At 34.2% G+C, this 72,089-nt stretch overlaps 2 protein-coding genes across 6 annotated transcripts in view; one reads left to right on the top strand and one right to left on the bottom strand.

Moving 5' to 3' along the window:
* LOC128236079 (low-density lipoprotein receptor-related protein-like) overlaps positions 1-6,828 on the top strand; it is a 36,209-nt gene extending 29,381 nt beyond the window's left edge. For 4 of the 5 annotated variants that reach the window (XM_052952017.1, XM_052954307.1, XM_052951235.1 and 1 more), the window contains 3 exons: positions 2,185-2,326; positions 2,823-2,950; positions 3,258-6,828. In XM_052952017.1, the coding sequence (XP_052807977.1) occupies positions 2,185-2,326; positions 2,823-2,950; positions 3,258-4,102 (1,115 nt within the window). In that variant the 3' untranslated portion in view covers positions 4,103-6,828. The remainder of the gene's footprint in view (positions 1-2,184; positions 2,327-2,822; positions 2,951-3,257) is intronic. The other variant, XM_052952801.1, reaches the window with a different exon arrangement.
* A 16,008-nt stretch (positions 6,829-22,836) lies between these two features.
* On the bottom strand, positions 22,837-29,758 carry LOC128226284 (uncharacterized). Its single transcript, XM_052936167.1, has 4 exons — positions 29,747-29,758; positions 28,941-29,381; positions 25,965-26,159; positions 22,837-23,220 (listed from the first exon to the last, which is right to left on the bottom strand). Exons 1-4 carry the CDS (start codon positions 29,756-29,758, stop codon positions 22,837-22,839), a joined length of 1,032 nt encoding a protein of 343 aa, XP_052792127.1.
* Between the last annotated feature and the right edge of the window lie 42,331 nt (positions 29,759-72,089).

Here is a 72,089-nt window from a genome sequence, read left to right as displayed (position 1 = left end):
CACTTGTAATCTAGTTCTCTGATAGCTCCATTAACCTTAACGCTCAATGTTGATGCCTAGCACCACTTGGAATCTAGTTCTGTGATAGCTCCATTAACCTTAAAGCTCAATGTTGATGCCTGGCACCACTTGTAATCTAGTTTTCTGATAGCCCCGTTAACCTTAACGCTCAATGTTGATGCCTGGCACCACTTGTAATCTAGTTCTCTGATAGCCCCATTAACCTTAACGCTCAATGTTGATGCCTGGCACCACTTGTAATCTAGTTTTCTGATAGCTCCATTAACCTTAACGCTCAATGTTGATGCCTGGCACCACTTGTAATCTAGTTCTCTGATAGCCCCATTAACCTTAACGCTCAATGTTGATGCCTGGCACCACTTGTAATCTAGTTTTCTGATAGCTCCAATAACCTTAACGCTCAATGTTGATGCCTAGCACCACTTGGAATCTAGTTCTGTGATAGCTCCATTAACCTTAACGCTCAATGTTGATGCCTGGCACCACTTGTAATTTAGTTTTCTGATAGCCCCGTTAACCTTAACGCTCAATGTTGATGCCTGGCACCACTTGTAATCTAGTTCTCTGATAGCTCCATTAACCTTAACGCTCAATGTTGATGCCTAGCACCACTTGTAATCTAGTTTTCTGATAGCCCCATTAACCTTAACGCTCAATGTTGATGCCTGGCACCACTTGGAATCTAGTTCTCTGATAGCCCCATTAACCTCAACGCTCAATGTTGATGACTGGCACCACTTGGAATCTAGTTTTCTGATAGCCCCATTAACCTTAACGCTCAATGTTGATGCCTGGCACCACTTGGAATCTAGTTCTCTGATAGCTCCATTAACCTTAACGCTCAATGTTGATGCCTGGCACCACTTGGAATCTAGTTCTCTGATAGCCCCATTAACCTTAACGCTTGGTTTGATGTTTTGCACCACTAGTAATCTAGTTCTGTGATAGCCCCATTAACCTTAACGCTCAATGTTGATGCCTGGCACCACTTGTAATCTAGTTCTCTGATAGCCCCATTAACCTTAACGCTCAATGTTGATGCCTGGCACCACTTGTAATCTAGTTTTCTGATAGCTCCATTAACCTTAACGCTCAATGTTGATGCCTGGCACCACTTGTAATCTAGTTCTCTGATAGCCCCATTAACCTTAACGCTCAATGTTGATGCCTGGCACCACTTGTAATCTAGTTTTCTGATAGCTCCATTAACCTTAACGCTCAATGTTGATGCCTAGCACCACTTGGAATCTAGTTCTGTGATAGCTCCATTAACCTTAACGCTCAATGTTGATGCCTGGCACCACTTGTAATCTAGTTTTCTGATAGCCCCGTTAACCTTAACGCTCAATGTTGATGCCTGGCACCACTTGTAATCTAGTTCTCTGATAGCCCCATTAACCTTAACGCTCAATGTTGATGCCTAGCACCACTTGTAATCTAGTTTTCTGATAGCCCCATTAACCTTAACGCTTAATGTTGATGCCTGGCACCACTTGGAATCTAGTTCTCTGATAGCCCCATTAACCTCAACGCTCAATGTTGATGCCTGGCACCACTTGGAATCTAGTTTTCTGATAGCCCCATTAACCTTAACGCTCAATGTTGATGCCTGGCACCACTTGGAATCTAGTTCTCTGATAGCTCCATTAACCTTAACGCTCAATGTTGATGCCTGGCACCACTTGGAATCTAGTTCTCTGATAGCCCCATTAACCTTAACGCTCGGTTTGATGTCTGGCACCACTTGGAATCTAGTTCTCTGATAGCCCCATTAACCTTAACGCTCAATGTTGATGCCTGGCACCACTTGAAATGTATTGGCTTACTGATTACTTATATGTCAAATAATTGACAGAACGTACAACGTACATAAAGTTATTACAGTTTGTATATTTACCCTTTAGTTAACTGACTTCGAACGTAAATGACATATTTGGCAATATTTGAAGTCCGAACAAACTTTGTTTGTTATATTATTTTCTTTTTTTCATATTTACATATTCTTTTTCTTCATACAAATTCCTTTCGAATGATATCAAACAATATAAGGCTACCATGCATGTTAACTGTACAAAGTTGTGGGCCACCTTAAGATTGAGAAAATGTGACCAGTTCAAGTTCTGGTTTGCCAAGCCATTTATATAACGCCACATTTGTTTTAAGTTTCTTTAGGTCTGAGCAGTACCGATAAAGAGAACGTCAACTCCTTGAATGCAATTTTAATAGTCGTACCAGCTGTTGCCACTGTGGTTGTCATCGTTGTCGTCGTTGTCGGGATTATCTGCTATCTACGTGCTCGAAAAAGGTAGGGGCCACGTTAAACAAAGTAGCGAACACATGCATTTAAAATTAGATTGTTAGATGTTTGTTTTGTAATATACAAACATCCTGGAATCTATTGCCATCCTTCAAAAACATATGTGAAAATTTAAGTTGAACGTTGATATGATTTTGACACGTTATATTTAGTATACTCGGCTACTGCAGGATAATTAAACATTGTTTAATGCCCGCTTCTGTTTATAATAATTAGTTAATACGTATTGCTGTTAAAAATGTATATGTCAAAATGACTTTGGTTTTTGAGGCTACGAAATGGAACATATTAAAAGGCATCAAAACATCATTTTGCAACGTATTTGTTTTGAAGTGTTATTTGGTGTTTTTTTGCGTTTTAAAGATAAAATATGTTATTAAGTTTTTGTGGTGTTGTTGTGGTGTCATTGGATGATGATGCAAACTTACTTTATACGTAAACGCTTGAACACTTATGATATAAAGGTACACACATGCTTCTGTAGGTTTAACCGCCAGCTAAATGAACGCATGGAACCACGCCGAGTACTTCCAGTTCATATTCCACCAGCACGACAACCCTCCAGGTCTCGGAGACGGGCCAGCTCTTACGTGTATGACGAGGTCAACGAAGGTACATATTCATGTTATCCATTTATTCAAATTTCATATTAAACGTAATGTAGATGATTTTGATTATCGCTCAAATATATTCGGATCTTAGTACTTTCACATTGTAATGAAACCGGATAATTAATAAACAAATATTTCAAACAATTGATTGCTTTTCTGTATCAATAAAATGGGCTTTCCGTAATAAATGATTACATGTGAAAATAAGAATGTTATGAGTATGATTTCATGATGCTGATTGCAGATATTTGTCAAGTACTACAGTTCTACACATGATTAATAGTTTGTTATTTTTTCAATTATTTTAGAAACCATGGAACATTATCATTATATCTGTGAGCAAAACGCTCCAGATCACTATGATAAAATCAAAGATCGCAAGCCATGCATCTGTCCACATTGCGTACGCGAGCGAGTTATTCCGTTTCTGAATAGGATATCTTCAGGATCGTCGAGTACCACATTCGTTGAACCTTACGCAGTCGGAGGCGGAAGTATTAGCAGCCGCAGCTACGTAAGTAATAGCGAGATAAACCCAAGACGAAGCGCCCCAAAGTATGATCATGATGGCGGAATTGTGCCAACAAAAGAATTAACGGACGATAGTAATTCCAAACAGAGCATCACTAAATCTGACGGCAAAAATGAACTTGACAGTACCGATGACAGTAAGCCTTGGCGGAGTGTCACACGCTCTGATGGTGCTCTTGATCATGTCGGTAAGACAGATAATGCGGACGGATTTAATCCCGGCCCTTGCGTTGCAAAATCCGATAGTAACATTGAACTTGTGTGCACGCCCGGTTATTTGGACCTTGAAGCCCTTTATCAAAAAGCCAAGGCTGAAGATCGGCGAAAGCTAGCTGCTAAATATTTAGATTACGGGGAAGATGTATTTGGTGAAATAGGACAATTTCGAGCTATTGAACGGGAAGAATGTGAACTGCCTAATAATGAAATAGAACTGCAAAGTATGGGACAAAATATCGAGTCTTCCCTATCAATAAGTGGATCAGAACTAATCGAAGAAAGTTGTTGTTCAAATAATACAGATTCCATTCTTAAACAACAGCCTGACGAGGCAACAAGAACTCAAACAAACACTGAAAGGTCAAATAGTGATGAAATAAAACAAACTGATTCCGTTTTGTAAAGACGATGCATGTTCTTGGTTGGCGATTTAGTTTTTAATATTCTAGATTTCCCCCGAAAGATAGTTATATGTTAATAACACTATTTGTCGGTATATTCCGTCCATCCGACAAACTCATGCATCGGCCTTAATTTAGATAGTTTTAATGGGATTTCAGATCAGAGGCAGATCAGTAGAGCGTAAGGCCAATTATTCGAGTAACCAGCTCAAAGGTTAAGCAAACACATTTAGGTCAGTGTTTAACGATAGGAAATACATAACATTACGACTTGTATCAATAGATTTAAATTTAAATGTCACAGAACTGGTTCTTTTTATCAGGGGGTGGGGACGGCGAAACTTTATATACTTTCAAACATTAAACATCTTGCATTAAATAAATTAAGGATAAGATAAAAAAAAAGATTTCATAATAACGAACCTGGGCCACAAGCGTTATAAAAAGAACACCACCACCACCTTGCATAGGATGTAACAAGTATCATTATGGACTGCAAAATAGCATCCATGTTAGAGCTATTGATTATTTATAATACTTTGTTGTTTTATGTGTTTGGAAATATGACGTATGAAAACTTAAATAGCAACATATTTTTACTATTTTTTATCCTTGTAAATGTATAGTCGAGTATTCATAAGATCATGCTTGTTAGAGGTATTGATTATTTATATAGGTTTTACTTTGTAGTTTTAAGTAGTTAGAAATGTGACAAATGAATACGTTTTTATCCTTACCAATGTATAAATTAATATTTAAAAAAAAAGGCCTGATTTTTTTTCGGATAACAATGCATTGTTTATTTTCTACAACATAAAATGTGAACGATTATCTTTTATCTTAAATGATCATTTGAAATTTCACTCTTAAAATCTATATGAATTCGTCTCATAATGATAAATGAAAATAAAACGGCTAAAGGTGAATCCGTAAATTAAAAATGTTTTGTACCTTTCAGTAAATAAATTAAAGTTAAATAGATAAAACTTTATACTTACTTGATTGCTTGTGTATATCTACTACATTCACTTCCATTTTTGTATCATTCGACTCATATCGAATTACATGTTTTATAATGATTTTATCTATTATAAGCTGGTCGTAAATTTACCAGGCAATTATAGCATTGTCAAGTTTTGACTTCAGATGTTGCAAACACATGATAACAAGTACACTAAAACAGCTAAGTATTTATTAACAAAATGTAAATGTAAATGTAAGTGTCCTTGTTAGGAAATGTGTTAAAATAATATTTTTCAAGATGGAGGAAATGATAAATTATTTTGTTACACTTTATCCAAAACTGGAAATAAATAGAACACTCTAGTACAGCATTGCTTTATAAGACTCTAGTACAACATTGACTTATAAGACTCTAGTACAGCATTGCTTTATAAGACTCTAGTACAACATTGACTTATAAGACTCTAGTACAGCATTGCTTTATAAGACTCTAATATAGCATTGATTTATAAGACTCTAATACAGCATTGATTTATAAGAATCTAATACAGCATTGATTTATAAGACTCTAATACAGCATTGCTTTATAAGAATCTAGTACAGCTTTGATTTATAAGACACTAATACAGCATTGCTTTATAAGACTCTAGTACAGCATTAAGTTATAAGATCCTAGAACAGCATTGATTTATAAGACTCTAGTACAGCATTGATTTATAAGACTCTAGTACAGCATTGATTTATAAGACTCTAGTACAACATTGATTTATAAGACTCTAGTACAGCATTTATTTATAAGATCCTAGAACAGCATTGATTTATAAGACTCTAGTACAGCATTGATTTATAAGACTCTAATACAGCATTGATTTATAAGAATCTAGTACAGCATTGATTTATAAGACTCTAATACAGCATTGATTTATAAGACTCTAGTACAGCATTGATTTATAAGACTCTAATACAGCATTGCTTTATAAGACTCTAGTACAGCATTGCTTTATAGGACTCTAGTACAGGATTGATTTATAAGAATCTAATACAGCATTGATTTATAAGACTCTCGTACAGCATTGATTTATAAGACTCTAGTACAGGATTGATTTATAAGACTCTAGTACAGCATTGATTTATAAGACTCTAGTACAGCATTGCTTTATAAGACTCTAGTACAGCATTGCTTTATAGGACTCTAGTACAGGATTGATTTATAAGAATCTAATACAGCATTGATTTATAAGACTCTAGTACAGCATTGATTTATAAGACTCTAGTACAGGATTGATTTATAAGACTCTAATACAGCATTGATTTATAAGACTCTAGTACAGCATTGCTTTATAAGAATCTAGTACAGCATTGATTTATAGGACTCTAGTACAGGATTGATTTATAAGAATCTAGTACAGGATTGATTTATAAGACTCTAATACAGCATTGATTTATAAGACTCTAGTACAGCATTGCTTTATAAGAATCTAGTACAGCATTGATTTATAAGACTCTAATACAGCATTGATTTATAGGACTCTAGTACAGCATTGCTTTATAAGAATCTAGTACAGGATTGATTTATAAGACTCTAATACAGCATTGATTTATAAGACTCTAGTACAGCATTGCTTTATAAGAATCTAGTACAGCATTGATTTATAAGACTCTAATACAGCATTGATTTATAAGACTCTAGTACAGGATTGCTTTATAAGAATCTAGTACAGCATTGCTTTATAAGACTCTAGTACAGCATTGATTTATAAGATTCTAGTACAGCATTGATTTATAAGACTCTAGTACAGCATTGATTTATAAGACTCTAGTACAGCATTGCTTTATAAGAATCTAGTACAGCAATGCTTTATAAGACTCTAGTACAGCATTGATTTATAAGATTCTAGTACAGCATTGATTTATAAGACTCTAGTACAGCATTGATTTATAAGACTCTAGTACAGGATTGCTTTATAAGAATCTAGTACAGCATTGCTTTATAAGACTCTAGTACAGCATTGATTTATAAGATTCTAGTACAGCATTGATTTATAAGATTCTAGTACAGCATTGATTTATAAGACTCTAGTACAGCATTGATTTATAAGACTCTAGTACAGCATTGCTTTATAGGACTCTAGTACAGCATTGCTTTATAAGACTCTAGTACAGCATTGATTTATAAGAATCTAGTACAGGATTGATTTATAAGACTCTAATACAGCATTGATTTATAAGACTCTAGTACAGCATTGCTTTATAAGAATCTAGTACAGCATTGCTTTATAAGACTCTAGTACAGCATTGATTTATAAGAATCTAGTACAGGATTGATTTATAAGACTCTAATACAGCATTGATTTATAAGACTCTAGTACAGCATTGCTTTATAAGAATCTAGTACAGCATTGCTTTATAAGACTCTAGTACAGCATTGATTTATAAGATTCTAGTACAGCATTGATTTATAAGACTCTAGTACAGCATTGATTTATAAGACTCTAGTACAGCATTGATTTATAAGACTCTAGTACAGCATTGCTTTATAAGACTCTAGTACAGCATTGATTTATAAGACTCTAATTAAGCATTGATTTATAAGAATCTAGTACAGCATTGATTTATAGGACTCTAGCATGTTCTAAACTTCGACTTTATTGATTCCAAAGTTATACAAAAAATAGTCTTATTAAGAAAATAGGGGTTACGTGTATCTGCATATAGATAAAAGATCATAAGTAAAATATGGGCGTAACGTTACCCATTATCTGTTGAGCGCGGGTCATTTATTGTATGTCAAGTCTTAAACATATGTTGTATGTACCCTGTTGTACGATGTTAATACGGGCCGTTATTTTATAAACATAGACCAGATATGCAATAGTTTATTTCATAAGTTACATCAGATAAGGCCAAATATGCAACAGTGTATTCAATAGTTACCTCTGATAAGGCCAAATATGCAACAGTTTATACCATTAGTTACATCAGATAAAGCCAAATATGCAACAGTGTATTCAATAGTTACCTCTGATAAGACCAAATATGCAACAGTGTATACCAATAGTTACATCAGATAAGGCCAAATATGCAACAGTTTATTTCAATAGTTACCTCTGATAAGGCAAAATATGCAACAGTGTATACCAATGGGTACATCTGATAACGCCTAATATGCAACAGTGTATTCCAATAGTTACATCTGATAAGGCAAAATATGCAACAGTTTATACCAATAGTTATATTTGATAAGGCTAAATATGCAACAGTGTATTCCAACAGTTACATCTGATAAGGCCTAATATGCAACAATGTATTACAATAGTTACATCTGATAAGGCCAAATATGCAACAATGTATACCAATAGTTAAGTTTGAAAAGGCCAAATATGCAACAGTTTATTCCAATAGTTACATCTGATAAGTCCTAATATGCAACAATGTATACCAATAGTTAAGTTTGAAAAGGCCAAATATGCAACAGTTTATTCCAATAGTTACATCTGATAAGGCTAAATATGCAACAGTTTATACCAATAGTTACATCTGATAAGGCCAAATATGCAGCAATGTATACCAATAGTTACATCTGATAAGGCCTAATATGCAACAGTGTATTCAACAGTTACATCTGATAAGGCCAAATATGCAACAGTTTGTTTCAATAGTTACATCTGATAAGGCCATATGGAACAGTGTATTCAACAGTTACATCTGATAAGGCCAAATATGTAACAGTTTGTTTCAATAGTTACATCTGATAAGGCCAAATATGCAACAGTTTGTTTCAATAGTTACATCTGATAAGGCCAAATATGCAACAGTGTATTCAACAGTTACATCTGATAAGGCCAAATAAGCAACAGTTTATTTCAATAGTTATATATGATAAGGCCAAATATGCAACTGTGTATTTAATAGTTACATCTGATAAGGCCAAATATGCAAAAGTTTATACCAATAGTTACATCTGATAAGGCCAAATATGCAACAGTGTATACCAATAGTTACATCTGATAAGGCCAAATATGCAACAGTGTATTCAATAGTTACATCTGATAAGGCCAAATTTGTAACAGTATATTCCAATAGTTTCATCTGATAAGGCAAAATATGCAACAGTATATTCCAATAGTAACATCTGATAAGGCTGAATATGCAGCAGCTTATTCCAATAGTTACATCTGATAAGGCCAAAATGCAAAAGATTGTTCGAATAGTTACATCTAATAAGGCTAAATATGCAGCAGTCTATTCCAATAGTTAAATCTAATAAGGCCAAATATGCAACAGTTTGTTCCAATATTTACATTTGATAAGGCCAAATATGCAACAGTGTATACCAATAGTTACATCTGATCAGGTCAAATATGCAACAGTTTATTCCAATAGTTACATCTGATCAGGTCAAATATGCAACAGTTTATTCCAATAGTTACATCTGATAAGGCCAAATATGCAACTCTCTATACCAATAGTTACATCTGATAAGGCCAAATATGCAACTCTCTATACCAATAGTTACATCTGATAAGGCCAAATATGCAACAGTGTATACCAATAGTTACATCTATTCAGGTCAAATATGCAACAGTTTATTCCAATAGTTACATCTGATAAGGCCAAATATGCAACAGTGTATACCAATAGTTACATCTGATCAGGTCAAATATGCAACAGTTTATTCCAATAGTTACATCTGATAAGGCCAAATATGCAACAGTGTATACCAATAGTTACATCTGATCAGGTCAAATATGCAACAGTTTATTCCAATAGTTACATCTGATAAGGCCAAATATGCAACAGTTTTTTCCAATAGTTACATCTGATAAGGCCAAATATGCAACAGTGTATACCAATGGTTACATCTGATATGGCCAAATATGCAAAAGTTTATTCCATTAGTTACATCTGATAAGGACAAATATGCAACAGTGTATACCAATAATTACATCTGATAAGGCCAAATATGCAACAGTTTATTCCAATAGTTACATCTGATAAGGCCAAATACGTAACAGTTTATTCCAATAGTTACATCTGATAAGGCCAAATATGCAAAAGATTGTTCGAATAGTTACATCTGATTAGGCCAAATATGCAGCAGTTTATTCCAATAGTTACATCTGATAAGGCCAAATATGCAACAGTGTATACCAAAATTTACAACTGATAAGGCCAAATATGCAATAGTTTGTTGCAATAGTTACATCTGATAAGGCCAAATATGCAGATCTGTATACCAATAGTTACATCTGATAAGGCCAAATATTCAACAATGTATACAAATAGTTTCATATGATAAGGCCAAATATGCAACAATTTATTCAATAGTTACATCTGATAAGGCCAAATATGCAACAGTTTATTCCAATAGTAACATCTGATGTGGCCAAATATGCAACAGTGTATACCAATAAATACATCTGATAAGGCCAATTATTCAACAATTTATTCCAATAGTTACATCTGATAAGGCCAAATATGCAACAGTGTATACCAATAGTTACATCTGATAAGGCCAAATATGTAACAGTTTATTCAATAGTTACATCTGATAAGGCCAAATATGCAACAGTTTATTCCAATAGTTACATCAGATAAGGCCAAATATGCAACTATGTATACCAATAAATACATGTGATAAGGCCAAATTTGCAACAGTTTATTCCAATAGTTACATCTGAAAAGGCAAAATATGCAGCATTTTATTCCAATAGTTACATCTGATAAGGCCAAATATGCAACAATGTATACCAATAGTTACATCTGACAAGGCCAAATATGCAACAGTGTATTCAATAGTTACATCTGACAAGGCCAAATATGCAACAGTGTATTCAATAGTTACATCTGATAAGGCCAAATATGCAACAGTTCATTCCAATAGTTACATCTGATAAAGCCAAATATGCAACAGTGTATACTAATAGTTACATCTGATAATGCCAAATATGCAACAGTGTATACCAACAGTTACTCCGATAAGGTCAAATATGCAACAGTTTATTACAATAGTTACATCTGATAAGGCCAAATATGCAACAGTTTATTCCAATAGTCACATCTGATAAGGTCAAATATGCAACAGTGTATTCAATAGTTACATCTGATAAGGCCAATTATGCAACAGTGTATACCAACAGTTACATCTGATAAGGCCTAATATGCAACAGTTTATTCCAATAGTTACATCTGACAAGGCCTAATATGCAATAGTGTTTTCAATAGTTACATCTGATAAGGCCAAATATGTAACAGTTTATTCCAACAGTTACATCTGATAAGGCCAAATATGCAACAGTGTATACCAATAGTAACATCTGATAATGCCAAATATGTAACAGTTTATTCCAATAGTTACATCTGATAAGGCCAAATATGCAACAGTGTATACCAATAGTTACATCTGATAAGGCCAAATATGCAACAGTGTATACCAACAGTTACATCTGATAAGGCCAAATATGCAACAGTGTATACCAATAGTTGCATCTGATAAGACCAAATATGCAACAATGTATACCAATAGTTGCATCTGATAAGGTCAAATATGCAACAGTGTATACCAATAGTTACATCTGATAAGGTCAAATATGCAACAGTGTATTCCAAAAGTTACATCTGATAAGGCCAAATATGCAACAGTGTATACCAACAGTTACATCTGATAAGGTCAAATATGCAACAATGTATACCAATATTTACATCTGATAAGGCCAAATATGCAACAATGTATACCAACAGTTACATCTGATAAGGCCAAATATGCAACAATGTATACCAATAGTTACACATGATAAGGCCAAATATGCAACAATGTATACCAACAGTTACATCTGATAAGGCCAAATATGCAACAATGTATACCAATAGTTACATCTGATAAGGCCAAATATGCAACAATGTATACCAACAGTTACATCTGATAAGGCCAAATATGCAACAATGTATACCAATAGTTACATCTGATAAGGCCAAATATGCAACAATGTATACCAATAGTTACATCTGATAAGGCCAAATATGCAACAATGTATACCAATAGTTACATCTGATAAGGCCAAATATGCAACAATGTATACCAATAGTTACATCTGATAAGGTCAAATATGTTACAATGTATACCAATAGTTACATCTGATAAGGCCAAATATGCAACAGTGTATTCAAATAGTTACATCTGATAAGGTCAAATATGCAACAGTGTATACCAATAGTTACATCTGATAAGGCCAAATATGCAACAGTGTATACCAACAGTTACATCTGATAAGGCCTAATATGCAACAGTGTATTGAACAGTTACATCTGATGATACCAAATATGCAACAGTTTATTCCATTAGTTACACATGATAAGGCCAAATATGCAACAGTTTATTCCAATAGTTACACCTGATAAGGCCAAATATGCAACAGTTTATTCCAATAGTTACATCAGATAAGGCTAAATAATTGAATCGTTGTTTCCACTAACATCTTCAAATCAAAGAGGGTAGAGATAACTCTGTTTCTTATTTTTTGTTTTTGGCAAATCTGAAGTCTCTGTAGAAAGTTTAAAATATAAAATGTAGGTTCGGGGGTCAATAATAGGGTCGGTTGGGTTAGTGAAAACAAAGATTATATATGCTTTACGCCTAAAGAAGATTTGTTTCGAAATACTACGAAATCTATGTTTATAGTAGGACCAGTTGACATGTATTCGTCTTCAACAAATATTGTAATTTATGTATAGGGCCAATCATCTTCAGTTGTACGTTTGACACATATTGATGTCATCTTATATATTTTATAATTATTATATTACTTATCTTCACTCAAGTGAAAACTTTTACATATAATTGATGTTGTTTGTAAGTGAATGTTTAACCAAAATTATTCAGAAGTGATTTGTTTCATTTAGAAATATTTGACATACCTTGGTATAGTAACTCTTACCTGAAACAAAATAAATTCGATTATGAAAATGTACATGCTTGCTAACAGAAAATCATACATTTTAATATAATATTTAATCAACTATATACTAAATACTTGATAACAGCTATAAACTTACTATTTTGATACAGGTTAAAAATGTTTTGATTCGGGAAGAGAATTACATAAATTTATTGACGTATATATTGTTTAATGTATGCGTTTACGGTGAAACATGCACATTTGACTATTAATAAAATGTACTTGCTATCATGTAATTATATATACTCAATAAAAAAGATAGACGATATACAAACAAATATGATGATAATAATAAACTTTAATGTCAGATATCGAGGTAAAATAGCATAAATAAATACATATAAGCTTTTAAACAGTCATGAAGTATTTTACATAATCATATATGTATATACAATTACACGATAGCAAATTAATCAATGTTACTTGTTAATTTCTAGAAGTTAATATATATACCTGTATATATAATATTCATTTCTTATTGTTGAATTTGCATAAAATGTTACTTGTTTCAACTGTAAATACCTTTCTGTATCTTGCTGTTATGTAAATAAATATTAATGTATCTTGAGTTTTTATTGTCCGACTTTGGGATGCAAACCCGATACACATGTTCACTTACATAAAAGAGTTTTCCAAAAGCAAGATTCGTCAATGAAGGCACGTGATTGGTGCAGCTTATTTTTAAATCGCCGGATTAAAATGCTACTGTATCAGAGCGAAAATTAAATTGCAATGAAATTGCAGATCAGAAATTACTAGGATAAATCATTTAAAATTGCAAATTCGCGGCGGGTGTTTAAAAGTGTGTCTCCTGCCACTAACCCGATACACACACCAAGCATCAGATTTTGCTTGAACAATGTGAACAACATTAAAGCTGCAAGGCAATCATAAAATACTAGATTAAATCATTGAGAATTTCAACCTTCGCGGATGTTTAAAGGTCTGAATTCTCCACTCATCCGATCGCACACCCAGCATCAGATTTTGCGTTTACAATGTGTTAGTCAATGAGGCTGTACTGTAAGTCAGTTAAATGACCTGATGTATAATTATAAAGCTGCAGCCGAGCTCGTTCGATACGCTCACTCCGCCCATTCTTAATCATTAAAATTTTATTTCATGTAAGCGAATTATTTCTAATACTAATACTATATACGTTGGTTTCACGTTAAGCTATAGACGCAATATCACGTGTCAGACATACATGTAAAGACTATTAATATTTAAAAAAAAGTGCTAAGGTATCCTCTGCAATTACTTCCTCGCTCTTAGGATCGGAATGTCAATTGGGGCGGGATGATACTAATTGGTACGAATGTGTGGCAACGGTTGGCACTAAGGAGTTCCCTACACCCAGGCGTTTAATCTTTACCAACGAGGCAAATGGTTGAAATACCCATCATCAGTTACTTACGTAGGTAACGAATCAGGTGTGAGACACTGCCCTCCCTCCCCATCATCAGTTACTTACGTTGGTAACGAATCAGGTGTAAGAGACTGCCCTTCCTCCCAACCTTCAGTTACTTACGTAGGTAACAAATCAGGTGTAAGAGACTGCCCTCCCTCCAAACCTTCAGTTACTTACAAGGGTTGCGAATCAGGTGAAAGAGACTTCCCTCCCTCCCAATAATCAGTTACTTACGTAGGTAACGAATCAGGTGTAAGAGACTGCCCTCCCTCCCAATCATCGGTTACTTACGTAGGTAACGCATCAGGTGTAAAATGCTCACGAGGGAAACGAATTAGGTGTGAGTGGTTGCCCGTAGTACCCATCATCAATTTAGTAATGTAGGTAACGAGTCTGGTGAAAAATGTTGCCCTCCCTCCTCATCATCAGTGACTTGTGAAGGTAACGAATCAGATGTAGGTGGTTTCTCTTAGTCCCCGTTATCAGTTACTCACGTAGGTAATCAGGAATCAGGTGCACGAGGATGCCCTCCCCCCTCACTTCAGTTACTCACGTACGTAATCAGGAATCAGGTGCAAGAGGATGCCCTCCCTCCCCACCTTCAGTTACTCACGTAGGTAAGGAATAAGGTGCAAGAGGATGCCCTCCCTCCCCACCTTCAGTTTCTCACGTAGGTAATCAAGAATCAGGTGCAAGAGGATGCCCTTCCTCCCCACCTTCAGTTACTCACGTAGGTAACAAATCAGTTGCAAGAGGAAGCCCTCCCTCCCAACCTTCAGTTACTCACGTAGGTAATCAGGAATCAGGTGCAAGAGGATGCCCTTCCTCCCAACCTGCAGTTACTCACGTCGGTAACGAATCAGGTGCAAGAGGATGCCCTTCCTCCCCACCTTCAGTTACTCACGTAGGTAACGAATCAGGTGCAAGAGGATGCCCTCCCTCCCCACCTTCAGTTACTCACGTCGGTAACGAATCAGGTGCAAGAGGATGCCCTCCCTCCCCATCTTCAGTTACTCACGTAGGTAACGAATCACATGCAAGAGGATGCCCTCCCTCCCAACCTTCAGTTTCTCACGTAGGTTTTGAATCAGATGTAAGAGGTTTTTCTTAGTCCCCACCTTCATTTACTCACGTAGGTAATCAGGAATCAGGTGCAAGAGGATGCCCTCACTCCCCACATTTAGTTACTCACGTAGGTAACGAAGGAGGTGCAAGAGGATGCACTCTCCCCACCTTCAGTAATTCACGTAGGTAACGAATCAGGGACAAGAGGTTCCCCTCGTTCCCTACCGTCAGTTACTCACGTAGGTAAAGAATTAGGTTTAAGAGGTTGGCCGCCTTCCCCAATATAAGTTACCTACGAAGGTAAGTTATCAGGTGTATGGTAACGAATCAGTTGTTACAGGTATCCCTTGGTCACCATCATCCGTGATTTATGTAGCTCACTAATCATGTGTTAGAGGTTGCTCTCTCTCCCAAGTATCAGTAAATCACGAAAGTAACGAATCAGGTGTAAGGGGGCGACCATGCTCCCCATCATCAGTTATTTACGTATGAAACGAATCAGGCATAAGATGTTGTCATTGGTTCCCATTACCAGTTACCTACAAAGGTAACGAGTCAGATGTAAGAGGTTGCCCTAGGTCCCTGTCATCAGTTACTCATGTGTATGTTTATTCCTCTGTTATCATTATGAAAATTATTTACATGGACTTGTACGTTAAACACATGTTGTCTATGGTATATATAAATTTCACGTCACATGCTCATGTAACAATTTGGAGAAAGCAAATGAACTTGCAGTGACACTTCCGATAGGCTTGATAATATCTGTTCCTGATAAAATCCGACCCGAGGGCACCAGATAACGAGGCTTGCCAAATTACCAGCCACGCAGCCTGTCCGAGTGTCGGATTTATCTATCCGGAACGGAAACACATGATTGATACTTTTCCTAGAACACCTTAAATTATTTTTTTTGAAAAAAAATACAAATAAAAAAACAAATTTTTGTACATTTCACCAAAAAGCGCGTGCGATGATTTACTGACAACATGACGCGCAGTAATTTTATTCACTGCATACGTCAAGAAGTACCTACGATATTCCTTTAAAGGTTATTTTGTTTTGTTTTGAAGGTATATTTTTGTAAAGTTAATGTTTATGGAGCTCATCTATTGAAATTTCATAATTATGGTTACTTAAAGTGTAAAATAAAAGAATAAAAATATGACGTCACAGCGCGTGACTCATCTGGCATGGGGGATGCAAGATGGAGTTTTCCAGCACGGCTGAATTCACCGGAAATGCCTATTCGGTGTGTTAGAATAGATTATGTCAAGATCCAGTTTAAAGGCACAACTCGTATGGCATAACCAAAACAAAAGTATCGACATTTCTTATATCTTTTGGTTCTTACTGTAGGTCTAATTTAGGGCAAGATGTATTTTCAGTTCCAATAAATAGCGCTAGTTCCCCTTTCAAAGGAATTATACGAAAGGCGTTTCTATAAAATATGTTCATAAAATTTCGACAGTCGATCTCAAATCAATAGCCGCTGATACAATTGATAATAAGAGATTATAACGTTTCGTTATCGTAGAACCTATATGGATCGCTCTTATATAAATTTTCCTAAAACAAGTGATTCGAAAAATGATTAGTGAGTTAAAACATAATCAACCAAATAATCAGGGTTCAAAGATTATGCATTGATTAAAAAAAGTTCAGTCACTTTAATGATGAATGGCTTTCTCTTACGGGAGCTTGTTTATTGGCGAAAATACCTTAACCTTTGTCTGCGCGCAGATCGCACTGCTCTGTGGCCAACGCAGCTGTCAGGTATAAGGCTTACTAGAGTTTCTAGCCACCATTTGTAACGTATGACGTTAAACAAACACCAACAGATCCCTTCAGAGAAAAGCATGCTCGACCCTGAAGGGGTCACCTGGTCTTTATATACACTAAATTCTCTATTCACACAGAGCCCGGGCTTTGCTTATTTGCATATTACCAACCAAGTTAACATCCGTTCTATGAACGTACTTCCGTTTATAATGGAATGATATTATGAACGCACATCCGCCTCCTACAGCGGACCGTTACACTATGAACGCACATCCGCCGCCTACAGCGGACTGTTACACGATTCTGAAATATTTACTTTCAAAGAAGTTTAGTATAGATGATTGTAGATACTAAATTTTCATTTATATTTTATTTGTGCATATTCGCCCTATTCCTTTACATTATATAAAGAAGCTGTGTTAGAATACTATAAAATATATAAATCTATTGTTGAATTGGTTAAGTCAACTGGCCACAGCTATATGTATACGCGATCATCTTGTCAACGCGGGTTACATAAACTATCGTAACTTTAAGACATTTTGTTGAAAAACAATGTCAGAAATTTTCACATCTACACCAACATATAATAACGAAGTGAGAACAAAAGTAAAATTCATCTTTAAATTCAGACGGAAAGGAGATCCAACTTAACAATATGATTTGTTTGTTTCAGTTTCATATCTAATAAATATCACATTATACGATATTAAACAAATGTTGTATTTCTTTTCCATCAAAATGTCAATATAACATTTTCTCTTAGATATTATTTATACAGTATTTTTTACTTAATGCTTTGGATAGACACTGTCTGGATTCCCACTGTAAAACAGTGCAATTATGCAACAAGGAACTAACAAATTGAGTAGAATTTCGTAAGCTTAATGTCACGTCGTGATTCGGCTACAAACACCAGTTTCCAACGGCTAAGATCTGTCATATAGTTTTACTCGAAATTATCAATATTTTGCAATACAGTGTCAAATTACGTTAAATGTTATGCAAAAATAGCACCTGTTACTTCTCTTACATTCTACTTTAATAAAATATTAATACTTGAACACAAGCACTCCTTTTTCTGTATGAACAGCTGGGTAAACGAGGGGCATATAACTGTGGATTTGAGCATATCTAAGTGGTTTATTTTTGCTTATAAAACAGAGTAAAGAAACATGCTTAAGTTTCATTTAAGGCTACAGGCAACACATGTTGAAAGTTTGACATCAATAACGTCAAATGTTAAGCCACACACATTTGAACAGCCTGTTTTTCCTTTTCCATTGGACGAAATTAAACAAGTTAAGTTTCCCTTCAACCATTTCATGGTCCCGTATAACAATAACCACCATAAAATTGGCCTGCATTCTCTTTTTGTTTTGTTTTTCTAAACAAAATGAGAGGTTTCCATTTATTAATTCGGCTTAATTTAAAAAAAAAGGAAATTACAAAGAGTCAAACTAGAATGCTTCATAATTTGATTTTCTGGTCACTTCATATACATATTTTATAGAACTGATCATCAGTTTAAAATATACAAACAGTGATTTGGTGTTCTTAGATAGTTAAACCACCACTATATGTCAAATTAATGTCTTCTCGGATAAGTGGCGCCAAATAAATGGTAAGAAATCACAACACGATGGCAAAACTAGCCCTTTATCGTTCACCTGATTTAAGGACAAACTAGTCAGTGGTAATGAAGGATGTTGTTGCATGCTCTGGAAATTGTTGCCGAATCATTTGATGGTTGATAAGGCCTAAAAAATAGTTTGGTTAGGGTTACATCCTTTTCAAAAATAGGTAGGGTAGGTAGGTTTTTTTTTATTAGGCCTTTTATAAGAATATCATTTTCATCATTGGAGAATGGTGTTAAAGCTATCTTCTGTATAATCATTTAAGGTTTAAACTACATATTGAAAAGCAATTAAAAAAAAAAAGATTTTTTTTTTCATTTTTTTTTTTAAACTGACTATAAAAACGGTAAGGTCGGCGCCTATTCCGTAGGTAGGGTCGGGTTACCCGAGCCAAATATATTTTTTTAGGCCTATGGAGGTTTGACTGTGTAAAGGGAAATCAAAAGTATTTCAAGTAGAGTCAAGACATTGTCAGCAGGTTGTTGGAAGCAGACAAGTGCTATGTAAGTCAATGCTAACTAAGTCCTTTATAGATGTATGTAGTTGCTAAAGCAGAAAGTGACTGCTGAGTATGTCATTGAGTGAGTGCTAAACAAGAAACTGGTCGCTGAGGTAGTCAATGGTTAATAAGGAGGTCAATGGTAGAACATGACGCCATTTGTTGCTTTGGATAAAGGTAGTCGCTAAGATATACATAGGTAGCTTAGAAAACTCATTGGTTTTGCATATGACTTCATTATCTTGAAAATGTTTTGCATTAGGTGCTCTGAATTGTATTCTCCGTCTGCAGAGAGAGTTGGGATCTCTTATCATAGAAGTACTTGGGGTTTACCTATACGTTTGTTATCATTTGTTTTATTGATAAGTTTCCTCAAGTAAATGCATACTTTGATAGGATTTAACTTTTGCGTTTTATCTTTATTAAGGATTGTTGGGATAAGAGTGAGGTTTGTGCACATTAACTGGTTTTAACCCCCGGTTAATTTACATTTTACTGACCGTTCCAAGGCGGCACCTAACTATTCTTGATAAACATACCTTGTTTTTTATATAGAGTTTGTATGCACTGTGCTGTTTGTGGAGTTCTGTGCTGTTCTTCTATGTCTCTTGTTTGTGATTTTATGTTCTATGTCTTTGACGTTTACCCGGTGCAATTAAACCAGGTTTATGTTTAAACCTTTTGCTACTGAGCTTGTTTTTGCAGCTTTTTTCATAAATATTACTTTATATTTTGGTACGGTTAAATTCAGAGTAAGACCAATCATGTTATGGCAGTCACTAATGCCGCAGTTAAAATTAATAACATCAGAACATTTTCTTGTTACACTATTAAGTATAACATCCAATATGCTAGGTGCATGATTTGCAGGATAACAAGTAGCTACTTTGACCATGTTAGTCAGGTCGAAAATATCACATATCTCATCTATATTTGTACATTTGTACTTCACAAGGCAGTCATAGTTCAAATCCCCTAGGAATATATAATTATCATAATTTGCAACAATTTTATCTATGGACTTGTATAAATCATCAAAAGATTTAGTAGCATTCGTACTTGGTGGGCGATAAAGTCCTGAGATTAACCTCTTAGACCGTTCTATGATTATCTCAATGCAGATAGATTCCACAGCACTGAATTCTAAATGTTTCTTCCGATCGCCGGCTAAGTCGGATCTGAGATAGGCTGTTATCCCTCCACCATGTGCGTTCCTGTCTGCCCTCCAGAAGTGGTAGTTGTCAACTTGAAATTGAGCATTGACAAAACTATCGTCAAGTTTGGTTTCAGAAATAAAAAGTAGGCCAACAGATTTTTTCAATAATAGTTCTTTTATATATCCAAACTTGTTTCGCAGGCTGTTGATGTTCAAGTTGGCCGATAAAAATTGTTTGGATATGCCTTGCGAAGTAGATGTAATTCGCCAAAGATGTCACTGTTGTTTTGTGAGTTTTCATTAATAGTCTCTTCCATATCTATGGAGGTATTTGACCCCGTAGAATAGAAAGAGTCTGAAAAATGAAATTTGTTACATTGGTTGCATGTCCAAGATTCCGAGCTATTGCCGAGTCTTATGAATTCCTTGGGAGCAATATCGGCACACTTTATGTGGATCCATTTGTAACAAGCCTCAAACTACAATGTTCGCTTTCCAAGTGATACAGTCAAACGTCTGATGGCACTGACTTAGGTAAAAAAATCAAACACAACGAACTACTGATAAAAAACTGCATGCGATGAGTTAAAGTGATCAGTAAAACATTTATATAAGTATTCTTGGTTAAAAAGTTCATTGAAAGTTCCAGGTATCGAAAGAATTCGAAGAAGGTGCGCCGATTGTTTCAATCGTATTATAAATATTGAAGATTGGTCAACGATATATATATATATATATATATATATATATATGGTTAGATCGGAGTTATCAAACACTCAATTTCATATGCAATTCAGTTATGGCAGAGCAATAAACAACCCTTAAACAAGTACATTATGTATTACTTGGGTAGAGGACACGCAGCCCTCGATCTGAGATACCAAAAAAACTGTATTTGATTTAAAATATAGAGGAAAATTGTTTGTTACAGTGTAAGGTCGCAATGTATTTCACCGAGTGAGCACCAAAAGCTATATTTCACCAGTGTCTTTTGGTGTTCACACGTGAAATATATTGCGATCTTGCGACACTGAATTGTTTAATTTATTTTGTATTATATGCCTAAAAAGGAGACAAAAGGACATTTAATTGTAGTTTTTCAAAAAGCGCGCCAAAATGACGTCTTTGAAATTGTGTCCGAGCTCTGTGCGCGCTTACACTTTATTGACTGTCGGAATTAGAGCGGGTTAAAAAAAAACAGTGAAAATATCAAAAACTATTTCAATGTTTGAAACAATGAAATATCATTTTTATTTCAATGATAAAACTCTATAAATCAAGAAAAGCATATAATAAATAGAGGATATTTTTTTTTTGTTTTAGTGTAAGATTGTAATATAATTCACCGAGTGAGCACCAAAGTCTATAGTTCACGAGTAGCCTAGCCTTTGGTGCGTCTACAAACACGGATTTTCAATTATTTCTTGCAGGGGCCTATTGCGCCCAAGCAGTTGCAAAAGCAATATATCCAATATTAGACTGGATGTGAGGGTAGTATTAAACATTATCACATGAGACATTATTGAGTAACTAATATTGATTTAAAGATAAATTTATTACGGCAAAGTCACGTGAGGTATAATAATACATGTAATTATACATTAATTACATTATCAATGCAAAGGCCCAATTTGGTATCGGTTACTATCGGTACTGTCAAAATTAACTGTCGCACCAAGGGAGAATGTTACAAAATATTATCACCGTCACGGAAAAATGTGATACGCATTCATTTGATAATTTATTGACAATGTATATAGAAAGTCATTTTTGATTTTAGATGTAATTTTGTATTTAAAACAACTATTGATCTCCTTAAATTGTTTCGGTATAATAAAATTATTATCAGATGGCTTAGAGGATAAAAGTAAAATTGCCAACTTTTGGAAATGCTGTCAACCTCGGCTTTGCTTCCGTCGACAGTATTCCCTCAAGTTGACAATTTTACTATCAACCAATCAGCCATTTAATATTCATCAGGCTATGACCCTCCATGGGATCTGATTTGTATGTAGTAGTCTCTGCATCAATTTGGTTGATCCTAATCAAATAAAACTTCAGAAACAGTCAAAGAATTACACAAGCTGTTTCTGAGTTTCCAAATGAGTGAGGTGTTTTCCTATCAAATGATTTCATTATTTTTCCTTATTTCCTTATTTCCTTATTTCCTTATTTCCTTATTTCCTTATTTTGTGAGATTTCCTAATAAGTGAGATTTTCAAGTCAGTGTGATCTAATTAGTTAGACTTCTTAACATGTACGAACATGTCAATGAGTGAGACCTTTTTTTCGGAATATAATATCATTCACGCGTCCATCCCACCTGGTTACTTTCAACAGCGAATCGTAACCTTTGCTCTCAACAAACGGCTTCAAATCCTTTCCATTACGAGACTGGTGAATAAATTCTACTGTCATCATTTTTATATCTATTTTATCGAACGGAATAGTCTGAAGAACGCGCATTTCGTCTCCCTCGACATCAAGACTGAAGAAATCAACAGTAAGCTGGTTTAGCGCGAGAAGAATGGAATAGAGCGGGAAACACTGCACAGAGACTTCGTCAATCTTGAGGTGTCTATTCCTGATCCAATTTCGGGCCTCCTCCCCATGGACAACTCGACCTCTATTGAACGCCTTGTTGAACGTCATCTGAAACATATCACATCATGCATTGTCATTTAAAGCAAAATTTTAAACTTAACATAATTGTACAATTTCAACATTAGGTACAGGTACATCTTTGCGAATACCTGATAGGAAATGGCAGTGAAATATTTAGAAATCCCACCTGAACATGACAATGATATGGAGGGGGTATTTGTTTGCTTTTATTTGGATTGTCCATTGAGAAAAAGGAAAATAAAGGTACTGTTATATTCTGCAGTTCACAAGCTTACATGACAATCTATAAAAATAATGTTAAATGTTTTCCAGGTATGCTGAGGGACAAACTTTTCATTGAAGAGAAATAAACAAAATAAAAGAGCACTAGAGATATCCATCCTTCCTTGCTCGAACTGCATGTATTCATTAATTTGGTTCTTCCATGAATTTTAAAAAACTGCTATCATTGATAGCCTTCTTTATGAAGGAGACAGTTTATAAACATTAAACATTGTGTGGTCATTGTATACAGGTTATTTCAAACGACAACAGACTGATTTCAGTGTGTGTATACCACGTGATTAATAACGTCACATATGCTATATCGGAAGGCAAACTTTTACTTAAAATGAAGACTTAAATTATAGATAACTTTTCTTTTACTCCTCTATTTTAAATGAAAAAGGGTTGTCTATGCCGCTTAAAGAGCTTCGTCTTCGTTTTATTACCGGCGTTTGATAAGGTGATTAGTTTTATCAAACACTTCGACAAACCTGTTTCCAAAATAAAGTTTTGACAGTGCTTCGCCAGACGGACGTTTTGTGAAAAGGGTTTTCAACGTGTTTAAAGAAACTAAACTAGCAATTAAACTCTGGTAAAAAGCAAAGGCGGGGCTCCGTAAGCGGCGTAGACTGCGCTATGTTTCATTTGAAATGGTGAAGAAATAGTAAAGTTATCTTTGTTTAAAGTCTCCATTCGAAGCAAAATGTTGCCCTCAGACGTAGCATTTCTGACGCAATTTATCACGTGATATACAAACACTGAATTTTAAAGCACTTGAATGTTTTGAACATTGATGCATTGTATGCCAACAAAGAGCATATGTTCATCATATTTTGACACTCTGTCAAAATGTAAGGGACAGTCACTAAATACTCTTGTGGGCTTAGTGCACTGCTTATAACATAGTTCTGAGCGGTACTGCCAATGCCACTACCAAGTAGTTACTGTTGTAAGTCGAGATTATATCTAATGCACTATCGACTTATTCTCTATATTCAGGAAATGATATCAAGAATACCACGTTTACGATGTGTAAATTGCTGTACCAACTGACGAAAGCAATAATATCGAGTAAGAAACAAACAATCTTTGGTACTTATGCTGCTAATAATGTAAAATAACAAAGGGCAGTAACACTGAAACAAGTGAATATATAGTTAAGGTTCCTGTACACTGCATTTTCACTACTCATGCTTAACCTGTCTGTTGTTTTAATAAAATCCATTGAGTAATTTTAAAATTATGCTAAGGACAGGAAGAAGTTATACAGGAGACTAACTCTTAAATAAGTGAAGTCATTGTTCTCACACAATGCACTAACTTTTATTGCGGTTTACCATTGTATAAAACTTTTCAAAAGTCCAACCAGATGTTTTAAAGTCATGATCCGGACGATTAAAAGTTACAAAGAGCAATAACACTGTAATTAGCTAAAATAATATTAAAGTTCTTGAACATTGAATTTCCTGTCATTGTGCTCTACCATTGTATGAAGTTTAATTAAATCCCATCCAGTTGTTTTCAAGTTATGCTTCAAACAAGAAAAAGGTAATGCAGGGCAATAACTATGAAATTCGCTGAAATAGAGTAATCGTTCTTAATCACTACACTTTCTTTCATTGTGTACACCATTTATGCACTTCCTCTTACTGTACTAAAGATATGTAGGAACATTCAGATTCCATCTGGTAGTTTTCAAGTTATGCTCCGGACAAAAAAAAAGTAACTAAGGGTAATAACTTTGTACTTAGCTGCAATAGAGTTTTGTTTTTGTTTTTTTGTTCACAGCACTTCCTCTCATAATGATCTATAATTGTATGAAGTTTAACCAGTGTTCAAGAAATGTTCTGGACAAGGAAGATTTCAACGGACCGACCGAACACACGGTGACTCCAATATACCCCCTTCGAACTTCGTTTGTCGGGGATATAACAGTTAACCAATACAGTTTAAAAATTACAGTTTAGAACGTTATAAAGTTTTTGCATGGTCATTTGTGTAACAGTCAAAACTGTTCTCCCGAGGTGGAGGAGATGACTTCTGAATGTCATCCTCGACATTGAAGTACACCATTTTTGACTGTTACACAAATAATCATGCAACAACTGCTTTATAACCTGATTATATAATTGTGTTCAAACACGAAAAAGACAAATACTTTTGTAAAGCGAATACATTAAAGATTCATAACGAACATCAATATCGCATGCGATTGAAATTTCTTCGGTATTTTCCGTAAACCAATTAAGATATCAACACCAATACCGGAAATTTACGAGTTTAAACGATATGCAGTTTATTTTTAGAATCTCGGTAAAACTCATGACGTCCCTGTGACGTAGCCTCACGCGCGGGGCACAGTTCGTACTGTTTACCGGTCAACTGTTCAAAACATCGTAACGTTAATTACTATTTGTAAAACAGTCGAACATACTGAATTACATTTATATAGGGCATCGGGTAATATAATTATTGATTGTTCTTCCAAACTAAATATAACGCATTACCATCGCCGGATACGATTCTGTGTTAAGACAGGCATTCATGGTGAATGCCTTCCGGTGCTTCCCCTTGAGAAGGGCGTAGTTGGACTCGTCAGCTTCTATCAACAAGCCGTTCCACCTCCGAACCTTCTCGAAGAAAAGCGTGTTCGAACCTCTCTCTCCGTCCAGCCCGCCGCACTCGATGTAGAAACCGCCCTCCTGAAGAACAGAAATTTTAATACTAAATTTCTTGTATAGTACTATACAAAAGGTCAGTATACGTCAAATTGATTAGTTCTTACTCAATGCCCGAACTTGCTGTTATTATAACATCATTTGGTATCATGTATATTGTTACACGTATAGGTTAGAGTTTATTAAGTAATTTCTTCGTGAATAATTAACCCAAGGAAGCGAAAGCAGCGAAGCGACCGTGGTTTCTCCTACCTCTAATAAGGAGATCCGATAAATTGACCGTGCTAGAAGTTCTTATCTTGCCCACGGTCAAAGATAAAACAAGTACCCGTATGGAACTCCTTTTTAATGGTCATCACATTGTGGTTACCTTACTTGTTGAAGACCGTTGTCTGAAGTATCATAAAAACCTTGTCTTGTGGCAATATTTAGAATGCTAATTAATTATTCCTCGCTTCAAAGTCGTCATAAAACAGTTTTCACACACCTTTCAAGAAATAATGCTTCACCCTCCTCAGAACTATTTGAAGACCGATTTGACTATTAACATAATCTTAATCACTGCGCGCATATCCATGACAACAACGAATTATCACATACGCATTAATTTTCACTACGCACAAAAGAGTTCCAGCAAAAAAAGCATTTTTACTAAATCTTGTTCAACTCATGTGGGAGTAAAAGCATCTACCATAGCCGCGGTAAACCTCGTTTCGCAAAACACCCTAAACTCGGGTCGGGATGAACCTATCTTACACTCTCGGCCATGGAAGATACTTATATTCTTACTCACGAAGTAATTACTCAATTAATTCTAACCGACTTAGTTTTTGCCCCTCCCATATTGCATCAGCGTTGAAATTAATCCGTGCGCCTGTCAAAAAGACCTGTCATTCATTGCAAGATCTTGTGACGTCATTCAAACCAGCGTTGACACTCATATCGCGCCTTTGCATATGCAAACAGTAGGCTTGACTATATGCGCATGCGTAGTTATAGCAACTTACTTATTCATGAAGAGTCGTTTTAACCAATGAGTAACGATTCTTCACAATAAAAAAACTGAATATTTTTAAAAATCTAGCGCCCCTGATTGGCTGAAATTAGTGAACGTGAGAAACAAGAACTGAAATGCAAGTTTTTAATTTAAATGATAGCTTCACTTATTAAGATATATATGCAGATAATAAATAACATTATATATTTTAACCAATGCTATTAATAGAATATTTAATAATTGAATTAAAAAATCCAGTCCCCGAGGCTTAATATGATGTCTGACATCCACATCATTTCCTAAGACGAGAGGGTTGATAAATGTTGTTTCTCGGACCTGCCGACCCATTTTTTCCCATTATCGAAAATAAAGATAAAACTTGGACACAAACTCGTCCTCTTTGTGTGTTTGACATCGCTGAAGATCAGTCTGATAATAATATTTTCATGTGATCGTCTGTACTGTCAAAATATTTTGGGCGTATTTTCATTGTCATTAATATTTATGGAACTGAAATTAATTTGAGACAATTAATTTACATAATCATTTCCTATTGATGTTTATACATAAAAAACTTCGAACTGTGCATGTGCATGTGTTATGATTGATAAATTTTTTTTATATACTTTTAAAGTTCCTGTATTTGTGTGATCTTTATTTTCTTGTAGTTAAAGAACACATTGCAAAAAAGATTCTGATGTGCCTTAATGTGCTATCGTCATAAAATAAAGCTATTATTATTATTATTATTATTATTATTATTATTTTTTATTATCATTATTATTATTATTATTATTATCATTATTAGTATTTTTTTAAGTATTATTATAAGTATTATTATTATTATTAGTAGTAGTAGTAGTAGTATTAATACTATTTTTCTTCTTCTTCCTCTTCGTAGTAGTAGTAGTAGTAGTAGTAGTAGTAGTAGTAGTAGTAGTAGTAGTAGTAGCAGCAGCAGCAGCAGCAGCAGCAGCAGCAGCAGCAGCAGCAGCAGCAGCAGTAGCAGTAGCAGTAGTAGAAGTGGTGGTGGTGGTGGTGCTGGTGCTGGTGCTGGTGCTGGTGGTGGTAGTTGTAGTCTTTTAAAGGCGCACAATATCGGTTGATGAACACTTCTTCTTTTAATTTTGATGCATTATCATGTAACTCATATGACATAAATGATAAAAACCGATGAACAAGCATATAATTATATACAGATAAAAAACATATAAGCGATATGTTGGTGCTTTTTACTGGGAAATTCTTGGCCACGTAGCTATTAATAAAAAAACATATATGAGGCCTAATATTATTTTAACTCTACACAAATCACATGCTTTTTTATTTGACCATTAGAGCCGAATAAGTTAAACACGATAATGCTTTCAATTAAAGAATGTATATTTTGCATCAACCTATTTTGTGCACTTTTAAGCGATAATTTATTTATAACACACACTAGCTAAGACTAAAAGTATCTTATATTATTAATCCATGCTTTAAGCAAATCAGAATGGTTCAGCTTAAATATTCAGAACTGGCTATTAAATCGACGAGGTCGAATTTCCGCATGCAGAGTGTTAGGTCATAGGTTCGATCCTCTCAAGACGCACCTAACAATATGTGCAGAGTATTAGGTCGAAGGTTCGATCCTCTTAAGATGCACATAACAATATGTGCAGTCTGTTACATTTGACGCCAATTGTGGGCTGACAATGCCAATTGCATCTTTGGGGAACTTACCTACGACCTCTGGCTTTGCAGGCGGACACTCTACTGAGTCGCTTTAAAGGCCAATAAACTAACTAAGCCAATTATAACCTCACCATATAGTTGAGCCTACTATCAACAAAAGGAGTTTGGCCAACGGAGTATTCCAGGCTGTCCGGATTATCCAGGTTATATTTCTCCGTCGATGGCGGATCAATGTAGTAATCCCGGATAAGTCTGATAAGCCGTGGATCATCCGCACTTACTTTCTCATCATTCAGTTTCTGCATGGCTGATTTATAGTCGAATGACTCGTTCCGGGAGAAAGGTATAACCATTGGCTGGAACTCCTGCTCGTGTACGACAAATTGTCTTTTCTGGTGAAACGCCGCAACCATCAGTTGATCATGTGACAAGGCGGGTGTATCCTGTTTGTCGACATCGGACGCTGTGATTGATCGAGTTTGGTTTTTATACAGCATGTAGATCAGGCCACACTGTAACGATGTGGCCAGAAGGTATACGAACGTTGACCTTAACATTTTCAGGGCTGGAGTCTGAAAGAATATAATGTCAAGATCATGTACATGGATACTGTTGTACAATTATATTTATGTTCATATGGTGACATAAAAAGGACAAGTATTCATAATAAGAATTGCCAACTCTCACAAGATGCTTTTCGTTGCGGTATAGCTCCGGCGGATCAAATCGGCTAGGTTGAGACATGCCCTTAAAATTTATGACGGTAAATGAAGGGCACATGAAGTGAATTTACTTTACCATATTCTGATCAATTCTACGTAATGGTGACCAAAATAAATGGTTTGTTGCGAGCCAGTCGCATAACCATTTTTTGTGAAAGAACATACTTACAATCTTTATTGATTTAGTGGTCTACATTATATTCTGTAAAACTAACTTGGCAAGTCATTGTTTAAAATTACCATTACAGCTGATTAAAATCAATAACGGTTAACGGCTGATTTACTGAAATAAGGGTATTTGAAAACTTGAGAAAAACAGCCTTCTCACTAGACAAAATATAATGTTGACCACTCAGTATATATATATACAAATAGTACTCAACAATGAATTAAACAGTTTTACAGTCACTGTGATAGTCTCCTATTGTCTTCGTTTCTGCCTGAATAATATTCGAGTGTGCCGTTTTTTAACTAATAATGTTATGTCAATAATTACGATTATTTTTTTAAATACGAAAATTTTCATTTATGGATATTACACGTTACACAATATATCACGTATTCAACATGAATGACGCAACGCCATTGATACAGGACTCTTTGGCCCCCATATTTTTCCATATTGGGTCCCTATCTTTATATCGTACCTTAATGGCGTATATTTCCGATTCCGATGAATAAATTAAACATTTCCCAGATAGTGTCTGTGTCTCGTTAACAGGCTGTCGACTTGATCGAGGTATATACATAAAACATGTTTTACATTAAACATTAAGTTGTTTATTTTAGCTCGATTGTGTAGAAAGCTTAGGCCTAAAAATTACACTGGGTTCGGGTTACCCGACCCTACCTACGAAATAGTCGCCGACGCTACCGTTTTTATATTCAGTTTAAAAAAAAATGATAAACTGAAAAAAAAGAATTGCTTTTCAATACGCAGTTTTAAACCTTGAATGCTTTATACTGAAAATAACTTTAACATCCAATGATGAAATAACATTCTTATATAAAGCCCAATAAAAAACAAATAAAAAAATAAAACCTCTACATACCCTACCTAATTTTAAAACGAAAAACCAAACCATTTTTAGGCCTTACAATATATTTTAAACACTCTGGCGTCCGCTTACTAGGTCAAACGTACAAGTACGTATTGGGTGTCAATGTGAGGGGACACAAGAACTATTCCCGACCGGGAATAGAACCCGAGACCTCTTGAACGGGAGGTGAACACTCTACCTCTGAGACATCCCGACTCGAAAATAAACAGACATTCAGATAATTATTAAAAAAAACCCTTAAAATAACGTTATTTTAAGTCATTTTTTTTAATAATTATCTCCATGTTAACATAGTAATATTTAATTTTTCACTGACCTGCCAAACTGCTGCTTAAATGTATCACTGGAGAATCAACTATTCCCTGGGGAATAACCTTACTGTAAACCCAAATCAAAAGTTGTGATAAAATGTTTTTTTTTTAAATTTACACTTCATAACAACAAACCTTTCAGCCAGATGACCCTAGATAAATGTGTTCAAATATTTCCAATAATTACAATGTATCTAATGAGAAAATAATGATTGCCTTAGGCGTATCATGTATGGTATTTAAGATAAGCATCATTGGAAGGTTATAAACTAATTAAAACCGTGCACAAAATTGACATTGTTTTTATGATGTAATAATTATAAAAGGCTGGTGACTTAGAGATATTGTTCATTCATTCATACTCATTTCACAAATACACGATGAAAAGAGAATGAGAATAATATTTATATATATTCAGGCATTGCAAAAAATATATATACTAAACATAAAATAAATAAGTATGCATTTCATATCTCTAATTCTGCTTAACATTAGTATGTGTTACTTATAATTAATTTAACACGACACCTTACTAACATAACGCATATTGAGTCAAACAGAGGAGTGCATTATGTTTCGTTTTTCAAAGTAAAATTATCAACAACTTATTTTAGGTATTTATGTACATTCATGTAATTCATTTTGTTATCATCAGGTTTAATTTGTAATATTTCTTTGAATTTTTAAACATTTGGAAACCGATTTGATATTTTTTCAATAAATCCTTTTCTATATTATTAAAAAAAATGGCTAGGAAAAAATGCAATAACCACATAATAAGGGTATCAGACACACAGATTCATTGATGCGTGGTGATCCCATGTTGTGTTGGTATCATGTGGTTTTGTGTACAGATATAGGAAATCCTTAACTTTTACCGAATATAAACACTCAATTGTTTAAGGTCTTCAAAGATGGCACTCAATGACATTTACCTATTAAAGGTCTTTAAAGATGGCACAACATTTCATTTACGTGTTTTACGGTCTTCAACGATGGCACATTCCATGTCATTTACGTATTTCACAGTCTTCAACGATGGCACATTCCATGTCATTTACGTGGTTAAGAACTTTAAAGATAGCACAACATGTCATTAATGTGTTTTTACGGTCTTCAAAAATGGCACATTCCATTGTCATTAACGTGTTTTAACGGTCTTCAACGATGGCACAATTCATGTCATATACGTGTTTTTACGGTTTTCACCGATTGCACATTCCATGTCATTTACGTGTTTTTGCGGACTTCAACGATGATACATTCCATGTCATTTACGTGCTTTTACGGACTTCAATGATGGCACATTCCATGTCATTTACGTGTTTTTACGGACTTCAACGATGATACATTCCATGTCATTTACGTGCTTTTACGGACTTCAACGATGATACATTCCATGACATTTACGTGGTTAAAGTCTTCAAAGATAGCACAACATGTCATTAACAAGTACAAGATGAGTTCAGATGAAATGAAAACACACAAGGATCAAAGAACTGGGATTCATAACAAGAGCACCGTCTGTGGGTGCTGAACACTTGTCTAATTTTATCCTTTTACAGTTCATTTATTTGATATAAATCTTCGGAATTTGGATTGAATACAATGCATTTATGTTGTATAATAACTTCACACAACTGCTATTTTTGAAGTATGAAACAAAAATATACCATGTGCAAATAAATCCAAGTTCAAATACATGATAATGAGATCCTCAAGTTGGACAGATAGCTGTCTTCATAAGCTGAGTGTTGTGTACGGACAGCCAAATGAGATAAGCTGATTAATTCCTGTTAACTATTCACTATACATTTTACGAGTTTATTACTTTTATATAGAAAAATGGTAAGATAAATATTGTTAGTTTCTGTCCAATAAGCATTGGTGTACAAAACTTCGTTAAGTCATTACAGAGTCAAACTGCATGTTGTTCAGATAGGTTTGTGGTCTGAGAAGTAACTTTTAAATACACCAGCATTTATCCGTTTTTCTCTGAATGTTAGTGTAGATATGGTCGTGATGTGAATTATAAACTGTTGTTGCAGACAGTACACACTGTGACAGATGCCTCAGAGCACACTTTATCACACTTTTCTACATCAATGTAGAAATCTTCTATGATTAAAAGGTAGCCATCATATAATTTTGCAAGAAAATATTTCAAGAATATGTTGACTGTTACAAATATTGCGTATTTAACATTTTTTAAGTTAAGAAGGGTCACTAATCCAGACTAATACCTTACAGAGTAATGTAATTTTTATATTATTCTTCACTTATACTATTGTACATTTGATATTGAATAGGTATTCCAAAGTTTGAAAGTGATTGATTTGATAGTTTGTAAGTGACCCAAGCACAAAACTCAAAACATCAAAAAAATTAGTCCAATAATACTAAAATATCTAAACCCTCCACCTACCCTTCCAAATGCGTGACTCAAAAACCCGTCTGATATATTGAAGTGCATTGTCCATTTATTTTCTGTGAAAATTGAAATAAATCCAACAAAAATTAAAGACGCTATGTCCAATTCCCAAAATCTATCAAAATTCATCCGAGACCCAGCATCTTTAAGGTACAATGTAATGAAGGGTGTTAGATTAACATTAAAGTTTCCTAAGTTTTAAAATAATACCTTTGATAGTTTCCATGTAAATGACTTAAACGCAAAACTTAACCAACGCCTCCGACGACGATGACGACAATCAAGTGACGACAAAAGCTGGTCATTTTTTTAACAAAAAGGGGATCTTAAGGGAGAAAAGCAGAGGTAGTAGGGCAAATTACTTATCATTTTGAAGCATTTAATAGCCTACTGAACCGGGTTAACATTATAACAAGACTAATTGTGATGCAAGGCAACAAAAACGTCGCGAATGTTGTTGAAGCATGAATAAAAGGAAGTTTACTAGGATACCAAGTTTGAGATACCTTGATACAAGCATTCTTCATTTATTGAAAAAAATCAGATTTTTAGCACATTGTCACCGCGACCTTGATCTTAGCCCAACTGACGTCAAAATAGAAAGAGAACAGGTCATGTATGAGTGACCTCTACCAAGTTCGAGGCTAAGCGTTTTTCAATGATTGATATTTTTTTTGTATTTTCAGCTACGGGTCTCATAAAAAACAATAGGGTTCATCTGCTGGTCCATGACCAACCTGCTTATAATCTTTTGAAGTCACTGGGCCAAACTATTCTTAAGATATTGATCATAAATATATGTTCAGCTTAAGAGCACCACCAATTTAACCTTTGATCAAATTATCTCAAAATCAATATGGTTCATCTGCTGGTCGTGACAAATCATACTACCAAGTGTCAAGTCCCTGAGCCAAAACTTTCTTCAGATATTGAATGTAACCCATGGGGAGGGACGAACAGACAGACGATCAGATTACTACCGTATATGCCACCCTTAATTGTTCTTGTAGTTTTGATAAACAAACAGATGTTGAAGCCAGTTTATAGTCCATATTTGGTAAGGCAACAATAGGAATGCTAGAGAAATGACGCATTTAACCCATATAACTTATATGACGTATACTGTACATCCCATATCTGACCACTTAATGTACGTTTGTTAAGCAAATCGTTTCCTGAATATCAAACTTCACCGATGAAGTAAACAATACTTTCACACAAGCGAGTCAGTCAATATGCAGTCAATACCATGGGATTTGAAATCGGAAGTCGGAAGGCTCGTACAGGGAAAAATGCTAAAAGCGCTACCAAGCAATTGCCGCAGACTACATAACATTTTAGGGCTAACAAAAATGGAGATGAACTGTAACATTTCTCAGAAGTAGAAGGCACGCCTTTGATAGATAGCCATCCCCAACGTATCAACATTATCAACGTTGACTCCACTGGGTGATGTTCGAATTGGATCGATATTGTTATACCAGGTTAATACTCTATTTTAGGTCAATCATATTGAACATTATGCTAACTGGAAATGAATAAAATAAGAAAAAGTATGCTTAAGAAATGTGCATTCTTGTTTAACTTAAGAACTATTAATCCAATATTGTTTAGCTATTTGAAGTACATTGGCCTTTATTTGCTATTGGAATTAACTTTCTCCTTTTTAAAAACATTCTGAAAAAGTGTCAGGTAACAACAAACTGACCTAAATTTATTAATGTTTTGAAACAGAGAAGTTTATATTCAATGATTTAACATATTGTATGTTTTAACTTTAAAAAAATAATATTCAATATGAAATCTGCGTTTTGCAATCTTATTTGTTTACAAAGTATCTAATGCAGGCATTTGACTGTTAGTTATGGCAACAGGTGGACTGTTCAGTTTCAAACCTAGATCAGAAATTTCCCTATGAATAGTAAATCCTTTATCAGCAATTAACCGTCTCCATCTTCAATCCAATCATGATTTTTTAATATTTCAATACATCATACGAACCAGATCGTTATGCCAATGGTTTATCTGAAATTTAGAGTGTGCATATTTCTGAAAGAAACATTGAACCACTATTTAGATCAAATCCAGTTAAAGCTTATAAAGTTGAATTTAACTGTACATTTGACTTTGCAAACCTAGAGCATATGGACTTTGTGTGTTTATTTCTGTTCCATCAATACTTATCAAAGATGTGGAGAAGTCTTTTCTGTACTCTGATGGCATGACTTTTATTATGTGGTCTCTATAATGGTAAGTTGGCACAATCTAATGTTCATTATATAAATCCATGCTTTCAAAGCAACACATGTTGACTGAAGGCCATTGTTCGAAATCCAATTTATTTTCCCGTTATATTTCCAAAATGATTTGGTAATGTAACCAACATTTCAAGATCCAGTTGGTATGTACTATTATATTTTGTTTACAATACCACCATGTCAATAGAACTTAAAAATGAACAGATGAAATGAAAGATGCACAGAAAGTTTGGATGGTCAATGTCTTTTGAATAACAACACGTAATAAAAAAGGACTAACACGATTAATACGCGCAGTGTACTTGATCACTTCATTATTTTTACTTAAACAAACATAAAATCCTGTTTGTTGAATTTTCTGGAACAAAAAATGAAAACCAACTAATAATGAAGTATGCATTATATAATATACAATCATTGAGAACAGAATGATTTAAAATTAAGCGAAATAATTATAATTTTGTTTAAATTCATCTGGTAATATTTCCATGTTTTGGTAATGTTACCAACATTTCAAGACCCAGTTAGTAATATTCCCAGAAAACCTGGACATCTCTCCGCATAATATGGATTATTTTGGGAATGTTCTCAAAATGCTGAAAACCCAACGCTTTAACTTATAACTCAATACTATACTATAAAGTAATTAGTAAAAATCCCAGAAGTATTTCCTACAGAGTCCTACAGAAATGCTTTGTGGAGTTTTCAAAGGCTTTCAGCTGGATTATTTTATTTCAATTCATCTTGTAAAAGTTTTGGTAATGTTACAAAATATTTCAAGATAAAATCTGTAATATTTTAAGGGGCTCACCTTAGTTTTACGCTTGTGAAATGTACTAGACACAAATGTATGAAAATGTATAACACAATTCCGTTTCAACTTCTTGTGGGCCGTGCTAACAAGCTCAACTTTGCTCTCAGGTGACCGAATCAACCCTTATATTAAGCAGACATTCTATAGTCCGTACCAATTCCAAGCACGTATTGAAAACAGTATGTAAGTTTTAACAATGTTATTGCATTAGGTGAAACATCACTCGAACTGAGTATAATTATTCGTACAGTAATATTATGCATCTATATCATAATGTTTATTAAAGCTCACTATGTTTTCGCTGGTGCGCACGTTATATATATAACATTTATGGTACATAAAAGTATTTATGTAGCTTGCTAGGCCATTTCATTATTGCTTTGGCATTTTTACCGTTTCGTGGTACCGACAAGCGTTTATGTGCGTCGAGGTCTCACTGCCAGATTTCGCCTGGCTTGATGGATACCACGTGATGTTAACAAACCAATGTTATCTCTATCGCCATTATCCTTTGTCTTCAGCGAATAAGCCTTGCGTGAAACGTTAAAAAATCAATAACCACCACCTCCACATCCTCCTCCACACCAACTATACAAAACATTGTGTCTTGTCAAACTTGTATCATTATTTAAACTTTTGTATCAACCATTTGATCTCTGTATATTTTGTTTACATTTAACATGAATTGTGTTAAAAGCCACTTTTGTATATTAAGGGTGTTATTTCAAATGTTTGTATGTTTGTATTCATTAATATGTCATTACTGCCAATCTTGCAGATTTCTATACTATTTTTATATTAGTGGCGGTTTTGGCCGCCAGATAAGTCATCAACATTTACCTTGCTTATACAAATGATGTATATTATTGTTACGGCATTAAATAAATGCCCATATACAAACTTATCCTGGTCGTTTGTTGATTACTTACTAGCTGGGGATATGAGAGTCATGGCCAAGCCTGGTATAATACATAAAATATATTATATTTGCTATATTAACTATGAATCTAGCGGTGTTAGTTCTGTAGTACAACGCGATTTTGATATTGTTCTGGTAATGGCAATCTAAGCGAGATAACACACATACGTCACTCTACTTGCTCAACACAGTTGTATATGTTTTTATCTTCCAAACATGAATGATCTGTAAATGCTATAGGTCTTCATCAATTTTATCAATATAGAACGTTGGTAAAAATACTTATAAATGTTTAATTTATATAATCCCACATACGTTATATGCTTGCTGAGTATTAATTATATCAAGCAGTTCTATAATGTAACTATCGTTATTATTTTAGTTAAAATTCAGCTTTATTACTCTATCGATCCTTCTGCTCTGAACAAAGGCTTGACTCAGACTCTTGCCAACGAAAGTCGTGGCGCTTTTACACTCGCACAGCAACTGTAGGTTGGCGGCTCGCTGCTGCCATGAAAAATGATGGCAATGCCAAAACGTTGGCAGTGCCAACCATAATGATGGCAGTGACAACAAATTGAATGGCAGTCATGTGCCCGCCACAAAAAAGAAAGTTTAAAGAAATAAATAGCAGCCATCTTGAAAAATATGCAACTATAACAAGTAAGGGCTCTGAACATAGCCTTTAGTTTTGGAATGTAAACATAAACAAATCAAAAGGATGAGTCACCTTATACATGACTGGATCTTGTGGAACAGTGGAAGTATATCCACATTGTGCGAGTACAGAAACTTACGATAAATAATGCAATATTTCAAATATATGGATATAACGTCGCACCAGCGGTGAAGAAAACAAATATATTTTAACACCAACATATCGAAGAAAGCTATTGCTGAACGTTTTAAATTTAAAAGCATGCCTATTTTGAAAAAGTTCACTAAATGCTTACAACTACCGGGTGGGGTAAAGTTGATCTGAAGTGCACTTTTGACAAATTCAAATCCAGGGTCAGTTCATGATATTTTTACCCCTCCGAATTTCAACATGTTCTCAATGAAATCGGGTAAGTGTTGAATTAGATCAATTCTAATTTAATATGTTACATTTATAATTTTCAGGTATGTGTTAATCTGTAATGCAAATAACAAGAACAATTTTAACTTTATATTTATGTATGTTGTGTCCAAATATCTGGGAACAACAATATTCCCAGAAAACCTGGACATTATATTCAAGATAAATTTCAGAATGCTAGCAGAAATGTTTATCATTCATTTTTGGAATATTACCAAATATTTGTGAGATTAAAATCTCTCGGCATAATTTCAACACATTTGGGAATATTATAAATATGTTGAGAATCCCAATATAAAGTCCAATACTACATAATGTATGGAAGGGATCATCCGCCAGTTCACTCATTATGCTTTATGACAATCCAGTTTCCGTTTTACTTTTGCGATAGTGAATTTGATGGTAGAGTTTTTTTGGGGGTATTTTCAAGACTTTGTGTATTTCGTATCTTTATAATTATAAAGGTATTTTGAAATATATCTTTGTTATACGTTAATTTTATTTTTATACACGTTTTTGTTGTTTCATTCTGAAAATTGATATAATTTCCCTTAAAATACATTTTAATTCAAAATCAAACATTAAAATCAACATTAGGTATTCAGTTTATGGACGCTGCAAAATATGTGTTAATTCATTTGCAATAAAATGTTCAACACTTGATAAAAAAAATGAAAACATCATTCGCAGTGCAAAATGCTGCTTAACATTGACACATTAAAACAAAATCGTCTGCATTACAATGTTGACGTTATCAAAAGATGAAGCGGGAAACCAATTTTTGCAGTGTATTTTCTCACGGCAGAGGTCACTTTTTAATACTAACTAATTTTTTTCTTCAGGTTCATCAAAGGGGTCACTCCTACCAACGCTCTAGCATAAAATAACTATGAATTACTGCACTTTTACAAAGTCATAAAATCTCGAATTGTCTAAATAGAGTAAAGTGATTTTGTAGGCATGTTTTTCTTAGCTGTCACATTTCGATGAAATTGGAGTTGTTTCACTTTACTCGTTGGTAGATTTGTCGGCTGCGGCGTTGTCATCCATAATTGGTATCACGCATTTCGTTTCCGACTAATTACTTAAGAACCCTTGGGCTCTCGGACCTTATTGTTCATGGTCAGTAGATGGCCGCTATTGATTTTGGGATCACTAGGCACCTTGATTTGTAAAACGGTTTCAGCTCAATAACTTGTGCCTAGGATCCTTAAACTCAGTAGGCATATTGGTCATGGTCAGTGAATGAACCCTTTGGCCTAGATCCCTCGAACTTGGCAGGCTTATTGGTTATTGACAAATCAATAGATGTTCCTTATAGTTTTTGGGTCACAAGGTCAAGGTCACAGTGACTTTGTAGTAAAAAATACATTTTCACTCAAAGTCATGAGTTTTTCTGGTTGGATCCTCAAACTTTATTTTTGACCCCTTTTGTTTCTGGTGTTTGTTAGTAAAGGTTTGAGTGATCTTTTGTTGGAAAATGCAGGTGATACAAGTGTTCTGAGGAACACCCTACATCTAGTGAAACCAACAGATTCAGAATGATAGTTTTAATGGTAGACATATACTTATCACTACAGTTTACCTTTTTCCTATTGTTTCATTTAGAATGTTGCACCTACCCGAGAAGAAAAAGACAGGCTGTATAAAGTCAACTTGGGTAAAAAAATATCATTTGAAAAAAATGATGATGCCACGTATCAGAAGTCAGTTGGAGGAGCAGTACCCCAAGTTGAGTGGAATTGGAGGATTTAAGTTATTGGGGACACAGGCACGGAGCCGATGCGACTTGAAAGTGATAAATGTGCCTCCTTGTGGCTATACTGTAAACTTCCTGTCAAATTAAAGTAACCTTGGTGAGGCAGTCTGCTATAATATATATGACCTATACAAAATAATCTGTCTCTGGAAGGACAAGAATTCATTGTAAGTAAACATAATGATAAGGGATTTGTCTCCAAACAGGATGATTCCTCTGAGACTACTTAGGGAGCATGTTGTGACTTGTGGAGTTACAGAGAAGGTGAATTATGTTTACTTAAAATCCTCACAATAATCCCAGGGCATTTGAACCACTTAAACATTAGCTATTACATTTCGCATGTATAGCATTCATTCTTTCTTAAAATTTTACTAGTGATGAATTATTATTCATATGATCAGCCAAAGGATCTCCTACTAGAGCTTTGAAGACCATATTTCAGTGTCTGCAGAAGTTGAGCACACATTATAAAAGAACCAATTAACTATGATTACTAAATGTGGGACTTGCCAAACTTTATGGAACTCCCAAAATAGCTCATAAAGACGATGTGCAGAACCTATGAACCAACGCACCAGTTCATGGTCAGGAATACAGCTGAAGGTCAAAGGCTTGAGCCTTGGATTTCTTGTCCACTCAATTTCTCCTAAACCCCTTGAAGGATTTTCATGAAACTTGTCAAATATTTACCTCATCAAGACGATGTACAAAACCCATTAATCATCCAAGCAGATCCCATAAACAATCCGCATGATCTTAAGGTCAAGGTTATAGCTTGGGGGGGGGGTGCAATATGTTTTTGTGTATAAACAACCTAGTTTTGTATTAACTTCAGGATGAAGTTCTACCACCGTTTCCCAAGAAGAGATATGTTATACAGACACCAGTGTGCCAATTTGCTTGTGTAAGTATTTAATACATATATATATATATATATATATATATATGAACGATGATCAAAAAGTTTGTGGACTACAAAATGTAATGTTACGTGGTAGAGTTTAAGAAGATACATGTAATAGACATGAAACTAGGATTATGGGTAGAGTTTTGCAAACTACTAATGTAGGTTCAATTTTGGATTTTTTTCCTAACATTTTTGGTGATGTCCTAGAAATTGACTTGTTTTGCCTTCCTTTCTTATACATTTTGAACTTATATCTAGGAAATCAATGAAACTCTGTTAGTGGGGGGAATTAAATGTTGCAGACGTAGAGCCAAAACACTTTTTATAGAAATATATGAAATGTTTGCTTGAGGCTTTGGAATTTTTAATGCAAATTTGTGTTATGCCAGTAAATGTTGTGGCTGGTAATATTTTGGAAACCTGAAGAGGTAATCATGTATCTTTACATTGATATTGTGTAGCATTATGCACAATGTATTTTTCCAGAGGGCCAGCAGCTGCCCTGGAAGTCCATTGTCACAGTAACTATATAGTGTATGTTCTGTTGACTGTTACAGTTCATGCTCCTGGATGGTGATAACAGTTCATGCTCCTGGATGGTGATATTATAAAACAATTGTCACCCTGCTTTACGAAGTATACATGTAAGAATCATCCATGTTGACACGTCCGTCACATCCCGCGCCGTTCCGTCCTGTCACTAATTAAACAAAGTTAAATATCTCGAGTATGACTAGTGTTATTGCAATGAAATTTGGCACACATGTTTAGAGGCATAAAAACAATGAGGATTACAGGTATATCGAGGACAATTCCTGCCAAAAACCCAACATTGTTCATTGCATTTCAAGTTGTCGTTTTGAAAATTTATTATGAAAAGTGTGTTGGCATTCGCTCATTTGCGCTCTTGTCTTACTTTTTCATGTTTTGTGTGAATTCATCTAAAATTGTAATGTACATGCAGATGTTTTATTTCACAATTTTGTTAGCTTTCAAACAGAGTGAATATCATGTTTGATAAATATTTCAGGAAAGAGACTGAGTCTGGTGTATGTCCAGTTTGTGATAAAATCGTCCCGATAGAATTGTTACCAGAGCACGCTGATGTTTGTTGCCAGTCTGATGAATTTTGCCAGTCAGGGGAAGCTGAAGTTAAACATGCGTTCAAGTAAGCCTTAAAACAATTCACTGAATTTATTTCTGGTGCTAAAGATCAAACCACATGATGATAGTTTTACTGTCGGCCAAATCTAGTAATTCATGTCCTGTAGTAATAAGATTGTAAAATGAAAATCAGTATTAAAATTTTACTGACAATATTCTATATTTAATATTATATAACTCTATCTTACATATAGATAAAGTTACGACCCTTTAAATTTCAAATTAAAACCTCTGGTTAAGATTCTGTGTGAAACTACATCAAATCTATATCTTTTTAAAAGCCTTCCCAATCGGCACACCAGCTTAAATATTTTAAGCTAGATAACTCTATTTTGCATTTATTGCAACTATCGTTTTGTTTACTTTTCAACTTATAAGTTCTGGTTCAAGTTTTCAAGTTTATGTTCAAACTTTTTGCTACTGAGCTTGTTTCCGTAGCTTTTTGCATAAATATTGCTTGAAACTACATGCTAGCTAGGGCCCGCAAAGAAATGCAGGTGCCCTATAGTAATCACCCTGTCTGTCCATTCTTCCATCAGTTCATTAACTTTTTCCATGTTTCTTTGTCGAGCCCTCTTGCGGTGAGCGAGACATAGTTGTCACAATGGCAGTTCCGTGTATGTGCGTGCGTGTGTCCATCCATCCGGACTGAACCTTGTCCGGGCTGTATCTTGACCATACATTATAGGATTTTCAAAAACCTTTCCATGAAGGTTTCCCATGATAAGGCGGCTTGTCGCACACAAGACCCAGGTCTGTACCTCAAAGGTCAAGGTCACACTAAGGTCAAATGTTGAAATGAGTACTGAAACTTGTCCGGTCTGTTTTTTGACCATGCATTAAAGGATTTTGAGGAAAACTTTTCCATGAAGGTTCCCCATGATGAGACGGCTTGTCGCGCACAAGACCAAGGTCTGTACCTTAAAGGTCAAGGTCACAATTAGGTCAAATGTTAAAATGAGTACTGAACCTTATCCGGGCTGTATCTTGACCATGCATTATAGGATTTTGAAAGAAACTTTCCATGAAGGTTCCCGATGATGAGGCGGCTTTTCACGCACAAGACCCAGGTCTGTACATCAAAGGTCAAGGTCATGCTTAGGTCGAAAGTTTGAATGAGTACTGAACCTTGTCCAGGCTGTATCGTGATTATGCATTATAGGATATTCAAAAAACTTTCTTTGAAGGCTCCCCATCATAAGGCAGCGTGTCGTGCACATGACCCAGGTTGAATGGAACAGGAAGTTTTGTATAACATTCATAGGGGAAGAAGGTTTGGACTCAGGCGGATTGACGAGAGAGTCTTTAACATTGCTTTATGACCATTCCCCTGTTTTTGAGAACAGTGTTCTCAGCTTTGTATAACAGATATACCTGTAGATGAACTTCGCCCATTGGATGCTGTGTCAGCTATACAATATATTTTTAAATGGTATTTTCAGGCTTAATTAAAAAAGCTTTCAGGCTAGTTGTTGTTGCTGTTACCAGACGGAATAGGCTAGTGCTCTGAAAAAAACTGTAAGTTGTTTATATAGTTATTCCATGCACACTCATCAACTACATAAGTAATAGTTGCCCTTGCTTCTTTGGCAATATTCAGAAGTTGGGGTGTCTGTGTACTATTGACACATTTCTGGTATAGGGCAGACAACACAAATAAGGAAGTGACTATTCAATTTTATTTGGTTGTCTATAACCTAAAGGAATGTCACGGTACACTTCATGTTATTCTGTTTTAGTAATAATTACTGTTTAAATTAAAATAATCTCTTACATATAAATACATGCAAATAATTTGCTATTCACAGATTTCCGATTCAGTTGATTGCAACCAGATGAAAGAGAAATAGTGGGATCTGCTGGAAGCCTGTAGTTTTAGAAAAGTCTTGTCAGTAGAAAGTAGACAAGATGCTGTGTCGGCGATGAAGAGCTATTACATATTCAACCGATTAATTCCAAGTCTACTGCAGTTTGTGGAAGGTATGTGTATTTGTGTTTTCCCCTAAATATTTGTGGATAATGTGTTCAGTGTAGATTAATTATTGCATATTATAGTTTCAATATTGCATTATCTAGGCCAGCTTCTTTGCACTGCTACTCATATAAAGGTGTAAGGAATACCAAGGTAGTGTTACAGCTCTGGCACTGTGTGTCTGCCATAGGACTGATCATCTGTGTATTGAGCTATTTGACCTTCGGATGTGCTGAGCAACACTAAACATGTTCCACTGTTTTAAGTAAAGATTGTTAAAATCTATAGGACTGTTGCGTTAACAGATACACTTAATAAGTGGACTCCTTAGGGACATTTGGCTACCATAGCAGCATTCCACTGTTTGCCATCACATAAATCTTTGGCAGCTTCTTACTTCCCTTGAATAACCAGCTGACATAGTCTCGACGTCCCTAGCAATATTATTGATTTCCCTTAACAAACGACCTTAAAAATCAATTATCAACCACTAACTTCCCTAGCAAGCAGCAACTTCCTTAGTAACCACTCACTATTTGGTCATTTTAAGGAGGTTAGCGATTCAGGGCCATATTGGCCCTCCTGGTGGTTTATTTGAATTCTTCTTTAGATGATAAAGGATGAAGCATTACAATAATTCAGTAATGTCAGTTTTGCTAATAATAATATTCTATTAATAATTATTTTAAATTAAAGCATATGACTCATGGTTTGGAGCACAGAGATACACATAGGAAAATTTAGTATGGTAAAAATATTTTTTACAAGTTTAACAAATCTTCCTACCCTAATTGTTTCAGGTCTTAAACTTCATGGCATGCTAGACATGTTGCGGAAATGTCCGGAGAAGGCATACAGTTACCTTATGCAGACAGAGCATGTGGACAGCTTGACGATCAAAGGTTTTTTTAAGCCTGTATTTTCTTCCGATAAAGCAGGAAAAGAAGATGAAGAAGTAATTCTATGCAACTTCCACCAGTTCCTGAAGAAACTTGAACGTATGTATCACTTGTAGCCGTTACTATACACCAAAGGTGATTTTGTAGTCTACTAGGCATAATGTCACTATGACTTGTTGGTTTGGTATTTGACAAGATTTAGTTGCTGCTTTGTCTGTCGGAACTGAAAAATGGGTACTTGGGTGGCTAGGAAAACAATATGTTCAGTTCATAAGGAACTCTTAGGAGGCTAAATTGCTCTTACGAGGCTAAAAATACATTTGAGATAGCCACGTATGTATCCAAATGTGGCGTCCTGCAGTGCACAAGAACCATAATCCTATCATTCATGTTTATTGTGTAATCTCCCCTGGCATACTGTTTAGTGTTTAGTAATAGATTGTAGTTGCTGTAATTATTAACTTTCTGAGCTCCTACAACAGATTTACTGAGAAAAAAGTTCATAAACCATGTTTTGAAGAGTAACACATAGATTATAAGCTCACCTGAGCAAAATTGGAGTTCATAAGATTAGTCTAAATTCCTTCTAGTTCGGCTTGTCCAGGCTATAACTTGGCTATGTGTAACAAGGTATAAATGCTCACCATGAGTACAATCATGTCTGTAGGTTACTGGCCAAAGTTGCACATAAAGGCCATGGTTTAATTTTTTTTTTTTTATGTTCAGATTGTAACATGGATTTAAATTTGGGTGATAGAAATAGTCAATATATATATATATATATATATATATATATATATATATATATATATATATATATATATATATATATATATATATAAGACAGACAATGTAATTAAACACGAGTAATTTTTACAAAGTTGTCCTGAAAAAAGCCTTCTTGATTTTCAAATTACATAGCGAGTATGGAGTCAACCTCTAAATTATGATTATTGAAGCTTTATGGTCAAATTGAATCTAATTATTAGAAGAAAAACAAAACTTATCTTTATATATTTTTATCAATATTATAAGTGTCCTAACAATGGCAGCAAATACCCCGGTACAGTATGTTTTTCATTTAATTATCAGTATTTTCTCCTTTTTTGTATATTCCAGGAGGGAAAATTTCATGCATTAGCATCGATGCTGAAACTGGGTCCTCATCTGAAGTAAACCTCAACACCGGATATCTTCTTCAACCACTGACTGGATGCCCAGCTCTCTCAAGCTGTATCAGAGAGGGAATAATAACCTTTGATCACAAAAGTGATTATCTTACAACTGTAAACACATGTGCCCCTTCAATAAACTTCAGCAAATTATCAGTGATAAAGAACTATAGCTCATTTGAAGAACTATTGAAAAATATCATTGTTGGATCATATGGCTTTGGACGTGAATAAATGTTAATTCAGCAGCTCTATATGTTTAGAGCCCCAGCAGAGGCTGGTGAGGTGAATAAAGGTTTTATTTAGGAAACTATATTTTGTGTAAAGGACCTTTTAGAGTGCACGGTGTTATGTGTTAAAGTCATGTTTTGGAAATAATATTACAATTCTTTATTTAAACCACAGGCCTTAGAAATTAGACATTTGACCCATTGTTGTTGCTATTGTTATATTAATCACTTTCAGTTATTTTTTGATGTCTGACTTTAAAAATACCTACACAGTTTCACGAAATCACTTATGTAGTGTCTGTAGATAAGTGTTTAAGCTGTGGATGTCTTCCGCTAATTAGCAGTCATTTCCAAATAAATTATTTTCCAAATACAGTAATCTGTATTAGACGAGAAAAAGATAAGTTCAACCCTTGAAGGGTCCAGGCCCGGGTTATAGTATGTATAATGTTGTATTATTTCAGTCACATTTATGCTTAAATCATAGTGTAACATTAAAATATGATATTGTTATGAAACAAGGCGATATTCTCCTTAAAATAATTCACAATAAATTGATATTACTGAAAAATTACGTTTTGCATTGTGATAGACCTTTGTAACTCGAGGTCAGAACTTTAATTCTTTGGCCTGGAATTTTATGTTCAATCATATATCTTAACCCTCTGCCTTATTATTAACTTAAAACTAGTCAAGCCTTGTGCTATAATGTTTGTAATTTATTATATTCTGAAAAAAATAATTACCAGACCTTTCTTACACTCATTCTTACATAAGTCAAGGGCCCTTTCAATCGATCCCTTGTATGATGTGGAACTTTTGAGGGAATGTGAGAATTCCAACTTATTATAATAGAAAATGTACACCGGAATCTGCCTGCATGTTTGCTCAGTTAAGTGACCCTCGGTTCAGTCATTGAAGTTTTCTACAGGAAGCTGTGAGAACTCTACACAGGCCTTATTCAATATAGCTCTACAAAATGGGCACAGACGTTCAGCAGATTTTCTCATGTAAAGGTTCAAATGAATTATGGTCAGTATGAAAAAGTCTAGAACAAAATCAGTTTCCAACTGTGTAAATCCTGACAGACTTTCAATTGTTTCTTTAGAGTGGCCACTTCGGGCAGAGAAAAAAAATAGATTGGCATCTTTGTGCAAAATAAGATTGAAATTAGTTCACCTTTCAAGAGATATTGATCAGAAACTCAATAATTGACCTGGTGTCCATGTTTTCAAACATGTTTAGAGAATCGTAAACAAAAAGTTTCAAGAAGATCTAATTAAAATGATGCTTCTACGGCATGCACAGGTAAATTGGATTAGTAGTTTCTGACAAGATTTTTTAAGTTTCTACTATATATATATATATATATATATATATATATATATATATATACATATAAGAAATAGGGGCGCTGCCCCCTGGTGGCCATGTTTTTTTTACAAATTATTTTATTTTGAACAATCTTGTTAGAGGGTCACCAATGGACCATTTCTATAAATAATCTAAATCAAACCAGCGGTTTAGGAGATGCAGTCAAACATTTTTTTCTTTTTTTTTGCTCTAGCAGCCCCTACATGTATGTGGAGCCAATTGGAGCTGTTGAATAACTTTGAAAAAGTACCATCAAAGAAACATTTATGTAAAGTTTGAAAAACAAAGGTCCTGTGATTTAGATGGAGTGGTTAAGGAGATGTCGTTTGAAATAAATGTTTGTTGGATGCACGACACTGGGCAACAGCTGACAACAAAAGCTCACCCTTGAGCACTTTGTGCTCAGCACAGCTAATAAGAAAGCATAAAAATATGCATGCTTGAAAACTAGATACTTAATTTTGAAAGGCAACTTTACAATTAAAATGTTGCTGTATTTCCATTGTTCTCTTGGATAAACACTTACTAACTAAATACTGTTCAATTGGCATTTAAATGCTTCATGCTCTCACAAATCTATCAACACACTACAAACATGTGTTAGGTTTTATAATCATGTTGAGCATAAATATACATGTATAAAAACCGGTCATTTTTTCCCCGAATATTTTCATAAAAAGAGCACTATTTTCTATTATGAATGACAATATACAGTGTGTTTAGTTGAAATTGTATGTATAAAAGATCAATATTGCAATGCTTTAATTATTTCTTTAAAAACATAACATCAACTGTTTCATAATTTGGACCCCTTCCCTTTGTAAATTGAACATTTTGACTAGATGAAAATTGATACAGAACTATTACTGGCATAATCTGATAGCCAACATATTTCTCTATACATAATAATAATGGTTGCATTTATGAGTCCATCACTTGAATCAAATTTTGTCTCTAAAATATAGGGTAGAACTCTGTGATGTTGACTGATGTCCTTATGATATAGACTCAAATACAACATTTAACCAATTTCCAAAGTCATCAAATTCAGTCAAAATATACAAAGGGTTTAGGTGTCCAAATGTTTCATCTTCTTTTTATACATCTAGTTATTGACATAATCGTATCATTCATCGAGAATATTAAATAACCTTTAGAAACAGTGCACTTAAATCAATTTACAGTCCAAAATTCCAGTATTTCTTTGTAAATATCAACACCTAAGTTGTTTGAATCTTTTTGAAGAATATCTTGTATCCGCTGTCTATGATCATCGCCTATTTCAATGGTAGTTGGAACTTCAACTGATTCCTGGTGGAATAACACTGTCTCTGGGTTGTAGTCTTTACCATAAACATATGTATCGACCTGCAATACCAGACAAGATAGAGAACAGTCAGTTATATGTGCCTTATATATAGACATGTATAAACAAAAAATATATGGTATGTATAAGCAAGATACTATCTTCAATGTTGCTTTTCGACATATGACTTTCAGCAAAAGCATGAAGCGCGCTGTAACAGATTTGGCACAAAATGAAAGCTTTGAGCTTTAATATTTTACTTGTAGGAATTTTAAACTTACATGTAAAGATGAAATACATGAAGTTTGAAAATAATATCTTAAAACAGAGCCTGGATTATATTATTGACTAAAGCTGAAGACTTACAATATTCAAGGCGCTATATCTCCAAAGCTATTCCAGATTTCAATTTTAGAAATAATAGATGAGAAGTGGTATTAAAAGAAACCACCATCAATTTGTATAAATTGTATTTCCGAAATAAGACCCCTTTTATCTAACAGTCATAAATTATAACAAACCCTTTATTACGTTATGGGCATTCTAGACCAAAAAATATATTGCTATAAAGGAGTTACAGTGCACCACAAAGAAAAAAAATCAAAACTTTAACTTTAACATCTTGCATTTAGGAACGGAGATTTTGATTCAAGCTTCAAACTTGACCTAGACTTTATAGAGGCAAACACTCTGACAAAATTTCAAAATTTCTCTACAGTGTTCAATTATATTTAACGAGGCTTTACCTAGTATCCTAGGTTTTGACCAAACATGACTCAATTTCAAACTTGTCCTAGATTTGATTAAGAGAAGCACTGACCAAGTTACATGGAAATGGATAAAAAATATGACCTCTACATAATTTATATGTTTTTCCCAGGATTTCAGAGTGACCATATTTTTAACCCTTAATGACTAAGTTTTGAAATTTATCTAGATATCACTGAGGCAAAGATCACATGAAAATGAGACCTCTAGAATATTAACATGTTTGTTTTCAAGATTTCTGTACCCAACATTAGGAAAACTGGAACAGAGCTCTTCAACCTCTTGCCTTAAATCATTGTCAAACAAATTGCTAAAAGTCTGTTGGATTGACAGGTTGTACTCTTCTTACTCACATTAAGTAATTCTGAAATTTCCTTTACTTTCAGTCCGCAGTCAATTTGATACTGCAGAGTTTCACCAGGGATATCATATTTTTTACCTTGTTTTCTACAGATTTCTATTTCCGAAAATTCATTTTCTGTTGGTAACTGTTTTAGGATCTGAAGAGTTTCTTCAACAAATACTATACAGCTTCTTATACGAGTTAAGCTGGATAACTGTAACAAATATCTTAATACCTATTGAAGCTCAATAGTAATGTTGAGAGTGCGGTCATTCTCTAAACTCTGAATCACATGCAGTATCTTCTGTCTGCAGAGATCTTTGATGCAGGTAGCTGTTCCTCAACACTGAAAATAAAATAAAAATGTTCATAATACATTTTGCTCATGATAAGTAATGTCAAATTATTCAACTGCATTCTAGCGAGACCACTAACTTAACACAAATGTATAGCTTGTTGAAATGACATGTTGCACGCAAGATCCCACTTTGTAGGTCAAGGCAATATTTAGAGGTGAATGTTAAAAGATGTAAAAGATATTGTCCTTTCTGCAACTTCCTCATGCACTTTCAAATAATTTATTTTCAATGTTCACTATGAGAGAGTGTTATGTATATAAAACAAATTCTTTAATTTTTGTCCATGCATGCGGAAGTTGGAGCACAGACAAGAACTATTATACTAATTAATTTTGGCAACATAGCAATAGTTTTCAAAATCATATGGTAACAAAAAGCAAATAAAATTCTGAAAACCTGATTTATCAGTTGAAAAATATATTCAAACCATACAGAAAACCAAATTCACATTTGACAAAAACCCTATTAAAAATTGAAAATACCCAATGCATTGAAAAGGCATTGGGTAATACCCAATTCCTGAAAAACCTTATATGTAGCTCTGTCAAGTTATGGTTACCAGTGGCAGTCAAAATTTAAAAATTGCAAAATATTAACATGAATTTAAAGTTATTTGACTAAAAAATGTTTGTACATTTTTTTGCCATTTCACCAGTCCATTTGATCCTTGACCTCTAGAGTTGGGCCTTGTACACAACATTCGTCAAATTTTGGATTGTGGACAAGTGTACTACAATAATAATACTATACAGAACAACGGTGTCAAGTTGGGGCGGCAAATGCCCCTCCAATTTTTGGAGGAGCAGTGCATTTTAATGAAAATGTCATTTACTATAATTGTGAAATACTGTTGCTGTCCTTTTTACAATAGAATATTGACTTAATTTTGTCATATAAATCATAAATCTTGCTCATATTTATCTAGTGTAGGTCACGCTGGTAACAGAATATTGAACTCAATCAATAACAATCACCAACTCTTCTTATGTTTAAGACCAGAAGTCTTGGATTATAGGCCATGATAAACAAACATGACCGTAATGGGTTAATAGCTAAATGTAGCATATATGAAAGACACAAACGATTAAACAGTTCTTGTGTCTCATATTCTGCCATCAAAGGTACAGTAACTCTCATGTAAAAAAAATGAAATTTGATCTAAATAACCCCAGGATATTTTGTTTCCCTGCTGTGCTTTTTTTCCAATATATAAATAAACTTGCGATACTTTTCTCCAAAAACGAAGTAGGGACTTGTCCCTTTCCCAATGATGAGGAAAAAACCCTACCCCTGCAATGCTGCACATAAATAATGCATCTATATTTTCACAAGTGGAATCATCAGAATACATTGCATATGCTACTACCACAGACACAATTGACTAGGATACTTAGACTACCGAAAGTACGGATTAATAATTATCCGAAAATACATACAACCTTTACTGGCTTTAGGAAAAACGGCAGCCTAGCTAAAATGATTATTGTACCCGTTTACAATACAATCGATGTTGGCGATTGGATACTTCTACATACTTCATTGTTGGAAAGAGTCAAGGTCTTCCTATTTCCTTGTCATGTATACTTGTTAATTTGTTGTTGTTTGTTGTTCTCCACATGATCGGATTAGTTTTCGTAGTATCAGATTTGTCAACACCGGTTCAGTTATTTTTGCATTTTTACCAGTTATCTCCCGTTGATTAAAAGCGCCAATTCTAGCGCACAAACTAATTAATTCTGAATTATACTTCGAAACTCTTAGTTTGCTATGCAAACTGCTGTTTCGAATACATAAAACACAATGTCAGCATAGGACTAAAATTACCATGATGTTTGTAAAATAAATATTGAAATACTGTAAGAATAAAATGTGTATCAAATTAATTTTAGAAAGCAAATTCAAATAAAGGAAAGAATATTTAAAAGCTAGCAAATTAAATATCTAATTATAGTTTGCATGTTTACAGCCTTAGAACTGAAGTGTAAATTGAATGTTCGCATATTTCATTAAGAACTCGAGTCACGTCAGCAAGTACAACAACTTAATAACAGCATATTAATCAATAACACAAGTGACAAACAGCAAAAATGCAATTTTAAAACGGAACATACGAAATGAATTGTATGTTAGGATGTCATAAAGCATAATGAGTGAACTGGCGGATAATCCCTTCCATAATTATGCAGTGTTTGGTAATATTTCCAAAATGTTTTGGTAGTGTTATCAAATATTTCAAATTGGTCATGTTTGCCGAAAACCTGGACATTATATCCAAGATGAAATTCAGAATGTTAGCAGAAAATGTTCACACATTGGTTTGGGAATATTACCAAATATTTTTTACCATTCCTAGTTTTAGATCTTTTAGAAAATATATCGGCATAATGTCGATACTTGCCGAATGTTGAAAACCACACTATAATCTTCAGTACTAAACTATGAAGTGTTTGGTTATATTCCCTATTAAAAGTCCTACAGAAACCCCTTGACGAGTTTGCAAAGGGTTTCATTTGGATTAAAAAGTTAGCATGCTGAAAAGGGAAAGTTGCGTTTTTGCCGAATTTAAACCTCCCGTAATCGTATCACGACTTCATTTATATGCAAATAATTGACTATTGAAATGAAGAGATCTTGAAATTGTGCAATATTGACTTCGCCGATGTGGCCGTTTTACTCTTTGGTAAGTATGGAACATTCATTGGTATATTGGCCAATATAGGCAATTACTAATGCCATTCAATTAAACGGCGAATATTAGTGTCAGTGTAAACTAAACACTTTTATGAGGAGCTGACTATAATAAATTGAACTTTATTTAAGTTCATGGATGGTGTTCATGAATTTAGATAGTCAAATCCTATCTATCACGTATGCAATTCAGTTGTGAGTGTTTATACTTTTTTTGTTTAAAAATATGGTATTTGAAATGACAGTTACCAACAACAAGCAAGTATAATGGTGATATCATCGTACCTTGATTGATATGATCCACTTTCCGAACGAATGTATTTTAAGCAATAAACAAGTTGTTTGTATTCATCTCTATATAAACCTACCTACGCGATCAATCAGACTGGGAAATTATCTATAGATCAATTGTTCCGAAATGTTTCACAGACCGTTTAGAGGTTTAATATTATAGTATTTCCATTATCTGGTTTTATTCGACATATCAAGCAAACCAGAGTATAGAACAAACGCGCAGTAGTACAAGTACAACAAGACTATACATTAAGTGCACAATTAAATAGCGCCAAAATTTGATCACACGGTAAAGAAAAAATACACGAGTTATACACATTTGCTTCACATGAAACAAATGCCCCAGTCATCCCTGTAAGCACGTAATTTGTGTAAAGATGTTTTTATTTAAGGTAAATACAAAATGAAATACATTAAAGAGGCAAAAATAACATATTGGTCCTAGTCGAATGGACGAAATGCTCTTTGAATTTATTAATTTTAAGGATTCCGTTTATCTTTAGTGTACTATTGCCAACCATTTATTTAAATATCTACTGAAAATGACAACATATTTGATAATATTCTAGTAATTTAAAAGAACCTGTTAATTTAAAACCATGCAGCAGCCAAAATACTAGCAGCATTACACATACTATTTGAAACCGTAGAAATTGTTTTTAATAGGTATTATTATTCATTGTATGTTTCGTTTCTTTCTATTCTTAAATGTAGGCTTTACTGTCGTTCAAGTTTCTGACATTAAGCACGATTGTAGCATTTTTAGGACGCTGGTTTACTTCCATTTTATTACTAGCAATATTTTTAGGCCTAAATGGATTTTATGAATACTTTTATATAACATTGCATATGCGAAACGTTTTTTTAGCTTTAACATCTTAATACACTTTTTTAGGCATCTCCATAAAGTTTACATGAAGGGATCACATTATTCTGAGTTGAGTAGGATAACAGCGTAGTTTGAATATGTAAGCAGTGACGTTAAGCCTGTCGACATATTTATGTGCTTTTATCAATCTTTGATATGTTGATCACGAGTAATTTTTCATTTGATAAGCCATGAATATAATGGAAATGCTAGCAGTATACATATTTTATCACCTGGGAGCATTTTAGAACAACTAGCACTAGCCATGTTTGATTCGAACATGTAAAACGAAATGAAATAATTTTGGTGCATAAACAATCTGAAACTTTCGGTGAAAGTATACATCTGTGTTGTTATTCGATGTGTTTAAAACATTAACTTCAAACTAAAACAAATCGAATGAAAACATCAAATCAACAAGGTCTAAATAACCCCATCAAAAAGTATATATTAAGTTAAAATGTTCTTAGTGATGATACAATGGCGGGTCATACATGGTCATTCAAAATAGTTGAACATTTCCGTACACACAATATACTTGCCGCACATAACAGTGTAGTTAATGAAATCCATGTTTTCCATTTGTGATAAGGATCTTCTCGTTGCCAAGAAATTAATTTGGATTGTTAAATGAAACCCGTTTTGCACTAACCTCGGACATAGGGAACGTACACAGAGATCGCTAATGTAACTTTATGAATTTTGCTAAAATCTAATGCTTTCAATTCCCATCAATTGGCATTACTTGTCGCATGGAAGACTTAAAACGTCGTCTGTTACAACTTTCATTGTTTAATGTCTGGCCCGTTGTGATCATGATATGCTTTTACTAATTGCTTGGCAATAGAAATAATTAAGCTTGTGTTTGAAGACGTTGACAGTGTTGCATTCACCACTTTTGTCCGCAGTTTCATTCATTTTAAGAACGCCATTTTAAGACGCTAGATGTGTTTTATGCATTAGGCTAATATTAATTGTTCGGTTCCAATATCGTGCCTTTGATATTATATCTTATATAAGACAAGTGTTACCAAAATCTATCTGTCTTACACAATCATGACACAGATATGCCATTAGCGTTACTCGCTGTTTCCCCGTTATTTAAAATGATTAAAGCATTTTCAATCGTTAACACATCACAAAAATATAGGAGTAAGGCTTGAGAATTCGCTTGAAACTCATTATTTGCAATTTATACAACAACCAAATGGTAAAAAAAGGCTGATCAATGACTTGCTGGCCGTTCTAAGGCGGAACCTAACAATCCTTGATAAACATACCTAGTTTTTTATATATAGTAAGTATGCACTGTGCTGTTTGTGGAGTTTTGTGCTGTTCTTCCATATGTCTTGTTGGTGATTTTTGTCTTTGTGTTCTATGCCTTTGGCATTTACCCAATGCCATTAAACCGGGTTTATGTTTAAACGTTTTGCTACTGAGCTTCTTTCTGTAGTTTTTCACATAAGTATTGTAACATTGCTTATTGCTTTAGGTATTACGATGGGGTTTGCTTCTGATTAGAATTCTGATAGTATACCGGGTTTAAGATCTGAGAGTTAGCTCTCGGATAAAAGGACAAACTAAATGACAATTAAGAAATAAATAATTGCTTACAATAACTTTGTTTTATGACACGTGGTTGTTTTGACTGTGTAAATAAGCGATTGAACGACATAGTGTATAGGACGCGAATTAAAGTGAAGGTCTTACACTTGCTCCTCGCATCATACTCTACTTCTGATAGGTATTTTCTAAAAATATTAATGCCATCACATGAAAACATAAGTAAATGTCACAACAGGGGTTTTATTGTTCAAAGTGGATACATTTGGTAAAAATAAGTTACTGGCGTATAAATATTCATCGATCTGCTTAGAGTTCAAATGCGTTTTTTTTCTATTCAAAGCTACCGTCTTTTGGTCAAGACGCCTGCGATGAGACACATTCATACATGTGATGAAATACTGATTGGCTTATTATAGTGTTTTGGTTTGCTTTGCTTTGCTTTGAATTACCAGTTTTACAAATAAACAAGTATCAATAGCCACCTGTTTTTATTCCATTAACAAAATGGGTTAATTTTCGAAATGTTATGACATTTCTTTATTCGATATATTCGAGTTCGTTTTCGCACGATATGTGCATTTCAATTTCATTTGATTTAATTGATAGTGTCAAACCATAATGCAACGGTGTATCTATAAAAGAAAAGAAAAAAAGACAATCGTTTGTTTTAGTTTAAAATCATGACAATTTGACCGGTTGAGCACGAAAAGCTATAATTCACTGGAAGGGTACCCACGAGTGAAATATTTACCTTTGGTGTAGACGAGTATGAGAACTGTAACAGTTGTATACGAACGTAGCGTTGTTTCGGAAATAACATCGTTAAAATCATGTCCAAGCCCTGTGAACACCGACGATTGATTTGGAAATAAAGGCGGGCAAAATAAATATTAAAAAAAAAAAAGTAAAAAAAAACAAAATGTTATTTCGCTTTTTCACTGATACATCTGTATTTTTCACCAGAAAGCATATTTTAATTTTTTTTTGACGCAGAATAAAAGCATGCCAGATTGTTTATACGTTTTGTGGACACGCCTTCCATATCTAGCAATAAGCGCATCAAAGAAGAGTGCGTATATCTGCATTTCACTCTAACTTTTATCATATTCATTTCAAGGTCGGGTCATTACATGCATTTCTTCGATAATCAAGATATAATAATGCATTTCGTTTGATAGACATTGTTGCAGCTGTTAATTGTTGTTGATGCAAGGCGTAACGATATAAATAAAGCTATCATGTTCTTCCTCCGTATGGTGGCCAACACGGTACGATACGAGAGAATGCATTGGTGCTTCAGCTTCACCGATAGGATGTAAGTTTGATTTTCCTTTATGTATTAATGTATTTTCGTCTGCTTGAATAAAAATGAAATATTAACCTTATTTGTTTTGATAAAATACATATCAAAGCCTTATCCCATAGTCTATGGTAAGGCATATCCCAATATTCACGATGTATTTTAGCTATATTGCATAGTAACAGAATGGTAATATTGATATAAAATTATGTCACTTTTTACATGACAGCAACATATTTCCGCCAATGTAACGATGAAGACATAAGTCTACTTGATGCTGATAATTTACACACACTTATTCTATAGCCGAACCAACGACGTCATTTTAACTGCTGAAATCATAAAGAACAGGTATGTTATGTGATGTAAGTTTTTTATTATTGTGCCAATATGACTCAAGTTTAGCCACAAATATTTACATCCTCGACATATTGGTTTTAAGTCTCCTTGTAGGCATAATGATCCACTAGAAATTAATGAAGCTTGGCTTATACTGTATCATGTTATTTGTGTGTTTCCATAAGCAATCCATCATATCTTGTTAGAAGTAGACGCCATACATCATGCTATTAAATTCGGCGTTATAACGTTAACTATTGGCAATAAGACAGTTTTTTGGTGTTTCTAAGTTATCACGCAATAATCATTCTCAGTTTTATCCGGTTTTGGAACTATTAACGAACAAATCACAGGTCGAATAAACTATCATTGATGTTTCTTATACCACCCTACCTAATAGCAGACAACACCATGGTCGACAAAAGTGAAACCTTTGTTCTAAATTTCATTTTACCTTTAACTATTTATATAAACAATTGAATGATGAAAACCTGTTTTACAATCTTGACAAATTCGAATCAAAATACGAAGTATGTTCATTACATTATGTAATCCCAATTAAACGCTAGTAAGTGTAATTTTAATTTAAAACTGCAGTTAATATGTCTTAAATTAAGAAGGCAAAGATGAGGTCCTTCATTTTATCATTTATGATGCAAGATGCAAATGTTAATTACGTTATATAGCGCCCCATTAAATTCAAGAGCGTCAAGTGTATTTCAAATTAGGAATGTTTAATTTCATTACTGCAGCTAATTTGCATTTAATGAACACGGCAAAGACGTTTTTCTTTTTACCATTAATGTCAATTACTCAGCATCCTTGCTACAATGCAATACTTAATTAACAGATAAGACGGCGTTGCTAGATGCTTGCGAGTGTTAAACTAACAATTATGTTATTGTTTTGATAATTAAAAGAATGTGCCGTGCTTAATTGAAAGAACAATGGATACACGAAAACACACCAACATGTTGATATACAGGCATGAGCATTGTGCAGTACGTCACTTCATCGGGCTAAAAACAATTCCAATTAAGATGATAAGGCTTTGCATTGGCGTGTTGTTAGTAATTACGGACCAATTATAAGTTGATGATTGATTTGTGAGTCTAAAAATGCAAAAAAAAAAACTAATCTGTACAGACTGAAAACCTGCGTAACATCACATGTTGCATCTATTTTTGAAATGCTCAAGCGGCGGATATAATGTTGGATACCTGGTTATTTTTACATATGTATATGCAAAGGTGTACGCAAGTGTTTGCAAGTGTCCCTATTAGGGATTTACCTCAGTAAGATATGCGTCGTTCAAGAACTAACCCATCAGCAAGGTTCTCGGAAATGCCTCATACGGCTTGCAATCTTAGGAGATGTTGATCAAATATATGTTGTAATAAATGCCAATTGAGTGTGTGTTGTTCTATTATATAATTATATTTTGTTGTCCTTATGAATGTCTTTTTATTTTAACTATTTAGAAAGATAATATTGGGTTTTTGGCACATTTGGAAAAGTACAATTTAGTATAATTATTCACTTAGTTAGTGGATGAACAATTATGTTAAAGGACTATAAATACATGAACATAATACAGAAAAGAATAATGATGTATTGGAAAATTTAAGAAAAACGTGTGTGTGTGTGTTTAATGATATTTATATGATAATATCATTTTCTTATTATTCATAACGAAATGTATTATCTTCACACTGAGGAAGTTTGCCTGCAGGGACACACCAAGAGAACCAGGGCCTATGTTTACGAACTGTCTCAAGCCCTGACAAAATCTGACATAAAATCAATTTCAGTAGTCTAAGAGCTCGTGTTAATCCCAATTTTTATTCTAAAATATGTCATGATGATTCCTTCTGAAAGCTGTGCAAAACGAACAAAACTATTATAATAAGATTGAATTACAGAGTTCTGTTTGAACAATGCCAGGTGAATCCTTTCAAATATATCAACTCATCAATTGGGTAAGTAAATGCAAGGAATTATAGGAACGTACGAACACAATTGCGACAGCAGCTGCAGCATGTTCATTTAGTTCTTGTGTGCGCGCTGCAAATGCAGCTATTTTGCTGTTAACATCTTCGTTGCTCGCAAATGAATGATTGGATTCTGAAAAATACAACGTTTTTATGCATTAATCGGTGATCGATCGACAACTAGTCACTTACCAGTACACGTTCAAAAATAACCAGTCACAAAATATTTGCTGGCTAGTCACCGATCGGTCTTAAAATAATAAGCCTACTGCCTATTTGCGGTGAATAGTTACCAATGTGTTGCCTATTTATCACTTGCAAGTCACAAAACCTATCCCTGAATACACCGATTGAAATGGTTTCCGCGATCGCCAATCTGTTGCATATGAAAACAGTCGCGAAGTGGTCCATACCCGGCCGGAATGTTGGTTTGACTTGGGCTTGATGAATCGTCTTTCGAATAAACCCAATGTGCTCTGTTTCACCGTTGTTTGGTAACGACGAGTTTAAGTAGTGAAGGTCGGCCGAATTTTGTTAATCACTACGAATTCTGGCAGAATCTTTTGAAATATGTAGTATTTTCTTTCGTTATGCTCGGTTTTGTAAGGCTTAGATGGTTGTTATATTAGTTTAGTAAAGAAACAATTTGTTGATACAATTACTTAAACAATACATCACAACAAAACCATGACCATTAGATTCACCAGTCCATAGCAGCTTCTTTGCATACATCCACAGGTTAGTGCATGTCGATTCTTCGGATATTTATTGCTGTAATAAATGGTATTAAAATGGTGTCTTTACAAAAATACAGTAAATAAACATCATTGGGAGCAATTAACACTACAAGCGCAGAATTCAGATCAAACAAATTGCTCGGATTAAATGTATCATAGGATGGCAAAATGGTTGGATACACTTGGAATAAAAAATGAGCAATTTAGTCCCTGGGAACAATTGACTTAAAATTCATCCATGATGTTTATATCTTTATATTGTACAAAACACTTAACTTGGCAATGAATGTATTATTATTCTAAATGAAGATACTTTTTTATGCAAAAAAATATCTTGAGTAAAAAATATATCGTTATACAAAATATTCCATATTGTCACATTTAAACAGACGTACAGTGTTGTATTGGAATGGTATGTAAGCTTTATAAATCAAACGATAATAACATAAATTGCCTAACCATCGGTATGTCGCTATCTTAAATGGACAATTTAGAATAAGTGCAGTATTTCGGAGGAACAAGCCAGACATATGATTGGATGCTATTATTTCCAGCATACGTTTTTGTCAGTCCCGCTTTTGATTTAAAGCAGATAGAAGAGGGATTGTTCTACTAAGTATGTCCCTATATGAGTATAAGAATATAAGTATGTCGCAGTTAAATAAGATTGTGGTGCTCAAAAAGACATTATGAGCCGTTTGGGATTTATGACACAATCAATGTACTTCTGGGTACATTCGCTACTTTTTACAAGTTACAGTCTTTATTGGGCATTTGGACAACTTCTGCTGCAACAACGAATTGTGCACTATTGCAATTTTAATACGTTAAAATAACAATGATAGTTTAATATATACATATATGCATGTTGAAAAAACAACAACAACATAAGCCTTGGTAGATTAAAAACGCAACAAACGAAATATACCCAAACTACATTGTTTTATCTATTAGCGCATGCTCTATTTCTCTCCCGGCTGAATATAACCGTAATATCATTTTTGCATTGCAAGTGTGTAAGATAATATTGTTCTGTTGTATTGGTCAGCCTGTTTGACCCAATTAAATTTAAAGATATAATTCTTAATTTTCTAAAGTTATGTTCCATTCTGTTTTTGTATTATTAAGATATTTTTGAATAGTTTAGTTTACAAAATAAATCTTAAGAAGAAAACGTTATATGCCATCTTAATTTCATAAATATCGTTTCAAATACGTTTTATACTGTTTGTGTTTAAACAGGGAAGTTTATAGTTTGTCTGTGTTCTTAGTAAAGCAACTTATATGTTGAGGACATTATCAGTCTGACATTATGTTGCGATAAAATAAAATAAACCATCATAAACAGTTTCACTTTTGAAATTTGGTAAACACATCATTGGTAGTATTGTTGTCTTGAAATTAAAAGTCTATAGATTGAAGTTAATGTGTCTGACATAAACGATTGCTTGACGGGGGCAACACGCATTTCTTTTCGCCAGTATTCGACTAAACTAAATTTACAACGCATAATCAACATTATAAAACCTTCTTTTGTGGTTTTATACACAATATTAGAAATGTAAACCGACGACTTAATTAATATGATTGCATGGACAAATTACGACACCTAAACCTAGAATTAACGATATTTAATTGTTGGTGATGCGGTATAACACATCTAACCATGTAAAACGGTAAATGGTCAAACGTAATATGACCATGTCTGACATAATAATAGTCGTTTGAAAAAAATAAACACACGAAAAAGTAATTTTACCGCTCAGGAAAGGGTAATTTTATATTGTTTCTCTATAGATTCGATTTCAAACACACTGAATTCAAACGTAGATGAGTATATAAAACTTATATATATTCACAAGGTAAAGCGACTTCTCTTGCGGTTTTGCGGTTTACGCGTTTTTGCACTTGGCTGATTTTAAATCAAAACATATGATAAAGTGTGCTGACTGGAATCGACTAAAACGACGTAAATATGAATTATGAAAACGGTGTACAAATGTGTAGGTATAGAAAACAAAATATTAACAAGTACTCATAGTTAGCAGATGGGAGTAATCAATTTATAATGTGAGTATAATCTCACTTTATTACACTATGGTTGTTTTGAGTAGAGATGGGCAAAGTATAACAACCTCTCTCATCAATCCACCAACCCGTTATATATTAGGATTTATAATTGACAACGATAATATTTTCTACATACAGGAGGCAGTTTTATTCGGAATTAACAGATTAACTCGACTTTTCGAAAAAATAAGGGGGGGTTTACTAGTCGCTCCGGCGTTAGAGCCGGCGTCCAGATAAAAGCTTAGGGCAAGTTGTTATTTTCACTTATAATTCAAATAGCCACAATTCAATTTACTTCACACAATTGTTCAGGAATATCATACAATGAGGTTACATTACTTAATATTATCCAAATATACAAATTATGGCCCCTGATTGACAATTCTAAGGCACTTTGTGTCTGGTTTTTTTTTTGAGGGCAAGTTGGGATTTTTTACTTTTAGCTTCCATTCCCCTCATTCAATTAACTTAATACCTCACACGAAAAAAACACCTAAAAATAATGTTACACAACAACATTTCATCCTAAATACAAAGTGTGGCACCCTATTAACTAAGAAACTTAGGTTAAAGTTTTAGGGCACATTGTGTCTTGTTGAAGTTTAAGGGCAAGTTGAGGGTTTCACTAATTACTTTTATACCCTTCATTAAGTTGACTGCATACTTCACAGAGTTGTTACGGCCATCACACAATTAGGTTACAAAACTCCAAATTAACCATAAAAACAAATTATGGCCCTTGATTGCTGTTTGACAAATGGTGACTTATGTATATATGTATATTATGGTGACTTAGGTATATAGGAAGAGTTAAAAGAGACCTTTATAAGATTGTGTTTTGGGCTCCTAGGGTCACCGTTATTGAAAAACTTATTGGGTTGACGAATTGTTAACAAACTTGGTATATTTGAAGAGTTTATGAAACCATTCCATTGGACTGGGTTTGGGGCTTCTAGGGTCAATGTAACTATTACTAAATATAGATATTCGGTTGGTACTAAATAACTTTAGTAAGGGTTGACATATTGCGACCGTTCTTTGTTTTATATGAAGAGTTTATGGATACATTTCATTGAATTTTGTTAAGGCCCCTATGGTCAAGGTACCTGTTACGAACCGTTTGGTACAGAATAGCTTTAGTTAGGGATGACATATTGTTACTAAATTTGGTATGTAGTAAGTGTAATGGTGTTGCATTTGATGCCCCTATGGTCAAGGTCAAGATATATGTTAATTAAAGTAGAAATAAACAGTTTAAACGGAACCTCACAACGAATGCTTCTTCTGTCAATCATTGAAAACCTGGTTTAGTCACATATCTTCGTTTGTTATTTACTTAATGTGTCTTTATTTTTTTGCTTTCGACACGCAAATATCACATCATTAATGTTGCCATATCTTAGACAAAGCGGCGTACTTTTCAACAACAGCTCTTGTTTAGATGAGAAGGTATAAATTCGTTGCCATGAAATTATTAAGTTTTGTTTCAGATGTTTTCGGCTATCCCATTAGTTTGTTGTGCTGCGTTTATTACATTAGGTTCGTTTGAAAATCGTGTTTTGGGGGAAATGGTTTCCTGAGTTTTTCACAAACGGTAAGGATGTGATGTCCGTCATCCATGATCATGACTTTCGCCTGATACAATTCAACACAAAAGCCTTTTTGCCTTTTTAATTTATCTGTTTATTTACTGCCAATAACACGCCATGTTCCTAATCCATGTTTATGTTTTTGTAATGTGAAGGAGCCTGTGATGTCGGATAAATTTGCCAAAAAACAGAAATATTAAGTCTTGTCAGTGGTGTCGGGAATATGTGTTATGATTCACAATTGTAAAGAAGTCAAGATTATCTTGTCTGGGAAATATTGACTGTTTTGATTAGGAAACAAATGTTTTATTCACAACACAAGTAAGGAAAAAAAATCAGCAGCCTCGTGTTTTATCTTTAAGTATCATTGTTAAATTTTTATAGAAAATGAATATGAGTTCGGAAAAAAATATTTTGACATTGTAGCGCTGGTAGCGCTAGTTGGATTCCGCGCAATCGGAACACCTCGGCCATATCCTCGGATGTATGCGTTGCAATAGTTAAAGTTTTTATACTTACTTGAAACTGATTCCCAGTGTAAAGTTTCTTTGCAGAAATAAATCAGATTTCTCAGAAGAAAGTGCTAAATTGATATTACTACGGGATATACTTGCAGCGTAGTTTAAAGAAATGGTCTGACATTGTAAACCGTTCATATTTATCCGAGGAATGTTCCGAAGGTAAATGGCCGAGGTGCTAAGACTGGTATACCGTTAACACATTCTACATAAAATGTTGAGATGAGCATTATTGTACTATAACTTAATTTGAGGTTACTATTTCATTTTGTTTTCAAAACAACTACGAAACTGCTGCAATTTCTATTCTATATGATTGTTAAGTCTCTGGAATAATTTATAAAAAAGCTACCATTACCTTATGGAAATGTATTTACTTACATCCTTTGTCGATCGACCACAGTTCACGATATGTCAAAAATATCCTGAGATAACTGGTATCAAGAAAATACTTTAGATATAAAGTAAATGTCTCTGTGGTATACAAGTATGTTTTTGTCGTCTTGGCTTCACAAGAACATCAGTCGCACGGCCATAGCCTTTATAAAGAATGAATTCGTTCCCAGAAATGAAATATTTCAGTCTTTTATTCAGTTCTTCACTTTGAGCTTATCGTATTCTCGACAGGGCCTTTGTAAAAAGTAAAAGAAATTCTAATCGACATATGTGCTAGCGAGACACTTGAATTTATTACATTTCATATTGTCATGTGTAAGAAATATATTATATACGCTTTGTACTCAATGACAAACAGAACCAAGACACTACACTGATATTTCATGTAAATACATTACAATATGTGTTACTCATGATGCGTTGAGACTGTATTTGTCTCTGTAGTTTCGATTATATCAGTTGAATAATCTTTGTACAGGAACAACTGATTGTATATCAAGCATACAGTGTCGTTGTCAATTCATTAGTATTTGATTTGTATTACAAAAGGAGTAAAACTCATTGAAAAAGTAAAAAAAAAACAGTTTCCGTTTTTCAGTCAAGACAAGTTATATTCATACCAACCTAGGCTTCCGAATTTTCGCCAAATAAAAGGTGATGCAACATCTAGTTTTTAAGCGGAGCAAACATTTTGGAATATTCGGTGCTAGAACAGTTATATAAAGTAATATATTGTGCCATGATATGTCAAAGATTGTTCCCTACAGGTAATGATACTGAAATATACGTAACATACAATACGAACAACTCTGTTGTTATTGTTCCGCCGCACCGGTTTTTTACCATCTTAATAGTCCCTTTCCTTGTTGAATCACTGGAAACTGCAACGCAACTCCTTACATGTTCAGTTAACGCCGACTTTTTTAAAAAGTTATTACCTAAATGTTAGTCAATATTTAATTGTATCTATGTAACATGTGTTTGTTGCATTGTGTGTTTTTGATGTTTTTGTTTGACCCTTTAAGCTCTGATCCGTGGACATCAAACGAGAACATACGTGTTTTGATTGCAAAGCTTGATTAAGCGCTTTCGATTATAGTTTCATCTCCAACAAAGGAATTTGACAGTGTTTGGTCTTAAATGAGATATTTAAGTCATAATATGACCAAATACTGACGAAAACAACATTTCGGACAAATACCTGGTCACTTATACTATCATTAAAGAAAGAACCGGCACTTTGGACGTGCCAAAAAATCAGGGAAGTCATTTTCTATCTCTGTTTTCTTTTACACAACAGTCAGAATCTAACATTCTTATTTTCTACACATGATACAAATGCTTAACCCCCTTTTGAGAATGATTCGGTGCATTTTTTTCCATTATTAGACTGATACATAGGATTTTAAGATGTGCACTCTAATTTAAGCAGATGTGAAAATATTTAAATCGGTTTTTTAACGATGGGTGAAACAGTGCAGTAAGTATCTGGATTTACTTAAATAACCGTTATTGCATTTTTATCTGGTCCGCTGATGTGCTGAGATGTCTGAGCACCGACTTATTGCTTCTCAAATTAAACTTAAATTAGAAAGTTCCATTGTATGTTTTGTTAAATGTTTAAATTTAATTTCAAATTCAACTCGATGTACCTTTCCCCGCTTCGAGCCATATATATAATTATATGTTTTCAAACGCATTTTCCTTAACTTCATTAAGATATAATTAAAAAAAAAATCAGAACAAATCATATTCAAAAAGAAAAAAAAAGATATATCGTGTATAAATGTCCATTTATTGCCTCTGTAAATGTTTAGGTTATACCAAGAGATTTGATGAATGCACTGCGGAAGAAATGGCCCGCAATGAATTTGAATGCTATGCTGTTTCACCAAGATATTTCCCCAGCGCACCGCTATCAGGAAACTCTGCTCACAATGGATTTTCTGGTCTTGAACAGACTTCAACACGCACCGAACAGTCCAGATCTTGTACTCATGGACTTGGCCGTCTTTCCAAGGCTTACAGTAGACTTACGCGAAAACAGATATGAACATCTTGACCATTTACGGATGGCCGTCCGTTCCATTGTGCGATCATACGATTGAAACTGGTACTCGAAAATTTTCAGCAAGTGGGTTGAGAGGCATTGGAAATGTATCGTTTACAGGGGCGAATATTTCGAGAAAGAATGAACACTAGCATTATATGAAACGCCTTCTTCACATCCCGTGACGGCAACGTTATGACCAGAATGCGCTGTCCATACGTTTATGGGTAACTTTGAAACAGTGTCTTGTCTATAGATATCAACAAAAATAAATAAAATTTTATTGATAAGTGCAACTATATTTGTTGTTTTGAACCATGTAGATAATGTTTCACAATTACCATAGCGAGCATATTTATAGATTGTGTGCACGGAATTTCCGGACAGCCCTCGTACATAACTTGTGTAAAACATTTTTTCTTTGAAATAAAAACAAATGAAATAAAATAATTGGGCAAAATAAGATAAAAAAGTTTGCCTTTGCCCAACAGTCGAAATGGTCATGAATCTGTTTTATGGCTAAAAGGACAAACGACGAATAGTACAATCACAAAACGCACACTATAACACAAAAAGGCCAATATCAAACATGAATTCTGGAAAAATGGATGCTTCCGAAATGTTGTTTTGGTTGGTAGTGTTGAATGACGGTTATTCTAAGTACATTACTTTATAGATTGGTAATTCATTCACACGAAATCGCACAATGAAGATGATATTGGACCAAAGTGATTTCATAGAAACATATAATAGTGTCTGAGTTGTTTTTACAGTCATCATCATTTTCCTTTGTGACCGCCATTGAATAAAACATTATCTGTTATATTTAGCGGTAGACGGCTGGAAAGGAAGTCCGATAGGAGGAGAAACAATTTCAGATACTTGTTGTGATTATGACCATGGTCATAAAAACTACACTGTCGTGTCATAATGCACAATTACAATAATACGTTTGGAAACTAGCCGTATGTAATGCCCCCTATGTTATCGCTATTTGTAGTGCTACTGAATTGTTGTGTCTCTCGTGAATTATATGTTAGACCTGTTAGGTTATCGCAATTTGCATTTCTACTGAAATTGTCGCTGTAGGTTCCATAATATTTCTAATATACCATTCCTTTCCGTTGTTGTCAGTGCCATATGCTTGATAATTAAGTTATGTTTTGCACTGTCCGGTCTAATTCGGAAGCTCCAACAATTCATTATAAACACGTTTGTGATTTTACTTTGTGTTTAATGTTTTTATAAAGTATTCATCTGTTAATGTAACTTTATTTAAAAGATACCCACATAGCTTTGTAGAAATATAAACTAATTATGAACCGAATACAAACATTGGTTCCTCTAGTTTACTCCATCATATAAAACAAGTATATTTATTACATTAAAAACAACCGTTAGAACTTGTCCTGGTCAAGAATTAAATTTACTAACTTTAAAGTATGATGCATGTACAATCAGAACTTTAGACTCGAGCCTATTATTTAAATATGTAACCAATAAGGACAAAGGAGACTCTGAACGGGAAACACGGCTGTGTAAGTATACTTATTGTTAAATCCTTTCTCTTTTTCTTGGCAAATCCGACTTCACGCGTACTTTAAGAAACCCAACTGCGTTCATATCCCAGATAATGACATCAATTCCGCAATTCATTACTCAAATTATCATCAATATTTCATTCAAGAATTGTTAAAAAATGCTTATTTTAATTTAAGAAATCAAAACAGTAATTCTTTCTCATCCATTTTGTAGATAGTTCGACCCGACTTTAACCGGAAACAGTCCATCAAAGTCACAATAACGCGGCAAAAAGCATTCACTTTAAATCACTTTTAAACGTAAAATTGAAACAATAATGACAACAATACATTTAAAATATTACAAATTAACACTTTCTAACACGTTGATTTTCGGAGCCTGCTTACACAATGCAACTATTAACAAGATAAAAATTGTTGTTTTGCATGTATATAGGTATGCGATGATTCGCATATCCGCATATATTGCGGTTATCGGAAAATATTCGCAATTGCCGAAAGCTGTTCATTTAAGACATATAAGTTGAGGTGTAAATATCGGGCAATGAGCACTAAATATAATCATGACATGCATGACATCATTAAGTACACACAAGCGTCTTCGGTCATCTAACGGAGCATCTGATAATATCCATTTTACCATTTCCCCATACAGTTACCGCGACCAAGGGTAATGTTATGTGCCACTTTAAAGCCTTTCAAAATATAGGCTGATTCACAGTTTTCTCTAACATAAGCTCAGCCTTTTCAAGAGATCATGATCAATTATATGCTTTCCAGAGGTTCATAGAGATTTGTCATTGGAAAAAATGATATTTCACTTTTTCAAACAGTGAACTAACGTTTTATAGTTTGCACTATTTTGCAATTCAAGCCCGCTTTGAATACGTAATCATCAAACTTATATTATTACCAAAACTAATATATTACTGGTGGCTACGCTCGTAAACTCGTGAAATTTCGCTTTGTTGCTCACTCGGCAAAATATTTCACGGTCTTTCTACGAAGCAATCAATTTTCCTCAAATAACTGCATATACCGTCTCATTGTATTGCAAAAATCTTCTCGTTGTCGAGAAATTGAATTGAAATGTTTAACGGAACCCGTAGTGAACTAAGGTTGGACCTAGGGGACGCACACATCTCTGTATAAGGGGAATGTAATGAATTATACCTTATTATTGCATAAAATGTGTGTTTTCGGTCCGTTATCGTGGTATGTCAAAACGCAAACACCCGGGCGGTATCGGTAGAAAACGTGCATTATTCAGTTAATCCACGTGCCGTTAATGACCGGCTTTTTGTTGTACATAAGCACTTTCAGGGCTCGCATCATAACAATGGCAGCTGAGCGAACTGGTTTCTGACCGAAAGTAGGTCAACGATGCCAACGTTTGCACAACTTGTTTTGATTATGTGTTTGCTTTAAAAGCACTAAATTAAGTCTGAAACGTTTTACTCAACCGAACTTTAGTTATTTCTGTCTTTTATTCACAACAAACGACATATAAGAACATGATTCCATTACGTCGCATGCAATGAACAAAGAAATTTCTTTCTGATGCTGAAGATGCTGTACATTTTATCAAGAACATATTTACAAAACGTTCAGGCTAGTTTTCAAAACAAATAATGGTTAAAGTAGGACTATATCGGTAATTAATCGATTACCCAATAGGTATTGTGTGTAAATAATCCAGTCAATTTAAAAAAAACATCACCGACCAAACGAATGAACACTGCAAAAAGATGGCGTCGAAACAAAAATTCAACTGCCGAGTTATGTTGCGGCCCGAATCCAGCTTAATGTTAAACTTTTTCAATGACATCACTCATGACGTCATACAAACACCTGTTATGAAGGTTATTTTGAACTAACTTTTTTACATTATCGTGACATTTAACAGCCTTTTTAAACACAAGCGTTTCTCATTGTGTGTATTTTATGCAATAATAGCAATAATACGCATTCGGGCTGTAAACCATTTTGCGGGCCGTTGCAGATGGTAACGACCTCAAAAAGGTGTATTAACCCTATAGTAAAATGCTATTAAATTCAAACAATTTACATTACTTGGTATTTGAAGGAAGTTAAGCTCCAAGTCATGTTCTTTTGGGATAACTTTCAAAGAACCACTTTCCAGACACTTGATGTGTTTTGTGTTAGGATGATTACTTTGTCAGAATTTTTGTTCGGTACCAATATTGTTCCCTATGTTATGCCGTATATATGGCAAGTGCTATCAAAATAGGTCTGTCTTACATAATTGAAAAACGGATATGCCATTAGCATTTCTCCATACTTATACCCTTGCTGTCTCAGATGATTTTAATATGTTCAAACATAAACACCATATAACCAGGTGTTGATAACTCCAAATATTTCGAAGAAATTAATTCTCGAGCAATTGTTTTTTACTAAAGTAGTTGTAAAATAACAAAGAATTGTTTTCAAGTACCTTTTTGGCTGTAGATTATTTTTCCCTTCATAAAGGTGTAAAACAAATATGGTTCTTAATACATGTAACTTTTGATGCTTGTCAAAATGCGCTGTGACTGAGATTGAGATTTGACTGGAAGTATTATTAAAGCGTTTTGTGGAAAAACCTTTCATAATCTATTTATATGCACATCAATCCAGACTGAGAATATCAGCATTTTTCATCATGCCAACATAGTTTGAAAAGCAGGATATGCATTTCGGTCGATAAACAAGACACAAATATTCATTCCGGTTGATTAACAATGTTACCGCTGTTTAGTTTGTTTCTTTATGCAATATAAAATATAATGCAAACAGTAATCTCTATTCGCCTATGTCTAACTTCAAAACAGAACGTTTGATTCATCTGTAATCGGAACAAACAAAACAACATCCGCTATAATATACAATTGTTGCTATGGGATGTCAAGCTACATTCAACATTGATTAAACGAATAACGAAATGAAAATTTCTTTGTTGAAACATATTCGCATTCTGTTTCGTACACTCGTTCACATGTATTATAGATTATACAGTAAGAAATGTTAGTGAAAAGAGTTGGAAGGTTTCTACAACCAATCATTAAGCCCATTGACTAATAAAAATCCCCTTCCCTTAAGCAGAATCTCCATTGCTCCGATTATTACATCTACATGAACCTTTTTGATACTAGGGTTGTCCGCAAATTGTAATGTGATTTAGATTAATAGTATAGTTTGTGCAATCCAGCAATTCAATAATTCACATTACTGTCTTTAAACTGTAACAAGAAGTTTAACCTGTTTAAGGCGAATAAAGCAGAATAGACAATAGCCAATTCGGAGTGTTGCAGCAAAATATAAGATGAATTTACATACATATTTGTTTAATCAAATTTACTGCATAACATAAAAGTGCAGAAGAAAACTAATTTAATAGCATTCAGATCAAAGCCTTATTCCTACATTGTATGGCAAAGCATATCCCAGTTGTCATGTTGCATTTTATCTGTTTCGCAGGCC

The sequence above is a fragment of the Mya arenaria genome, chromosome 1 (assembly GCF_026914265.1).
Source record: "Mya arenaria isolate MELC-2E11 chromosome 1, ASM2691426v1".
Taxonomy (NCBI): domain Eukaryota; kingdom Metazoa; phylum Mollusca; class Bivalvia; order Myida; family Myidae; genus Mya; species Mya arenaria.
Note: the sequence above shows the minus strand (reverse complement) of the source record. Positions and strands in the feature narration are given on the sequence as shown.

What these genes read in the sequence shown, in the direction of transcription:
- LOC128226284 (XM_052936167.1), bottom strand. An exon ending in ATAGTAGGCTCAACTATATG is followed by an intron (nt 26,160 to 28,940) that starts GTGAGGTTATAA and finishes TCTGTTCTTCAG; the next exon opens with GAGGGCGGTTTCTACATCGA. An exon ending in CAGAATCGTATCCGGCGATG is followed by an intron (nt 23,221 to 25,964) that starts GTAATGCGTTAT and finishes GATATGTTTCAG; the next exon opens with ATGACGTTCAACAAGGCGTT.